This window comes from Pseudochaenichthys georgianus, chromosome 16, assembly GCF_902827115.2.
Source record: "Pseudochaenichthys georgianus chromosome 16, fPseGeo1.2, whole genome shotgun sequence".
In the NCBI taxonomy this organism is placed as follows: Eukaryota; Metazoa; Chordata; class Actinopteri; order Perciformes; family Channichthyidae; genus Pseudochaenichthys; species Pseudochaenichthys georgianus.
In genome coordinates, this window is record NC_047518.2 from 3,893,792 (window position 1) to 3,965,880 (window position 72,089).

The 72,089-nt window shown below is 42.7% G+C and overlaps 1 protein-coding gene across 1 annotated transcript; it reads right to left on the reverse strand.

Moving 5' to 3' along the window:
• Positions 1-10,432: 10,432 nt before the first annotated feature.
• LOC117460326 (melanocortin receptor 5-like) lies at positions 10,433-52,358 on the reverse strand. Its single transcript, XM_034101678.2, has 5 exons — positions 52,274-52,358; positions 34,750-34,979; positions 34,486-34,592; positions 17,926-18,114; positions 10,433-12,096 (listed from the first exon to the last, which is right to left on the reverse strand). Exons 1-5 carry the CDS (start codon positions 52,278-52,280, stop codon positions 11,526-11,528), a joined length of 1,104 nt encoding a protein of 367 aa, XP_033957569.1. The 5' UTR covers positions 52,281-52,358; the 3' UTR covers positions 10,433-11,525.
• Positions 52,359-72,089: the final 19,731 nt, after the last annotated feature.

Below are 72,089 nucleotides of genomic sequence, written 5' to 3' on the forward strand. Positions count from 1 at the left end.
TGAGTTCAACGATACTCTGTTCCGTTATGCATCGAGTTCATAAGATGCTCTGTTCTCTCCATCAGGTTCATATGATGCTACTGTTACAACGTGTTTTCCTTTAGTTTGGTCTGCTAACATGATGCTCTTTTATTTCAATGTTTTTCTGTGTTCACTTTTGTTTGTTGGAATGATCTTGTATTCATTGTTTTTGAGGTCCCAGATGCTTCTAAATGGTATGTATTACACAACATCAAGTTTTGCAGGTGTCAGAAGGAGGGTATGTATGTTGAAATGATGTTCTCTTGTTTCAATGTTTTTCAATCTGCAGTTTTGTTTCTATTTGAATGATCTTGTATTCAGTGTTTTTGAGGTCCCAGATGCTTCTAATGGTACGTATTACACAACATCAAGCACATGTAGGTGTCAAAATGGTATGTATTGTTGTGTTCTTGTTCTCAAGTTATCCCAGTTCTGCAATTACATTGTTCCTAGTTAGCTAAGTGTCCTACAAGTATACTGTATATGTTTTGCCATGATCAGAGTAATAACATGTTTTTCTTTTGCAGGTACTTGTCAGTCATCGGATTTGTCATTAACATCGACACGTTGATGCTGATGATTCCTGAACTGCTCCAAGTTCAGCGGTATGTCCTCACCTACAGGTTCAGCCAGGATCACTTGGAGCTCCTATTTAATTCCATCAGAGCGTCAGGTAGGGTTGATGTTCTTTTAATTGCAATACATTCTGAAAATGACTTATGAGTAATGTATGTATTGTGTGCCTGTTTTCCATACAAGGTGGCTGGAATAACAATTCATCTGCACGCCAGTTCCAGGCCATCTTCCGCCGTCTGATGGTTCGGTGTTTCATAGGCAATGTGGCAGCCCAAGATCACACTGTGTCCCTGTCTGCGGTCGAGATGTCCTCTGCTGAAACTGCTGAAGAGCACCCATCTCCATTCGCCAACATTTCGGCTGTTGTGAGTGACCACAGCTATCTTCCCACTCGGTTTGGTGGTCTGGTGGAAAATGCGCTGGTCTACATCGCAGGATTTGTAGTCCGGCAGATTCTGCGAAAGCTGTCCTGTGATGTGTGCCGTGCAAGCTTGGTCAGAGATGCTGTACCTTCATCATTTGATGAGAGCTACCACCTTCTAGCCCTGAAAAACAACGGTGGCCTAGTGATTCCATCACAAGGCACAGTGAAGGTGCTGAGAGCTGCAGAGAGGGTGATTCGCCAAGCTTCAACAAGGCAAGCTCCAAAGGTGTCGACAGTCACCTACATCGTCCGGGAGGAGATTGGAACGGAGGATGTTTTTCAGCTTGGGGAACACATTGAGGAGACGCAGTTTGGCATCGACAACCATTATTCCGACTTGTTGTCATTGGTTGTGTTTCTGAAAATAAGACTACACCACATTGCCAAACTCACCTCTCTTGACCTGCAGAAAGGGAGCACGAGAAAGAAGCTCTGCAAAACAGTCCTCTTTCAGGGCTTTTAGCTCATTTAAACTTTCATGAGCAACTTTGTGTAAATATGGTTTGGGGCGGGGTGGTGTCATGTTCTTGTGTTTAACTTGAACATTTACATTTTTTATATAGATATAGATGTAGATTTTCATTTGTTCTGACATAGATATAGATATTAATTTGTACTGATATATAACTTCTGTCTATTTATAATGTATTATTGTTTCTTCATTTTTCAATAGCTGAGTAGTAGGCCTACACAATCTGCTTCTGCTTCTCTATCATATAGACCATTAGTGTTTTTTTATATATGTGTGTGTGTGTGTGTGTGTGTGTGTGTGTGTGTGTGTGTGTGTGTGTGTGTGTGTGTGTGTGTGTGTGTGTGTGTGTGTGTGTGTGTGTGTGTGTGTGTGTGTGTGTGTGTGTGTGTGTGTGTGTGTGTGTGTGTGTGTGTGTGTGTGTGTGTGTGTGTGTGTGTGTGTGTGTGTGTGTGTGTGTGTGTGTGTGTGTGTGTGTGTGTGTATATTAGCCTATATTATATATCGTGTGTCTTTTGCAAAATACCTATCATACATAACATATAGGCTATCAAATACCAGAATATTCTATTGCTGTTAAACCTACTATGAATATTAAAATACGCCGAATCATGTGACCGGTATCATGCCTACATATATGACGTTTGCAGAAAACCCCCTCCGTGAAAATCAGTTTTGTATTCAGCGAGTTACGATTGATTAAATGCGCTGACACTTCATTGCGCCTGCCAGACAGATTACACTGAGTGGGGCGGGTGACCGGTCCAAGATTTCATTTTCATTTCATTTCAAACCTTTATTTATACAGATAAATCCCATTGAGATCATTGATCTCTTTTCCAAGGGAGACCTGCTCAAGTAGTTCCACATGAAACATAAAAGCATAAACAGAACAACAAAAGGACATCATACAGCATCATTTACATAATTATCCACATAAACAGGTACCAATAGCTTCCGATTGAGTAGCATCCAACCGAGCTTTAAAAACATTTAGTGGCACCAGATTGTTCAGTTTCCATTTAATTTGCAGACTGTTCCAAGACAGAGGAGCTGCGCATCTAAAAGCTGTCTTCCCTAAGACAGTCCTAGCAGTTTGCACATTTAATAAAACCACAGCATTCGATCTCAGGCAGTAGCCACTTACAATTCTCCGTGAGATCAGGGAGCAGATATAAGATGGAAGTTTCCCTAGCATGGCTTTGTGTATAAAAATGTACCAGTGACTGAGCCTCCGTACAGTTAGTGAAAGCAAACCAGCCCTTGCATACAGGGTACAGTGATGGGTTAATGCTTTACAGTTTGTCACATATCTCAGTGCGCTGTGATACGCAGCATCTAACTTGACCAGGCAATGGGCCGGTGCATTCATATAGACCAGATCCCCAGAGTCCAGCACAGGTCAAAGGTCACAGAGACTTTTCCTGGCTTCAAGCGAGAAACAGGACTTGTTCCTGTAGAAGAAACCTAGCCTAACCCTCAGTTTTTTTAGCAGGTTATTGACATGAAGTTTAAAAGAGAGACAATCATCAAGCCAGATACCAAGGTATTTGTAACAGGCAACAACTTGCGTAGTTACAATATCTAAAACAGGCTCTGGTGTCTTTTTTGCTTTTGAAAAGAGCATCACCTTGGTTTTATCCACATTTAAAAGAAGCTTTAATTCAGAGAACTGAGTCTGAATAGTGTTAAAAACAGCCTGTAATTTAACAACAGCCTCCTTAATGGTGGGACCTGCACAATACATCACAGTATCATCCGCATAAAAATGTAAAGTAGCTTCATCCACATTATCACCTACGCTGTTAATATATATGGAGAATAAAAGTGGTCCTAAAACAGAACCTTGTGGTACACCATTATAAATGTTTAACCACTCAGAAGACAGTCCATCAAAATGAACACATTGGGACCTTTCAGAGAGGTAGTTCACAAACCACCCCACTGCAAGGCTGGATAGGCCAATACTGAGTAGCCTCTGCTTTAAAATGCGATGATCGACGGTGTCAAACGCTTTGGAAAGGTCAATAAACAGAGCTGCACAACTCTGCTTATTATCTAAAATACTAGTTATGTCATTTACCACTTTCATCGTGGCAGTGATGGTGCTGTGTTGCTTTCTGAAGCCTGACTGATGTTTAGACAGGATGTCATTTGTACATAAAAAGTCCATTACCTGTTCACTCAAGATGGCGGGCCCACGGCTCGTCAGCGCCAATAGGCAGTAGCGGTCGATGCGGCATCTACTCTTTATATGTCTATGGTGTGGACAGACACTATCCGGTGAATATTGCGTGTGGATGGAAGCTTTTTTGCGATTGCGTAAACTTCCGTTAATCCTATGCGTTTAGCCGTTTTCGTCCTCGTGTGACTGGGGCCTCAGTGGTTTAATTTAGTCACTTGTTAGCAAAGTGTTTATCACCCATTATGCTTCGGATATCCATCAGTGGGGTATTAACTGATGTGTTTAATGTCCTGGAACAAAAAGGGAAAGATCTATTTAGTTTTTATGAGTGCGTTTTTCAGGCGTCTTACCATAAACACATTTTACAATCGGAAACAGGATGTTGTAAAATGTTAACTTATTTCCAGGTTTTAGGACTTGTTCCTGCACCATTCTATTCTACATGGCTTTACACTACATTAAAGGTGGGGTAGGTAAGTTTGAGAAACCGGCTCGAGATCGCTAAAATTTGAAAATACACAACCGGAGAAAATCTGCCACTTCCTTATAGAGCCCCTCCTCCAACACACACGAACGCGCACATGACCAATGAGGGCACGAGATAAGTTTGTGTCCCGATGGAAGGCTGACAGGCAGATAGGCCATCCAATCCGTTTAGCGGATTGGTTGTACTTTTTACAGTATTACGGCTTCTACAGATGACATTTTCTTATGGATTTGTTGTCAAAGCACTCAAGATATTCATTGCTATCGGGATGTTAAGAGCATTCCATGGAATAAAACAAAAAGTGTATCTCGAGCCGGTTTCTGAAACTTACCTACCCCACCTTTAACCATTATCTTTTGTATAACAATATGTTGGTTAGTGTTCAAAGTTGCTGTTAGTGTGTGATTTGGTACGTTACCATCAGCAGACTGGACTACTGTAATGGTGTCTTCACAGGTCTCACTAAAAAATCCATTAGAAAGCTGCAGCTGATTCTGAACGCTGCTGCTCGAGTCCTCACTAGCACTAAGAAAGTGGATCGCATCACTCCTGTTCTGAAGTCTTTACACTGGCTTCCTGTGTGTCAAAGAATTTATTTTAAAATACTACTGCTGGTTTATAAAGCTTTGAATGGTTTAGGACCAAATTATTTTAACGATCTCCTGCATAACTATGAACCATCCAAGAGTCTCAGGTCTTCTGAGACGGGTCAGCGTTCTGTCCCCAGAGTCAGAACTAAACATGGAGAAGCAGCGTTTAGCTATTATGCCCCGACTATCTGGAACAAACTCCCAGAATCCTGCATGCTGCGCATCTAAAAGCTGTCTTCCCTAAGACAGTCCTAGCAGTTGGCACATTTAATAAAACCACAGCATTCGATCTCAGGCAGTAGCCACTTACAATTCTCCGAGAGATCAGGGAGCAGATATAAGATGGAAGTTTCCCTAGCATGGCTTTGTGTATAAAAATGTACCAGTGACTGAGCCTCCGTACAGTTAGTGAAAGCAAACCGGCCCTTGCATACAGGGTACAGTGATGGGTTAATGCTTTACAGTTTGTCACATATCTCAGTGCGCTGTGATACGCAGCATCTAACTTGACCAGGCAATTGGCAGGTGCATTCATATAGACCAGATCCCCAGAGTCCAGCACAGGTCAAAGGTCACAGAGACTTTTCCTGGCTTCAAGCGAGAAACAGGACTTGTTCCTGTAGAAGAAACCTAGCCTAACCCTCAGTTTTTTTAGCAGGTTATTGACATGAAGTTTAAAAGAGAGACAATCATCAAGCCAGATACCAAGGTATTTGTAACAGGCAACAACTTGCGTAGTTACAATATCTAAAACAGGCTCTGGTGTCTTTTTTGCTTTTGAAAAGAGCATCACCTTGGTTTTATCCACATTTAAAAGAAGCTTTAATTCAGAGAACTGAGTCTGAATAGTGTTAAAAACAGCCTGTAATTTAACAACAGCCTCCTTAATGGTGGGACCTGCACAATACATCACAGTATCATCCGCATAAAAATGTAAAGTAGCTTCATCCACATTATCACCTATGCTGTTAATATATATGGAGAATAAAAGTGGTCCTAAAACAGAACCTTGTGGTACACCATTATAAATGTTTAACCACTCAGAAGACAGTCCATCAAAATGAACACATTGGGACCTTTCAGAGAGGTAGTTCACAAACCACCCCACTGCAAGGCTGGATAGGCCAATACTGGTTAGCCTCTGCTTTAAAATGCGATGATCGACGGACAGAGTCAGAACTAAACATGGAGAAGCAGCGTTTAGCTATTATGCCCCGACTATCTGGAACAAACTCCCAGAATCCTGCAGGTCCGCTGCAACTTTTACACTGCAGTATGGCTTTTATTCATGTATTCTATAGCTGTTGTGTTTATTTCATTATCTTTGCTATTTAATGCCTGTTTTTAAATGCCATGTTATAATGTGTTTCTGCTGTATTTCTTCTTAAATGTCTTTTATTTTGTAAAGCACTTTGAATTGCCGTGTGCTGAAAGGTGCTGTATAAATAAACTTGCCTTGAGTAGATTTACACTTTTTGCGTAGATTGTAAAGTGACAAGTTGCTCAATTCGTCTTCAGATATTATGAAATAGCATTTAAGAATGCAGATGATCACTTCTCCTTGTTGTTAATGTTCCCATTTCCTGTACCTTTTGAGCTAAACTAGCACAGCTAACATTTTAACAATGTTGTGCTGGTTGTAACTTATCTGTTTAGCTAACAGATAAATTATGTTGAGAGTTAATGTTACCAATCAGGATAACTTTGTCTTAATGGTATATTTGCCTATTTCACAACTTGTTGTAGTTGTAATCTTGTTTATCTGTACTGTGTGTAAAGTGATGCCAGCCTCTCTGGTCTTTTTGGTAAAACAATGAAATGCTGCACAGCTGATAACTCCCATAGACAATCATGTAATGTTGCAATTGTACTTTATAGCAATTAAACTACAAGCAAGATACAGCTAAATGTAGGTAGACTAATAAACAGATCTGTACTGCCACTGAGAATGGGAACAGCAGGTTCGCAGTGGGCCAAACTTTTACACCTGGTTCTCAAATAAAGGTAGTTCAAGGCTACGGACCTTTTATTCATTTTGTGTTTAAATGTGCACATGTGACTTTCAATCTATTTGTTGAGTGTCTGAGTGTTTCTGTGTATGATTTTTTAAATTCCATACCATCTAGCTATCTTCTCTCTGCCTTGCTGATGATCTACTACCGCACTCGTTTTCTCTCACGACATGGATGTACTCGCATTTTAAACCAAGTGTCAATCTGTATGAATAACGTTTGAAATGACCCATCTGCACCACATTCACATGGGACACATATTTCCCAGAGACTGTTTTCAAAGAGCATGTTGTCATTTTTACACATAGATCATAATCTTGAGGTTTCCATCATTCACAATTTACCAGTTGATGCAAACAAGTATATGAAGACAGCTCAGAACTTTGCCTTTTGCTTTTATTCACACTCAAATTAATAAAATATATACTTTTGTGCAACATCGCCAACACTGACATCAGTCGTTTCTCTTGCAGTTCACATTTATATTTTTGCATGCCATGAATTTACCAAAACTTACATGACACATGTCACTGTTATACGGGCTCACTTTACAATAACATAGGACTGATCATGCAATTACTAAGTGGGCTTCCCCTCTAGTGTAACATTACATTCAGTGTTTTTGCTGCTGTTTCTTTCGGGACAACTAAGTTCTTCCCAATAAATAATAACAATGATATCATTGGGTTTTAATAAAAGCACTTTGCCATGTGGGCATGTACATTTGTTTGCATATTCATATGCTCTTCTTTTGATCTCACAAATACAAAGCACTTACAAAGAAAATTAATGGGGAATACAGTAAGGCCATTACAACATGATTTTGATCCCAAAACATCTCTTGTCCCAGAGTCTTTATGCATACGATATGCCACAGATAAATCAAAGACACAACTAATAGAGACTTGCTATTTTTGAAATACATATTACAAATGGTGTAACACTAGAAAGAAATGTTTAGCTTCTAGCTTTAGTCATGAACAGCAGTTTCAGACGGTTGCATTTGATAACAAAGGTCTGTTTAGCTTCTTAATTGGGAGGTAGGAGCGACTTACAAACACTTACTGAAAGCACTTTGAAGCTACAATCAATTTTACATTTAAAGTGTAAACTTATGGCATTTGACATTGTTTCATACAAGCACTGGCAGGGCTGTGTCATGAAGAGATCATGGGCGGCACACCAAATATGGCAGCTATAAATAATATGAAGATACAAGGTATATACAGAAGAGTGTCAAAATAATCATAGCGAAAAACGTCTATGCTAAAGAGCGTTAGCATTTAAGGAAGTTGCTCATTAGCTCAGAGTTTATGCTGCTGCAGGTGGAGGCAGGACAAATGTAGTGTCAGCAAACTATCTGTTGACAGGTCATAACATCCGAAGGTTAAGCAGCAGCTTACTTTCCCCATTGATGTGCTGTTTACACGAGAACGCAAACGGTTGTATCCGCTACTTTTCTCTTTCGTATAGTCCGTTCGTTCACACGAGGCCGTAACGGAAATGGACCCCGCAAACGACAACGGGTCCCAAGGTGGATAGATCTGCAAACGGAACGCTCTGGGGGGGAAACGGCTCCGTGTGTATGCTCTACAGTATACCAGTGGTTCCCAACCTGGGGGGCGCGCCCCCCTTGCGGCGGCGCCAAAGATCGCAGGGGGGGTATGGGCTCAGAACAGTCTCATAATACACACATGCACACAGAAGGATTCACACAAATGTGTTCCGTTTCATATAGGGGAGAGTGGGGTAATTTGTGCCAAGGGGCAAGTATTGCCACCCCTGTTAAGTTGGTCATGTGACCACATATTTTTGAAGAGGCATCCATTTCAATCATCCTGCAAAGAAGGGAGACACATGGCTTGAGAGGTAAGCACATTTAAGTTCAAAAAACAATTTTTTGCCCTCCAAAGTAAAATGTCTATGATCAAGGTTTTTTGATTGCTGTGTTTGAACAATTTAGACAACTTTGAAAACAGTTCACACGTTTTAGTGCTTTAGTAAGCTACACCATGTTTTACAGAAAACAGAAAAAAGTTTTACATATGTATTTTTGATCCTCACATATTAGTTCTCCGTTTAAAACCTCTGAACCTGCAAACACAACCCGCTTTCTGTGCACGGATCGCTGTGCATTCGTGTGTGGGTTTTTTGAGACTCCCCTGACGCTCACCCGATTCGTACTTGTAATTTTTTCCATCTATAGCCAATCAGATTTCTTCTCAATTCTAAGCCAATCACATGAGCGTGCCCCCACGAGGGTATGATTTCTTGCGTTCATGACGTAGCGCTTCTTGTACGCATTTTGCGCTGTCAGGAGCCTGCCTACAGGCGCTAATCTCAGGACACCTCCACTCTCAGTACAGCGCCACTTTCCGAACAAGAAATACACGCAAATACAAGCTTTTATATTATTAAGGTACAGCGCCACTTCTCGTGGGTGCTAGACAGTGAACTGTCAACGGGAGGAGCCTCGCTGCGGGGAAACGGTGGACCTCTGTCGCCTGTCAAAGCAACTTCAGATGGCCAGTCCGCCCCTGCCGGTACCGAGGTGGGTCGATCGGAGTCGACCCGATGGCCAGTCCGCGACTGCTTCGGCATACAGAATAAGTGTTGCACGGCCAGATACGGCTCGAGAAGCTGACTCAGATCAATGAGGCGAGTAAACAGCCAACAGCCGGCAAGAAACTCGAGCGATTATTTGCATCGCGTCCGGTGTGAACGCACCATTATTACAAGTATTATATAATTACAAAATAAAGTCGCCACTCTCAGTACAGCGCCACTTTCAGAACAGGTAATGCTAATGATTTAATAATCGGAGCTGAAACCTCTCTACCATCTCATATAACACACTTCCTTATTTATCTTTGAATAATAATAACGTAAAAATAAAGACGATTATGCTACGGTCCTTCGGTCCTGAGATTAGCGCCTGCAGGCTCCATGGACCTGTCATCTCTGGACAGCGCAAAATGCTTATAAGAAGTTCTACGTCATGAACGCAATAAATCATACCCTCATGTGATTGGCTTAGAATGGAGGAGACATCTGATTGGCTATAGATAGAACAAATTACAAGTACGAATCGGCTGACCGTCAGGGGAGTCTCAAAAAACCCACGCACGAATGCACAGCGATCCGTGCACAGAGAGCGGGTTGTGTTTGCAGGTTCAGAGGTTTTAAACAGAGAACTAATATGTGAGGATCAAAAATACATATGTAAAACTTTTTTCTGTATTTGGATTTTATTTACATGTGTATGAAACGGAACACATTTGTGTGTGCATTGAAAAACACAAGTGTGAATCCTTCTGAGTGCATGTGTGTATTATGAGACTGAGCCGCCAGGCCTCAGATGATTTGAGGCCAAATATCATATTTACACTTTTTTTTTTTTTTTTTACATATAATTTTCAAAGTCACTCCAATTGTGCTCCTTAATTACGCTTTCATCCTCCTTTAACAAAACACTTCACATTCATCCAGTTTGTGACAGTAGTTGTAGCATTTTGAGATTGTTAAACTTTAATTACCGCTGTTGCGCCCCCCCCCCCCCCCCTTGTGTGTGTGTGTGGGGGGCGGGGAAACTTCCAACAGGAGTCATTTGGGGGGCTCTTGGGGAAAAAGGTTGGGAACCCCTGCCCTTTACGATCATTTCCTGATAACGATGAAGCCATAGCCCCACCTCTCCCCACCTCTGCTGCTCACTGCTGTAGCATGGTCAGTAGCTACTGTCAGTAGCTACTGACCATGCTACAGATGTTAGTGCAAAATCTACAGCTCCTCTACCACAACCTTCAGCAACAAGTGGACATGGAGAATTACATGAACTACATGTTGCTAAATCCACCGCGGGGCATAAACTGAAGGGCAACCATGCTCTGAGGTCTTCTTCGCTGCTTTTGGTGTATTTTGTGGCGAAAGTACAGCGCCAATTACAGGCCCGGCACATGGACTAGAGCGTCTCCAGCGCTCCCAAGTGGTCTTGTGTGAACGGAAGACTTTTTTTATATCGTATTGGGTTTGTATGCGTTTGCATGTAAATGGGGTCTTAGAGTGACACCACTGACAAAGTAACACTCCTCCTTATAGATATATTTAACAATTTGTTTTTGAATCACCTCCTGCCAGATTCCTCCAACTCAAATTAATTATTGTTCAGCCTCAGCTCACACTGACTCAGACGACATCATCTGAGGCAACTCACTATTGTGTATTCCCTGCTAAACTTTTCCAATAGTGTCTTAATTCCCACAATGAATACATACAGTAATTAAAAGCCAGCCTATAACGTTTCCTTCCCAACAGCATTTACGGTAGGGTTCACTTGTTTTATTAATGAACATGACGATATCCTGTCTTAGCTTGTAATTGTTTTCTTTTCAAAAGGAACAAGCAAAAGTCTAAAGAACAGTACATTTCCTCTAAAATGAAAGGCAGGACACAAACTGTTTTTCTATAATGCAGTTTCAAAATAATCATCGTTTAAAATGGTCCAGTCTGTCTGTTCAACTAGCCACTTTGTATACATGGAGGATACATTAGAAAGTAGTGTAACCTTCTTACATACTGTGAGGGACCCCTCTCCAGGTAATTCCTGAGAGAAGACACAGTCTTGACCAAAGGCTGTACTTGCTGAGAAGTGCAATGAACCATTTCACAAAGTGTATGTTTGATACTCTCGTATGGTTATGCTCCAGTGTCAGATTCAGTAGTTCATCCTACAAATCCTGTCATCGGTTTCATCGTCTGTGTCCCTCAGTACTTCCCTGTTAGAGCGCAGATGTTGGTGAAGGCGTTCTTCAGGCTGTAACAACAGATAATCTCTTTAAAAGTCTTTCTCATCTCCTGACTCCTGAAGGCATAGATCAGTGGGTCAATCACAGAGTTGCACATGATGAGGATGAGGTACATGTTGAAGTGGGACATGAAGCACACACAGTAGAGGTTCCGCGGACATGAGATCATCAGGATCAGGTGGAGGAAGAAGGGAGCCCAGCAGACGATGAAGATCCCCAGCAGGATGGTGAGCGTGATGGCCCCCTTCATGCTGGCCCGCTGGTGGATGGAGTTGTAGCCGGGGAGCGCGGCGATGCGTTTGACATGAGAACGCGCCAACATGAACATGTGGCTGTAGAGGGAGGCCATGATGAGCAGCATAGCAAAGAACATGGAGACCAGGCAGATGATGACCGGGGTTGTGTCTGAGTAGATGATGAAGACGATCCCGCAGCCCGTGCAGAAGGTCCAGATTCCCCCGATGATGCAGCCGGCTCTCCTCACTGTCATGATGTTGTGGTATCTCAGCGCATAGAAGATAGTGACATACCTGGAGATAATAACACATAACCAAGTCAGTTTTGATTTCCTAAAAACCTTTGTCAATTAAATATTCAGAACAGAGGGATTACCTTCATAGAACCTTCAACATGGCGACAGCTTAGCCGACTGCTAGCGGCTAACAATGCTAACAGTACTAACAACGTGCAGACAAAGCTAACAGTACATGTGAACCAGAACAGAAGGGTTTACATCACATTATCTGTGATAACGCTGTCAGACGGTAGGCCTTCTGCTTCATCAGTGGTAAACGCTATGTAAGAGACAACTGTTAGCTTGACACACAAGGACTCACATGCACTAACATGAATGTACAGCTAGCATGAGAAACCTGAGTAACTTTCTCTGCTACTCCACTATATACTAACATAAAAGCTGCTTTGTAATGCTCTGAATTTCAAATTGAGAACCTTTAACTTGACACTGAGATTTTGAATAAACAAATGAAATAAGTTTATTTTGAATGCTTTATGGTTAATCTGTGTCATCTGCTAGAAGCTTTTCTGAAACAACCTTATACTGTAGGCCTACATGGTATGTATACTTATTTAAATATATAGATGGTGCCGTAGATGGCTGCTTCTGTGTGTTGGTGCGCTCTGTTTTGCCTTGTTTTGTGTGTTAATTCAGTGTTTACATACAGTACACCAAACTATTTCACCAGGGAAGAGCTCCTAAACATTAGAGAAACAACTCCAGCGGATTACTTTCCCACTTTTCTCTGTTCTTCCGTGGAATTATTGGACATTCTTGTAAAAGGTACCCTCACCTGCATCTGAGCAGCGAAACGCCACAGGAGAGGGAAATGGGCCGGGACGCTCGTACGCCTCCGGAGCCGCGGACTTCGCCCGCCGCTACCCGGAATATATCTCTCTCGTTCCATAAGCAATAAACTGGACAAGCTTCAGCTACTGGTTAGTAGAAACAGAGACTTTTCTTCATCTTGTGTTTTGTGCTTCACTGAGAGCTGGTTGTGTGGATCGATTCCGGACTTGGTGCTGCAGCTGCCAGCGGATCGTGACACGGAGCTCTCCGGCAAATCAAAAGGTGGAGGAATATGTTTTTACACTAACAGTGGCTGGTGCAACGATGTGACAGTGATTCTGCAGCACTGTTCTCCCACTCTGGAAACTTTTATCATCAACTGCAAACCCTTCTATTCCCCGCGAGTTCATACTGGTCGGTGTGTACATCCCACCGCATGCGAACGTGCAGGAGGCACAGCGCACACTTGACCAGATACTGTGTGTGGAGAGGACCTATCCGGACTGTCTAGTTATTGTTCTTGGTGACTTTAACAAAGGCAACCTCAGCCATGAACTCCCAAAATATAAACGGTTTGTTAAATGCCCCACCAGAGAGGGGAATATTTTGGATCACTGTTAGACCACCATCAAGGGAGCCTATGATATATTCAAACAACAAAGAGCTCGAGCCAAGCAGTACAGGGATGAACTATGCCAATATTTTAACAGTATTGGTGCAGTGCCTTTTCAGTGGGGCAAGATATACCAAATATGTGTGCCTATCCTGCTATTTGTGATTATTCTTTTAATCACACAGCGTTAAGACATTTTTTAAATGTGCCTACATAACTGTCAGTTGCAGCCCTAGCATTATTATTGGTTTAACTACTACCAGTATATTTTTAAAACATTTTTAAAATGACCATCTTGCTACAACATTAAAAATACTTCTAGGCAGATTGTGGACAGTAACAAAGTACATTTACTTAAGTACTGTACTGCTCCACTCCCATTCAGGCAAATAGTGTTTCGCTAAGCTGAACAGCCAATCAGAGTGATTTATTTTGCCGGCAGCGGAAGGTGTCGGCACGGCCGAAAAGACATGACGGTGCGGGACACACCAATCTGAGTAGGCCGACAGGACGCTCAATGGCCGAAATCGGCTTGGTGTGTCAGGGCCTTAAGAGAGATCACAAACTACATGCCAAAAGCCTCACTCTCTATGAACGACCAACGCCTTGCAAACGATCTGAATCGTGTAGATTTGAAGACAAAGAGTTCAGTCCTGACACCATCCCCTGTGACACCTCCCAACAACTTCAGTGTCACACCTCCACGTCCCCCTCCCCTTCAGTGTCCCACTTTCCCACACCACTGACCTCTCCCGACACATCAAATTCTCTCTAAATCAATTAAAAGAATGTAAACAGACTTTTTATGGCACTTTTCCACTGCAGCACGTAGCACGGTTGGCCCGGCCTGCTTTTTTTTGCTTTTCCACTAGGGGTAGTTCTGGCACAGGGCTACTTTTTTCTGGCCCTCCAAAATCGAGGTTCTTACCGAGCCAACAACCGAGCTGAATATGCTGAACTAGTGACGTAAACACTGTCGACTGCTGATTGGTCAGAGAGAATCGTCACAATTCTTCGTCGAGACAGTCTCCAAGCGTTGCATAAGCACCATTTTTAAAACAGACGATCTACCGTCAACAAATCCATAAAGAAATGGCAGCAACAACAAAAACACGCCGTGGTCATTTGACGAGGTAAAGACGTTACACAATCTCGTTGCGGATGAAAAAATACAGCGGGGAGCTCGACGGCGCAACGCGAAACGAAGCCTGGACTCGGCAACGGCGTCCTGCATCCATGCAGGATGGTAGGTTTTTGCTAACGCTCTGTTCTTTGCTTGAAAGCGCTGCGTCGCTATCTATTGTAAAGCTAATTTCTTACAAACAAACCTATCTTATCCTTACATTTATGTTCGACAACCCATGCTTTTATGGAGCCCCGAAGAGCTACGGTTAGCACAGATAGCATTAGCTAGAGCTATTGTTTGCTAACACCATATGTACCATTATTTACGTCCAGATTCTAGAGTTGTTGTTGCTATTTAGTATTGTGCTGCAGTGGTTTGTGGAATTAACAAGTCATGTATGCTGTTCTAGATGCCGTTGTGCGTAGCGAGGAGGAGTCCCGAACAACGAGTGATGGCAGTGCTCCAGAGCACCGACAGCCAGTGTGTGGTTCTAGGTAAGAAATAGGCATGGCAAAACGACTGGAATTGTGACTTTTTTTAAACTTAAGATCATCGTCAGTAAGTAAAATAAGCAATACCACTGTGTGGAAATGCTCTGTTACAATAATAATGATAATTCAAAGTAATAAAATGATTTTTACAGTGAAAAAGTTCAAATGGAACTGATGGTTCCCAAATTACCCAGAGGTGAGTCCGCTTGGACTTTATTTTTTTAAACCTCTCTAAAAAGGTCAGATTTCACTTGTTTCGCATCAATCTTGATACAGGGTACTTATTATATGTTATAGTTTGGATTCCTAAAGCTTTTAGTCTACTAGCCCATCATTCAAGGGTGGTTTTCACTATAAGTAATGGTTTTCTTTTAGGCGGACATTAGAATTTACATGTTTTTACTGTGTTCCATCTGAATTTACTTAAACATAAAAACATCTATATTGATTCTGACACTTCTACATCCAACTCACAGATGTAATCTTGCTTTGAGAGAAAAGATTATTAGTGTACCCCTTTTAGAAGTGGATATATAGTCTTTGTTGTGTTAGTGGCAGTTTTTAGCCTGAAACCTGAAAAACAGGCTCAGGGCTTAAGAGGTTAATGTTGCAGCTAGTACAATTATGTGTGACATCCTAATATATTCTTGCATATTGTTCATTGTTAAGTATTGTGCAGCATGGACCTGCACTGCTTTCCACTTATTTTGGACTGTGCTTTGTTTTAGATGTTTGCACTTTAAACTGGTCTCATTTATTCATACTTATATTAATTTGTAATTATCCATTTACTTCATGACTTGAACATACTCATACATATGTATACAGATATTTATATCCATTACCAACAGGCTGGACATAATGTAATTCACTTTCACAATCATTGTAAACATCTAGGGCCAGAACTGTCTTAAGTTCATCCTTACTGTTGTTTATACGTATACATTGTATTCTTATATCCTTATGTGACCTGTACCTGTCTTGTGTTTTTCATTCTTATTGCTGTTGCTGCTATAACACCTGAATTTCCCTACGGGGATTCAAAAAGGTTTATCTTATCTTATTGTCTTCCAGACAAGAGGAAACGAGGAGAGGAGCCCCTCACAGTCCTGAGGGAGATGCACAGTGCAGATCTGGCCCAGCAGGAACGGCACCTGCAGCTGGCCGTAGTGGCCTTTTACACTTGCATTTATGTATATAGTTTTGCTGTGTTTTACACTTTTGTATTTATGTTTATAGTTTGCTTTGTTATTTGCACTTTTTTGATGATTAAACTGTTTATTTGTAACAAGTATTTGTATCGTGATTTCCTTTGTGTTAATAGTAGATCAAAACAAACAAAACAGACCTCAAAACAACTTTCTTAATTTATTATAAAGATTTTTTTTTCATGATTTGTTATTTTCTCAAATATTCTTATTATGGGGCAGTACTTACAGGTGCTTGAAATTCAAATATTTACTAAAAAGTCAATTCTGATAACATGTATATGTGAAAGAGTAAAACATATGTATTTATGTTCAATACAATTTACAATTTACAAGTACAATGAATGTGTTGCTATTAAATTAGCGCATCAGACCCTCTCGTATGTCACTGCCCTCCTCCTCTTCACCTTGTGCCGCTGCTGCTGCTGAAGCACTGTGCTGATCAGCTGTCTCCGGTGTTTACAGACATCTTTAACACCTGACTAGAGACATGCCACGTTCCAGAATGCTTCAAAACCTCTACCGAAACAAGGATCTCAGGACTAAATGACTACAGATCCGTCGCCCTGACCTCTGTGGTTATGAAGTCCTTTGAGCGCCTTGTCCTGTCCCACCTAAAATCCATCACAGACCCCCTCCTGGACCCCCTGCAGTTCGCCTACAGAGCCAACAGGTCTGTGGACGACGATGTCAACATGGCCCTTCACTTCCTCCTCCAGCACCTGGACACAGCAGGAACCTACGCCAGGATCCTGTTTGTGGACTTCAGCTCCGCCTTCAACACGATCATCCCGGCTCTGCTGCAGGACAAGCTCTACCAGCTGCACGTGCCCGACTCCACCTGCAGGTGGATCACAGACTTCCTGTCTGACAGGAAGCAGCACGTGAGGCTGGGGAAACACGTCTCTGACCCCCAGACCATCAGCACTGGTTCCCCTCAAGGCTCCGTTCTTGACATCACTTGCGTTTATGTCCATCTCGATCAAATCTAGCTGGGGGCTCCTGCTGGATGCACTGTCCTGCGAGATACCGGGACCTGGCTCCAAACACTCGGTTGTTGTTGTTGGCGAAACACATCAGCAATGATGCGGGTGACAAGGGGGTGAGCAGGAGAGGTGGGGCGAGGTGGGGCTATGGCGTATAGGGCGTACACACGGAGCAGTTTGACCCCCCAGAGTGTTCCGTCCGTAGATCTACCCACCTTGGGACCCGTTATCATTTGAGGGGTCAAGTGTGAACGAACCGTCTATACGATAGAAAAAAGTAGCAGATACAACCCGAACCGTCTCCATGTAAACGGGCCTTAAAGAGCTACTCCAGGAATTGGGTATTGCAGTTCCACCTAGTTAGGATATTCTGACTTTTAATCCATAAACTCCAATAACAGGATCAGTAGATATTGGGCAGAAATTAGAGAGAGGTTGTTGATTTACAAGAGTTGAGCTCATAAAATGTTAATGACTGGAATATCCAAAAAGAGATCCACTGACTTGCTTATACAATATATGTATTAGCTTAACTAAAGAAGAAAGTAAAAGCAGAGCAAAGTAATTATGCAAACTGACTCTTTTGTGTTATTCATGAAATAAAAGGGCTACTTTCTGTCCATCATTACCTGTCCACAGCGATGGCCAGCAGGCTGCACATTGAGGCCACCACAGAGATGCAGATCAGGGAGTCAAACACATTGTCCATCTGCCGGATGAAGTGATCCTCCACTACCAGCTGTCTGTTGTTTAGGAGGTAAATGATGATGGTCTCCCAGGCGTTGGAGACACTCACCAGCATGTCCGCTACTGCCAGACTGCAACAACCAAACAGGGGTTAGAACAATATGGAAGCATAGATGTTCTAAAGATGCACATGAATCCAGGAGCCTGCAGGGTAGAAGTCATGGCTGATTGACAACACATTCATGTCAGAGTGCAACTTAACTAGAAAATGCATTTCATGGAAACAAATCTTGCTTGCAACATCTTAAACCCAAATGCATTCCACTGCACTTGGGGTTATCACGAGGTGTGGACATGTGATCTATGCTGTACCCACGCTGACACTTCACAGTACAACATGATCTCAGATACTTTATAAAAGGGAACGTGAACCTCTGTGCGGATACTAAAAAGGTTCAGCGAGAGCTAAAGAAGAGGATTCAGCAGACAGCTAGAGCAGAATCTGGAACAAAAACTCTAGCAGAACTGAGAGGGCGGGGGGAATCGGTGACCATGATAGCATGCCAAAATTCCATAACTTGTGTCGGACTATAGGTTAAATTAGAGCAGAATGCCCAAAATAAATTAAATTATTCATCCTCTGGTGGAAAATAACGCTGGGTTACGTATTGTAACCCTTGTTATATTAACACAGGAGGGGCCCTCTACTGGACTCTATGGGCACTACCCTCTATGCAAGCATTCACCTACTGAGATTTCTATAGACGTAGCCGGGGCGGGCCTACCTGAATGCGCGCGCATCTCACCGTATAAAAGGAGGCCTCGCCTCCTGACTATCATCCTACACCTCTCTTCAGCGAGCGGAATAGGACAGACAGTGCCCTGAGCAGAGGGCTCCGCCTGTGTTAATGTAACAAGGGTTACAATCATATTAGACTGTATATATAAATGGACGTAGGGTCCGTGACGTCACCCATAGGATTCTGCAGAGTTGCCGAGAAGCCCTTAGTAGGCGGAGGCTGGACCTGCTGCCACCGAGCTGGAAGTTCCAGAGCTAGCTGAAGCTACCATGCTAAGCTAACATGCTCCCCATCTGTACACTGCCGTCGCATTTTACGTTTCTAAGGTAAGCGGACATGAAACTATTCAGCAAAACTATAAATAATAATCTAAGTTATTGAGTTTTTAGCATAATACTTCAGAATCTTAAAATCCCTTAACGTTTGTATGCAATTGTGCTAAATTCAACACTGGAATCAAGCAAATATTAATATGTTTGCATGACATTAGTTATTTATATTTTGATATCACTTAACTATACGTTTAATACATTTAAGTCAAGCTAAGGTACATGTGATGGTAGCTAGTTAGTGCTCTTACCTGTGAGGCCTCCTCCAAACAGCATAATAACCAGACTGTATCATTAAAACTAAGTACCAGTTCTAGATCCTTGATTTTAGACAAACAATTCAAAAGACAAAATGTATTTAAAGACCAATCTTTATTTGAATGTGCCTCTTAACCTGAGATATTAGTTATACAGTAATAGTATTGAGAATCTAAAAAAACTGAGCAACTCAACAGTCAACTTTATATTTCTTATTGTCTAAAGCATTTATTATTTTCATTTTCCCCCTCTCATATTCAGTGTGGACGGATTGAGACAGCCTGGTGTCCAGAGAGCTGCAGAGACTTCAGGGAGAAACCTCCGTGTGATGGACGTCCTGTCTGTTGGTTTGGAGAGGACTGAGGGTCTTTCCTCAGCGAGGAGGACCAGGCCTGATGGAGGAGGACCAGGCCTGATGGAGGAGCCCATGCTGGGCAAAGCTGATACCAACTGCACAGGCCTAGTCTGTCACGTTATTTGACTACATATGTTTACTTATACATTTAATAGGTTTACACCTTCTGTCCATATGTGCTTTTTATTTAAAACATTTGATGAAGTTTTGGTTCACATTTCAATAAATTGTATTTGTATTTGCTCTCCTTTCGTCCATTATTCTTACTGAAAATGTTAGATTACACATTCACATCTGACTGAAGTTTGGCCCCATTTATTTGTGACATTGCAAACTCTACGGTACAAGGCACAGGTGATGTGAAACTCATAAAGTGAGGCAAATAGAAATAATCAGCTGATGGAGTGTAGATGTGAAAATAGCTGCATTCGATCAGCCGTCAGTAGTTTCTTAGTGAATTACTGCTCTTAAAATCTCATAACATCAGCTTTTAATGTTCCTCTTGGATGTTCTTCTTGACCCTCAGAGAAGGAGAAAATGTCGTGTCTTTCAGGCATGTCCTTTCCTAACAAAAATGACAGGAAACATAAAACATATTATTGCAGAACAAGTGTGTTATTTATGAAAGCGGTGTGTTTGTGTGTTTAGGGGCTGTAGATATAATTATTTTGTAATTGTAATGTTTTTTTTTTATTTCAACAGTGAGCTACAAAGACGATCAGATTATGAATGAACAGTATGAAGCTCATCAACATTGAAATATATGTTATTATCAAAATAATATTGAACTGTTATCAAAACGTAGTGCAACTGTAGAAGCTTGCTATGTTGTCTCACTGAAAGAATAACTTTTACCACGTTTTTTACAGACAATATTGAGAGATAAATAGTAGCAGTTCTCACTATGTGTTAAATAGCGTTGCCTTTAATACATTAAATTAGAAAGCTGACAGTCATATTCTTTCTTTCGACGCGAAGGAGGAGCGGCTCAACTCCGAGTCCCTCCCTGATGACCGAACTTCTCACCTTATCTCTAAGGGAGACACCAGCCACCCGGCGGAGGAAACCCATCTCGGCCGCTTGTATCCGCGATCTCGTTCTTTCGGTCATGACCCATCCTTCATGACCATAGGTGAGGGTAGGAACGAAAATGGCCCGGTAGACAGAGAGCTTTGCCTTCCGGCTCAGCTCCCTTTTCGTCACAACGGTGCGGTAAAGCGACTGCAGTACCGCTCCCGCTGCTCCGATTCTCCGGCCCATCTCACGCTCCATTGATCCCTCACTCGAGAACAAGACCCCGAGATACTTGAACTCCTTCACTTGGGGTAAGGACTCATTCCCTACTTGGAGTGGACAGTCCATCGGTTTCCTGCTGAGAACCATGGCCTCAGATTTGGAGGTGCTGATCCTCATCCCAGCCGCTTCACACTCGGTTGCGAACACTGATCCAGTGAGTGCTGAAGGTCGCAGACCGATGAAGCCATCAGAACCACATCATCTGCAAAAAGCAGTGGTGCAATCCTTAGTCCACCGAACTGCAGACCCCCCCCCCCACGACTACGCCTCGAAATCCGATCCATGTATATTACAAACAGGATTGGTGACAAAGCGCAGCCCTGGCGGAGGCCAACCCTCACCGGAAATGGGTCCGACTTACTGCCGAGGACCCGGACACAGCTCTCGCTTTGGGAGTACAGAGATTGGATGGCCCTGAGTAGAGACCCCCTCACCCCATACTCCCGCAGCACCTCCCACAGTAACTCCCTGGGAACCCGGTCATACGCCTTCTCCAAGTCTACAAAACACATGTAGACCGGATAAGCGTACTCCCAGGCCCCCTCCAGGATCCTTGCGAGAGTGAAAAGCTGATCCGTCGTTCCACGACCAGGACGGAATCCGCATTGTTCCTCCTCAATCTGAGGTTCGACAATCGGCCTGACCCTCCTTTCGAGTACCTTGGAGTAAACTTTCCCGGGGAGGCTGAGTAGTGTGATGCCTCTGTAATTGGCACACACCCTCTGATCCCCCTTTTTGAAAAGGGGGACCACCACCCCGGTCTGCCACTCCTTCGGTACTGTTTCCGACTTCCACGCAACGTTGATGAGACGTGTCAACCATGACAGTCCCTCAACACCCAGAGCCTTCAGCATTTCCGGGCGGATCTCATCCACCCCGGGGCTTTGCCACTGTGGAGTTGTTTGACGACCTCAGTGACCTCCCCCCGGGAGATTGGCGTTGATCCCCCGTCATACTCCAGCTCTGCCTCTAACATAGAGGGCGGAGTTGTCGGGTTCAGGAGTTCCTCAAAGTGTTCCTTCCAACGCCCCAACACTCCATCAGTTGAGGTCAACAACGTCCCATCCTTACTGTACACAGCTTGGATGGTTCCCCGCTTCCCCCTCCTGAGGTGTCGGACAATTTTCCAGAACAACTTTGGTGCCGCCCGAAAGTCCTTCTCCATGTCTTCTCCGAACTTCTCCCACACCCGCTGCTTTGCCTCGGCCACGGATGAGGCTGCTGCCCTTCGGGCCTGTCGGTACCTTGCAACTGCCTCGGGAGTCCCCCGGGATAACAAATCCCTGAAGGCCTCCTTCTTCAGTCGGACGGCTTCCCTGACCACCGGTGTACACCAGGAGGTTCGAGGGTTACCGCCCCTTGAGGCACCTAGGACCTTGAGACCACAGCTCCCCGCCGCGGCTTCGGCAATAGAGGCTTTGAACACCGACCACTCTGGTTCAATGTCCCCAACCTCCACAGGAATGCCCGAAAAGCTCCGCCGGAGGTGTGAGTTGAAGGCCTCCTGAACTTGGGCCTCCTCCAGACGTTCCCAGTTCACCCGAACTACACGTTTGGGCTTACCAGGTCTATCCAGAGGCTTCCCCCGCCACTCGACCCAACTCACCACCAGATGGTGATCAGTTGACAACTCCGCCCCTCTCTTTACCCGAGTGTCCAAAACATACGGCCTCAGGTCCGATGATACGATAACGAAATCGATCATGGACCTTCTGCCTAGGGTGCTCTGGTACCACGTACACTTATGAGCATCCTTATGTTCGAACATGGTGTTTGTTATGGCCAATCCATGACTAGCACAGAAGTCCAGTAACAAACCACCACTCCGGTTCAGATCAGGGGGGCCACGCCCCTCCAAGTGTCTCCATCATTGCCCACATGTGCGTTGAAGTCTCCCAGCAAGACTAAGGAGTCCCCTTCAGGAGCCCCATACAAGACTCTTTCCAGGGTCTCCAAGAAGGCCGAATACTCTGAACTGCTGTTGGGTGCATAAGCACACACAACAGTCAGAGTTTTCCCCCCCATAACCCGCAGGCGTAGGGAGGCGACCCTCTCGTCCACTGGGGTAAACTCCAACAACGAAGCACCTACCCGGGGACTTGTGAGTATCCCCACACCCGCCCGGCGCCTCACACCTTGAGCAACTCCGGAGAAGAATAGAGTCCAACCCCTATCCAGAAGTAAGGTTCCAGAGCCGACGCTGTGCGTAGAGGTGAGCCCAACCAGATCCAACTGGTACCGCTCCACCTCCCGCACAAGCTCCGGCTCCTTCCCCCCCAGAGAGGTGACGTTCCATGTCCCCAAAGCCAGCTTCTGCCGCCCGGGTCTGGTCCGTCGAGACCCTCCGCTTTCACTGCCACCCTTCTGGCAGCGCACCCGAACCCTTCGCGTCGAAAGAAGCCAGTTGAGGTGGTTCGGGCACCTAGTTAGGATGCCACCTGGGCGAGGTGTTCCAGGCACGTCCAGCTGGGAAGAGACCAAGGGGTAGACCTAGGACCAGGTGGAGGGATTATATCTCTTCGCTGGCCTGGGAGCGCCTTGGGAGCGCCTTGGGATCCCCCAGTCAGAGCTGGTTGATGTCGCCAGGGAAAAGAAAGTTTGGGGCTCTCTGCTGGAACTGCTACCCCCGCGACCCGACCACGGATAAGCGGGAGAAGATGGATGGATGGATGGATGGATGGACAGTCATATTGCTTGTTCACATCTAAATGTAACCTTTTGCATGGAAAAAACCCTCAACTTAACTGATGTGTAGGTGATCTAGTATTTAGTATTGTTTAATGGAATGTATATCAGTGTATTCAAGTCAATACTTCATGAATTTAAACCAATATCTTTCTTGATTCTTTGTACAGTATGAAAAAAAGAGTATTTGTACCTGTGCTGAAGTTCACTGATGTGAGGAGTCCAGTTCTGTCTCTCACTCTCTGGTCCAGCCTGTCTGCATCACCTGGACACCTTAAACAAACAGATATATATGTAAAGTACCATGTGTACAAACAATATAACTGATTCTCTTCTGTTGAACATGTTGGATTGTGTATTGTCCGAGTCAGGGTCCTTTTTATTTTACTGTAACTTTGGAAGTTGTGTTACCAATGCTTACTGTTTATTTGATACCCATTTGGTAATGCAATTAATAAAAGCAACAAGGTTTGGGTTCGTTCTTCAGATGACTGACGTTAACGTGTAAGCTCAATAATGAACTCCAGCTCAACCAACCATATTGTAATATCTAAGTAATCATCTTGAAATATGACATTAATAATTGTAATATACACACATCTTATTGTGAGGTTGATTTCACATACACTACTTTGACATTAGCTTGTCTACATACTTGAGCATAGCCAATTTAAATGAACCTTAGCGATGCATACAGTTCCTACCTACATAATAAAATATCTCTCTAAGTTACAAGGATGACCTTATTTTATCAACCTCAAACAGAAGCCGTTTGTTCTACAGTATTATCCCACTTAACGCTTAACACTTGTCTATTTCGTTCTAACCTTTATATATACAGTCTATTATTTTAACTTGGAGGCTACAATTAGCATCGTTAGCACCGATGTAGCTAACACTCGCTTACACGCTAACCCAAGCCTTAACATTAATTACGTAGCTGATTAAAATCATTAACACATAAATAAAGCACTCGAATTTCACTTACCACAAAACCGCATTCATGCACCGTCTGTTTTAACCGCAGAGCGAGTCACAATAGTCCGATATATAAGCATGAAGAACAAACAACCACGGCCGGCTTCAAGTTGTGTTCCCTGGATGAGCTGAGCAGGCAGAGTCCCTGTAGCTAGCTTCACGGAGCAGCTAGCAGAGAGACAAGAAGCTAGCAGCAGCAGTCACTTGACAGAGCTGTCACTCAATATGACCACGCTCTAATTTATGCAAACACTTTAAGACCTAATATAAATAAAAGGGTTGTGTTAGAAAACAATTCACTCACAGATCAATAATCATGAAGGTGAAATCTAACTATATCGATAATAAAATGTATGGAGCCAGGGGTAGAAACATGTTTTTTTCTGCTGTAAAGTTGGGCATTTTAACATGGGGGTCTATGGAAATTGCTCCTTTCTGCAGCCATCGCCTATCGGCCAATATATGAACTGCAGTGTGTGGCACTTCCGTATTGGCGTCCCGGCTATTCCCCAGAGTTTGCCGCTTGGTTACAATACGTAACCCAGCATTATATCTCTCACAGGCTCAGCCCTCTACTGGAATCTATGGGTACAGTGGGTGGAGCCCTGATGTATACGCGCACTGTCGTCCAATAACATCATTCCACCCTACTGCCCCTGACTGGCTTTTCTGGTCAGCAGCTGCTGCCCCACATTCTCCTTTACCCCGGTTGTGACCGTATAGAAGTCTGGGCTGCGGCTGAAAGAGCACACTCTGCTGCGCTTACCTCGCAGAAAGTGCGCTCACAAAACAGTGCTGGGCCCCCCCCCCCCCCTTCCGCCCATAGACGGATGGGGAGAATCTCCAGCCCTGTATGGGCTCACTGTGCACCTACCTCCCTGAGTCCCTAAGTGCAATGCACTCACAGAGCAAGCCTGCCAGGCGTTTCTTGGACAGAGCTTTCCCGATCACCCCGCCCCCGAAGCACACGAACAGCTGTTCGGTGCGTCTAAGGGCAGCCGTGCGCTCCACATAACATGCTAGCGCACGCACTGGGCAGAGGAGGTGCAGTTTAGCTTCCCTGGCCCCACCATGGGGGGGAAGACTAAACCCCCCTAACTGAATAGCCCTCGACCTGAACGCACTCCTTAGGCTTTTGGGCACAAAGGAGGGGTTCGGTCTGAGTGTCGCGCCGCCCCGGTCACCCCGAATTAGTAAACAGCTCGGGTGCACCGACAGAGCGGTTAACTCGGACACTCTTTTGGCTGACGTTAAGGCAAGAAGCAAAGCTGTCTTCCACGACAGTGCTTTTAGAGAGGAGAGCTCCAGAGGCTTAAATGGCACTGAGACCAGAGCCTCGAGCACCAGGGTCATGTCCCACTGCGGGGTGGAGGCGTGTACTACTGGCCTCCTGACCCCCTGTAAAAACCGCAACATCAGTGGTTGACTAAAGGCTGACCTGCCGCCAAATCCCTCATGGCAGGACGAGATGGCTGCTGCATACAGGTCCACCTCTGCTCTCCCAAACTGGGCCCAGAACTGCTTCACCACCCCTGGGTGAAGTGTCCATTTGCCTGGCAGGGGGCCGCCCCTCGACATGAGGTCGGCCCCCCTGTTCTCCAGTCCCGGGATATGGAGGGCTCTCAGAGATAACACCACCTCTGAAGCCCATAACCACACAGCCTCTCCGCTGTGGTCAACAAGGCGGCGGAGCGGACTCCGCCCTGCCTGTTGATATAAGCCACTGTGGTGCTGTTGTCGCTCCTGACCATTACACGTCTCCCCTGAATTAGGGGCCTGAAATGCTGGAGGACCAACACTACTGCCCGTAGCTCTAGGAGGTTGCTGCGTCGAAACTCTGTTAGAGCCCAGCACCCACCTATAGCCCTCTTCAGGCAGGTCCCTCCCCATCCTGTTCTGGATGCGTCCGTGAACACAGTGATGTAGGAGGTCATCCGTCCCAGTGGAGACCCCCTCTGGAGGTGATCCTGGGACCCCCAAAACCGGAGGTTGCCCTCCACTGAGGGGGGGATGGTCACCAGCCGCAGTTTGTGCCTCTTGGGATCCAAACGCAGGCTGGAGAACCACCTCTGCAGGCGGCGCATATGCAGTAACCCCAGCGGGACCACAATGTGAGCAGCCGCCATGAGACCCAGCGTCTGCATGACAGTTAAAGCTGCCCGGAGAAGGGACGCACTTCTGCTCTCTGACAGGATGGCGCATAGCGCGCCTGCATCGCAAAGCCTAATTTGGTTAGGTGTGTGATCACCTGTTCCCGGGACCCAGCCATGACTATGAGGTCGTCTAGTAAAAGAAAACTCATGCCGTGGGCGCGCAGCGGTTGAAGCGCTGTGGCCACACATTTGCTGAATGTGCGTGGGGATAGGGAATAGCCAAACGGCAGTCTGTTGTACTCGTAGGCTATTCCCTGGAAGGCAAAATGCAGATACTTTCTGTGCTCTGGAGCAATTTCTACATGAAAGTACGCGTCTTTCAGGTCGATGGTGGTGAACCAATCGCCTGGCTGCACAAGCCCCAGTAACTGTTTCATAGCGGAATTTCCTGCAGGAAATGTGGCGATTCAGGCCGCGGAGATCTAGAATAGATCTGAATTCCACTGTCCTCCTGAGAACCAGGAAGTACATGGAATAAATACCCTTTTCTCTATGCTGAGGGTGCACAACATACACAGCCTGTTTCTGCACCAGAGCCTGAATCTCTGCTGAGAGGAAACACATCTCCTCCCGGTAGGACAGATTTACCTCTTGCATGCCCATAAAAAGAGGTGGGTGTGGGACACCATAATGCTGTTCCCACCACTACGGTAAACAGCATTAATCGGAGTCTTTATAGGCATAGTGTGTTTTACTAAGGTCCGTGAACACACCGCCACGCGCTCTTGTGTGAGTGCGGGCTCCGCCATAATGCAGCCTTTACCACTATGGAAAACTGCATTAATTGGAGTCTTTGCTCTAGGCGTAGTGTGTTCTCTGACAGCAATACGCCGGCCATAATGTCCCTGTACCCGCATAGCGCTCTCCTTTAGATAGCACTCCCTGCGGTTCATCCCTCTCATCTGCGCATGCCCACTAGCCACCTCATTTACAGGAGCTACAGCTGGGGCAGCGAATGGGGAATTTGTACGGTTAACATTGTGTGTAAGTGTAGCCTTGTGGAAACAAAAGACACTTTGATTTGGATACAGATCAACCTCATTCTTATTAGAAAACGTAGTGATCTGTGCATTATACTGAGGCAGGATTCGCCCCCTCGTCCCGGGCGGAGAGATTTTCTCCCCCCCGCCAGGCCAGTCAGATCTGTGAATACGGGCAGCCCGTCCCCGTGAGTGCCGGTACGCCGGTTCCACGGGGTGGGCCGAAGAGGTGGAGGGCGCCGCGGGCACGGGATCTCCGTGCCGGCACCTCTCCCTTCGTCTCACCGTCGAGCTGCGCTCCCTCGTCTGCAGGAAAGCCTGTGCAGGAAAGCCTGTGGCTGCAGTGACTCTTCTCTCTACTGAGTTCTTTGAACTCACCGCGGCCCGCCCTCGGGGGAGGGGGGCAGCGTGCACCGTCACAATGCCGTCTCTTTGAAACGGACATTATGGGGAAAAGTGGAATTGTTGAGAGAAATTATTCTTACTCTGGGATAAATGCAATAGTCTTTACTGAATGCATTTTTCCCACACACACACCTCACTCCAGAACTAGAGTTTACAAACGTAAACCACAGTTCTCCTGCGGAGGTCCCTGAACACACCGCAGCCACTCTCACGAGGGCTGCGCGCCCACGTATTAACGCTGTATTTCCCATTGCAACGGTGAAATGCATTAATCGGAGCTATTATACCAGGCAAGGTGTGTTTTCTGACAACAGCACGCCGGCAATAGCGTCTCTTGAACCCGCACAGTGCTTTAACAGCACTCGGTTTATTCCACTCACGTGCACACGCCCACCTGCTGGCTCCCTACACTGGGGTTTACAGCAGGGGCGGGGAGTGTAGGACAGTGTTTCTTCCTCTGGGGATGGGCAAGAAGTAGCCACGCTGCGACTACTCCTCATCCTGTGAGCAAGGAGATCGATCCAAAGAGCCCTTCCGTAAACACGGGGGCTCCCAGGAGATCAACACGAACGCGGCGTGATATCCCAGGGACATCACACGGCGGGAAGCGGCAGCGGCCTGTGATGAAGTAGGGTCGACCCTATATCATGTGAAGCCACCGGTCCCCGGGGGAACCGGGCCTGGGGCAAGGCCCGTGGACCAAGCTACTTATTCGGCCTTGCGGCCCAATAATCACTCTGACCTGGTGAGGCGGGGGCATCTCTAGCAACGAGCGAGTAGCCCACACACCCGCCGCCATGATCATCAGCCAGGGAGAGTACAGCCCTGGGCGGTGGACTTCCATGGACGCCAGACCCGGAAGGAATGGCGAGCGTGAATGGCACCGCCTCGGCCATATCCTGGTCCCCCAAACAGTCGAAGCAAAGGTGGTGGGGATCGGCGCACGCTATTTAAGCCAGGGCACGAAGGACAGGTCTCTAGCAGTGGCGACTCCCTGGAGGTATGATAACTCTTTCTTCTTCTTTCAAACGTCTCAGTCTCTGCTTCAGATGTTGCCCGCTCGCTGTAGTGAAAGGGATGATAGTCAGGAGGCGAGGCCTCCTTATATACGGTGTGATGCACGCGCATTCAGGTAGGCCCGCCCCAAGGCCGGCTACGTCTATAGAAATCTCAGTAGGTGAATGCTTGCATAGAGGGTAGTACCCATAGAGTCCAGTAGAGGGCGGAGCCTGTGAGAGATATAACTGTCTGTACTACATTTTATTTAATAGAGACACATGTCTAGCGTGGCTGAAAAGCTAAATAAAATGCAATTTCAAATCAAAGGGAGCAATGCTGCAATGCCACAGTAACCATTTCCATCTCTCCTTTATCACTTCCTGCAGAGATATATTCTGGACACCTGGTGCTATAAGTGGCATTGCTATAATAAAAGGTATTTTTAAATGTTTGTTTATTTGTAGCCTTTATTTAACCAGGTTGAGGTGACGTGCAACAACATTAACATTAACCTTTCTGTTGGTCGCTTGTTAGCAGACCCTTCACGCGATGGCAGAGCGAACAGGTACAGGCAGGGCCCATAATGATAGCCCTATAGTTTAAATCTACTACCCACACATGAACATATGGAAATGGGTTACTATTTAAAAAAATAAATGTATTTATAGATGTATTTAGGAACCTATCCATGTGATTTTAAGTGGGGGTCGACCTCAAATCCTCTAGGGGTGTCCAGGGGCATGCCCCCCGGTAAGATTTTATTTTTTATTTTGGAGTTAAATGCATCAATCTGGTGCATTTTGAGGGGAAATAAAGAGACTAGATCTATGGAAAGACCTATATTAAACAGAACTGTATACATTTCAATAATCATAAAATCATGGCCATAACCAATAACATACCATTTCTAATATGAAGAAACACTGAAACTTGTTTATTAATTTATTTGTGGTTCATTTATAGTTGTGAGTGTGTCTGTGCCCCTGAATCAGCCTCTCCTGTCTCCCTCCTCTCCCCCTGCTCCTCTTTGAGGCAGCAGCAAAGACTAGTTTTCTCTCAACAAGTTTTAAAAGTGTATCTTACCTTTTTTCACCTAGTTAACTTTTTATTTATTTATTCATGCATATTTTACTAATCACATTACATTTCATTTAGCTGACGCTTTTATCCAAAGCGACTTGTAATGACCGATTACAGGGACATTCTCCCTGGAGTAACTAAGGGCTAAGTGCCTTACTCAAGGGCACACTAGTGGTGGTGTTCCTGGCGGGAATTGAACTCACAGCCTTCCGATCTTCAGCCCACCTCACTCTCCATTAGACCAGGGGTGGGGAACCTTTTTCCTCTCAAGGGCCATTTCAATTTGTTCAACATCCTCCGAGGGCCGTACAAATGATTGACCTCTGCTTAAAAATCACAGCCCATTCATTTGGCCTTTCTTTCATGCTTTGCAAAGAAAAAGCAACCTCTTAGTCCAGATATCTTGCCATGACTCGCGTATGCATGCACGTGCACGGTTGTGGCATGGCGCGCTTTGAGCACTGGAAAAGCGCTATAATAAATGCAAGGAATTATTAATTATTTATGACCACCAAACAGAAAGATATGGACACAAGATGTGTGCAAATGCATTTAGTTTCCTATCCATGTGAACATGATTTAAGTGTGTGGGGGGGGGGGGGGGGGGGGGGCATGCTCCGGGAAGTTGAAAGCATCAATCTGGTGCACTTTGAGAGCAAAATGAAGAGATCTATGGATAAATCTCAACACCCATATGAAACAGAACTGTAAGCAGATCTACTTTTTCTTTATGAATATTTTCCAAATCACTCTCCTTTTAAACTCTATTCTTGTTTATTAATAACAACTTTTTTTTTTGTATAACTATAATGATCATATAAAGATGTGCCTTTACCTCACTGGTTGAGAAAAAGCTTCTTATATTCATTAGCATAGCTACGTAGCTAACCAGATGCTAATAACAAAGAAGGTATTGACTGTATGATCAGTATGACAGATGAACCGATCTCCACTGGGCTTTCAACTAAAGACACAGCCACGCAAAAACTGCGGCATGTGTACGGCTCCTTATGGGTGCTGCCACTTTTAAAGTCCCGGAGCGGCGTTCTGGTGCTCTCCGTCAGAACTGCAGCCCTGTCAGACGAGACATATACCACGCAGTGGTGGGCCGTCAGGGCCAGCAAGGCCTTCTCTGCTGGCCTAAACATCATCAGAATATAAATTTAATTTTGATATATTTTTTCCACAAATATGTATTAAATTATTCCCCATAGTCTATTCTTTTCATTTCATAGCTTTCCTCTTGGTTGCGCTGCTTCCAGCCTCAGAACAAGATTTGGAGGGCTGGCCTTTATGTTAGAGCTTTTATCCAATCATATTTCAGCCATAATGTGTTGCCAGGGTCCAAGAAATCTGCCCTTAGGCCTTCAGAATCAACAGAGCGGGCGCCTGTAGCTTAAAGTGAACGGAAACAAAACTGTGGCGTTAACCAATCAGATTTTGAGTTGGCGACAACGGGCCAGCTAGCAGGCGTACGATGACGTCAGCACGTGCACGTCTTTTGATTGGATACGCACTATTGAGAGGCAGAGCTATGTAGAGCTAGCAAACGGAACTTGAATTTGAACGAGCTAATTTGTGTAGATTTCTACAAGCTGTTTTTTTTCAACCCACAATGGCTGAAGGAGGAGAAAAGATCGATTTGGTCGCAGATATAATTACAACGCCATTTTCAAGACGAACTTTTCAAGAAAAGCTAGACATTGTGAGAAGAGAACGGCCAACCCCGACGCTAGCGATCACAGCGGGGGAAAGGGTTTGTCCGCCACTTTCAAATCACTAACTACGAGCGGTACCCCTGGCTCACAGCCTCCGAGAGGCACTGCAAATTGTACTGCTGGGAATGCCTGCTATTTGCAAATGATCGATTTGGTGTTTGGAGCCACACTGGATTTGCAAACTTGAGTTGTCTAACAACTCAGTTCAGTTGCAGCAACGAGACACCAAAGCACGGCTGGGCACTTACAAGCAATGGTGTCAGAAATTCTACTGGACAGACTCGGCTTTCATCATTAGCCTTCATGTCTATAGAAAATGACTTATTGGTGGAACTGAAACGCACAGATAAACTGTACAACAGAGTCATTGAAGTCTTCTTGAGGAAAGAAAGGAGGATGGATTTTGTGTTCAAATAATCAGTTGTTTTGGTGAGTACAAAGCATTTTATTTTTTATTTTATTTTAATATATTTTTGTCATTTTATGTCGTTAATATTAAATCAATATTAACGAATTAATATATATGTAATTAAAATGACAAATATGTAAAAAATAAATGTTTGATGCTTCTGCAAGAGATATAGAGATGTGTGTGGCGCACTGGCTCAGCTGTGCAGTAAAAGTACTCAAGGAGACTTGTTGAATTGTTTTGGTTTAACCTTTATCAAAGTGGACATTCAGGGCTAGGAATACACTTTCACCACTGTCGCAAATATATCCTCATGAACAAATGCAAATTAATTGTTTGTTTTCTTTTATTTTCAGTGAATAGTTTGTGTCTTTATCGTCACGTTTCTTAAATGAAACTGCTTTGGGTGCGACAATGCGCTGTTTAGTGAACAAACTTGTTAAAGCTCACATACTTTTGGTGGACTTAATAAAACTTTGTAGACTAATGCCTTAAAAGCCCCTTTTATTTTTAAGTTTTGACAGTATCCAAGCGATCTTAAAGCTGGTAGTTTAACACTCTTAATTGTAAATGCGGATATATTGATTATAAATGCTTCGGAAATATTAATATAACTCTGTTGTACTTGACTATGTTAAGGTGATGCAACGCCCGGTTATACTGCGTTTCTGTCTAAATGTATAGTTTCTAGAGCCATGGCGTCATAATGATGGTATTAAGAGGTGGAATAATTCAGGTAGGACTGTGTCGGACATCACTGAAGGCCTAGGTGTGAAATGCACGGCCCGCCACTGATACCACGTGATGACATGATAGGCTCGTGTTGTGTTCAAGTACCATGACCGTTGCCAGGAAAAAAGGCACTCGCTTGTTTAATTATTTTGCGGTCTAGATTTCTTAATTTTTTTTCTTTTTTGCGTGTGTTTATAAATTACCTCGAGGGCCATACCAAATGGTCTCGCGGGCCGTATACGGCCCCACCCCTGCATTAGACTAACCACTACCCTCTCAAATGGAAATATGTGTTTATATAAATGGTGACCACACCGTTTGAGACCCACCGAGAACTTAGACTAAGTTAACTATCTAAACACTCAGAGGGTCCTTTACCTCACCTCAGGTTATCTCGAGCTTGAATGACACACAGAGACCAATCAAGGGCTTTGATTTATGATCTCTATGACAGTGGCCATGTCGGCAGGCCACATCATGTGGACAGCCAGTCACCCTGTGTGAGGCAGGCCACTTAACAGGCCAGAAGGAGGCGAGATCAGAGCAAGGGAGCGAGGGATCATTGTCCACAAGTTAATCGATTGCAGATGGCGTCGTGGTCACGGACCAATAAAAAAAAATTATAAAAAAAACAAAACCTAAATGGGTCGCGAAATATACTTGGGCGGCCGTTAATATACCTGGGCGGCCCGCCCAAGTATAGTCTATGTGTGGGAAACCCTGTATACAGAGATGCTGTATGAGAAACCAATGTCAGTTTGGAAAATTGCACAATATAAATATATTCTAGTAGACCTCAACGATGGAATTATGATCAGTAGAAATGGCCATGACATGGGAGCTTTAAGGCCCTTATCGTCTCACTTTGTGTTGTTCTTTCATTGTGTATCAATTTCTCTTGATATAGGAGTATTACACAACAATTCAAAAGTGATGTGAAAGCAGGGGTTCAGTCGGGGGCCACATGATTTTCCGCGTTGACCCAAATCATGTCAGGCACCAGGATGAAGTGAATTAGGTAACTGTTTAATAATTGATTTAACTATGCAATAGCTTCAAAGAGGCTGAAACACAACTAAACATAAGGCTACTGTTGAAACATAAAACATTCAATGAATTTATCGGCACCCACATAAGAACATAGCACTGCAGAGAAATAGATTTTGAATTTATGAAATAGTTTCTCTATTCAAATGTTTTATCCGAAACACTGGAGAATGGCGCACGTTTAATAATCCACCTACTTACTAATCATGCAGACCTGGCACATGTCAATCTTAAAAAGAGAGTTTTGATTCTAAGATCATATGTTGTGAACCTCTCACCTGCAGACGAAGAAGTACATGGGTGAGTGGAGGTTCTTGTTCTTTACTATGGCTGTGATGACCAGGATGTTCTCCAGCAGGGAGATGATACCCAGGATCAGGAAGACCTGGTGAGAGCAGAACACAGAGTCACAGAGAGGGAGGTTAGAGTAGATGAGCAGAAAAGCAGAAGACTTGTCCTAAAATGGAAATAGCAAAGTTAATAAGATAGGAAAGAGTAAGAAAAATGCTGCAAATTGATGTTCAGTAGAACCCTGTCCATACCTCGACTGCGATGTGGACCTGCTCGCACGCTGCAGGTTTGGAGGTGCTGGTCTTTCCTGGTAGCAGTGGGGGGGGTAGGGTGTAGTTCTGGTGATAGTTGGAGTAGGCCCAGGTGGAGTTACCCAGCAGCCCCTCCTCTTGGTAGGAGGACTCATCAGACAGATTCATGCCTGCCGCGGCTCTGCTCCAGATCATTGCTGCTTGTTTGTGGGGTACATTTCCCAAGCAGGCTGCAAAGGAGAACATCACAATGTTCACAGTGCAATGTGAACTAGAGAATGCAATTCCTGAAGAAATTGCTGGTGGGAATGCTTTATGCTGAAAAGCTGACGCTGAACTGCTATGCTGAAATGTAATGTGTAAGAGCAATTGATTCCCGACCGACACTGAACGTTTCGATGTTTGAACTGAGTTTCTGCGATGTGGAATATGGGAGCAGAAGAGGGACAAAATAACCCGGCGGAGTAATAAGATTGAAAAATGTGTCGGAGTAGTTGGAATGCTGTATCCGCATTCCAACTAAAATATGAGTTCAGCCTTTATTTATATAACGGCCTATATATTTCTCTTTTGTTAAAAAACTCAAATTGATTTGTTTTCCCTTCAAACAACTTTGATTCTTGTTTTTGTGTGATAAGCAGTTCAAACCAGTTAGCTTGAGGAACCAATGAGGAATTAATAAAAGTCAGCGCTGAGCTTCAGTCTGCAATGTTTAAAACAACATAAAATGCCTGAAATCTAGGTGTTAAATCCAGGCTGAAGACTTTTCTTTTTAACAATGCTTTTAATTGAACTATTCATATCTCACACTGCGCTGTAACTTTTATTCATGTATTTTATATATAGGTTTGTTTTATGTTAATTGTATTCTCTTTGCTTTTAATGACTGTTCTTAAATGCCATTTTATAATGTGTTTTCGCCGCACTATTTCTTAATGCTCTTATTGTTTTTTATGTTTATAAAGCACTTTGAATTGCCTTGTGTTGAAAGGTGCTATATAAATAAACTTGCCTTGCCTTGAGGCACTCAAATTAAAATCTGTCATGGTAGGCACATTATTTAAAAGTCTCCAAGATCAACCACAGCACTGAAGAGCAGAAACGTTAGGGATTGTGACATCAAGTAATCAATCAATTACACACACAGGATGAGAACTACAGTGCATTCACACTAAGCTTTGGGACTTCCTTAGAACTGGGGACCGAGCAACCTCACTGTCACACATATTGTCTTATTGTAACGTGTTAATATGTGTGACTCAGAGGAGCTGGAAGTCATATTATGTTACCTTCAAATAGAAGCAGGCTAGCTATTTCCCCTTGTTTTTAATATATGCAAAGCTAAGCCAGTAGTATTAATGATCCTGTTGCAATCACATTAGTATGCATGAAAAGTGACAGGTGACACGCCCCCGATTATGCAAATGAGCTAAGTCCCGCCTCCCATTGTTCGAGATCCTTTGATGTGAGGGGGGTACAATTATGTTAATGAGCTAAGTCCCGCCTCCCTTTTGTTCGAGATCCTTTGATGTGAGGGGTGAGGTGTTATAACAGGTGTTGATTAAGGCAGTCTCTTTGAAGTTATGCGTGAGACTGTCTGCCCCCTGTCCCCTCAGAGTTGTATAATCTAATTAGCCTTTGATGTTTGCCCTTTGATGTGAGGGTTGAGGTGTTGTAACAGGTAGGTGTGATATAAGCCTCTGATGTTAATTTAGGTGTTGATTAAGGCAGTCTCTTTGAAGTTATGCGTGAGACTGTCTGCCCCCTGTCCCCTCAGAGCCCTTTGTTGTCTAATCTAATTCGCTTTTGATGTTTGCCCTTTGATGTGAGGGTTGAGGTGTTATAACAGGCAGGTGTGATTTCACACCGGTGTGTTATAAGCCTCTGATGTTAATCTAGGTGTCTCTTTGAAGTTATGCGTGAGACTGTCTAGCCCCCGCCCACTCATAGCCCAGGCCTCTCCCCCCTTTCGCCACCCCTTCCTTTCACACGATATGAGGCCAGCAGATAGTGGGGGGTGGAAATAGATGAAAAAAGAAATACGCTCAAACTAAATAACAAGCCAGTCATTTCCACTCACCAAGTCACCTTTCAAAAAAAAAAAAAAATGGCCAAGAGACGCCTCGATATGGGTTTAATCAGCGAGACGCCTGTGACAACTTACCGCCATCTGTCCGGAGCGCCAATCAAGAAACGGATGCAGTATCTGTGCCGGGTTCAGACGCCTCCAGCCAAAGAACTTCATGAAGAATGGACTCTGAAAAATGGCGATGTTTGGGGTTATGTATTCAACTATATGGCGAATGAACTGCATTTCTACAATCTGAAGAATGGAGAAACGTATGGACCCTGTAGTGTTAAAGCGACACTGACCTCAACAGATTGGGCTGTGTTAACTCTGGTGTCTTCCAGAGATCTCCACGCCACCACTGTATCGGAAGAAGTAGTGCATCAAGAAACCATATTATATATTATATATATAGATATTTGCAGTAAAAAGCAAAGAAACCCAGACAGCATGCGAGATCAAAGAAGAGTTTGCACCGCTGCCCCTCAATGTGGAGGAAGAAGAAGGAGATATTCCCCCGCCGCCAGAAGTAAGAAGAGTCCTGACAAGCACCGTATGGGAAACTAAAAGCGGACCATCGGGGCGATGGTATTACCGCGTAAGCCGTTTGGTGATAAGGGAAGGACCCCTCTGATGATTTTGTTTTGGAATATTTCAACTCTACATGCGGGGTTTTTCAGACATCCTTGCGGGTGCCTCTGACTGCTTGGCTGAAAACGATTGATGGAAAAGCTACAAAGCTTAAAGAACTTTTTAAACAGAGTCAGACATCGATGGACATTATACTGGTGAAAAAGACTCTCACTTTTGCAGAGGACTCCGCCTCCCACTCAACATAACAAGTCACACCCTCCTCACCAGATCATTTAAAACTAAGGACCCCTCAAAGAAAAGCATTGTGTTTTCTACCTATGTAAAAGAGCGTCGGGGGTTGTCTTACGAAAATGTGTTATCTCTGTATCAAGATGATGTGTTTAAAAATACATTTTGTGAAAAATACCAACGGTGTGAGAGACGTCATAAAGACACTCATTTTAACCACAGTGTTTGTTCTCTACAAATGTTTAAAGATTGTTACAAAATGTAAAAAAAAAAAAGGTCTGGAGACAAAATTAATTCAGGTGACTGTCTTTATTAGGATAGTATATTATTAGATACTTAAAAATGTTATATTTTTTCTGTTTACAGTAGAGACCCTGTGTGCTGAAATCTACTCAAACAGAGTACTTTATGGTAATGGTCAGCTTTTTAAAGACAAAAGTGTATCTTTCAGTAACTTTCTGAGAGAATTTAAGCATAAATCTGTCAAATGTTCAAAACTGCCTTGTTTCACTGATATAGCCTCAAAATCACAAACTGCCATTAAGAGTCAGATGCTTTACGAAATCTAATAAAACGGAGTACTTTCTACAGATGACTCATCCCACTCAACGCAATAAGTGCCACCCCACTCAGCAAATCATATAAAACTAAGGACCCCACTAAGACGACCATCGAAAACTAGCCATGGATCTGAGAAAAACCAAGTCTGATGTAGCCTCCCCTTATTATCACCAGGATAACGGATATGGGCTTAATGACTGGATGTTACAAAGTAGGGGAGAGGATGTTCCCGAAGAAGAGCTCTCCTCTATATCATATCCATGTAAGGTCTTTAGGACAAAAGAGGACCATGATAACATGACATATGAAGAATATCTTTCTTTAAAAGATGGTATTATAGATAACCTTTATAGAAACAGTATATCTCATACCACTCGCCAAGATCGCAAACGACAATTAGCAGAAAAGAAAAAGTAAAGAACAACGAAGAAAAAATAAAAACGAGAAGAAAAATGAAAAGCAAACGCAGAATGCGAATGAAAAGAAAAGGGACCATAGGACGGAAAATGAAAAAGACAAAAAGAAGGAAGGTGAAAAGAAAAAGGAACAAAGTGAAGAAATTTAAACTAGAGGATGCTGATGTTGTTGTAGAGCCATTACCGGATCATAATAATCTTATTGATCATCTACCGCTAACCGACTGCTGCGAATGTGTTGAACAAATACCAAAAGCAATGGCAGAGCTTTGCTTCAGTATAATGAGATTAAAAGCGCGATACTAAGGAATTGCCCAAATTGGCGACAGTGCCAGAACATGTATTAAAAGACTGTTGGAGGATCTCTATTCTAGTATCGGTTGTCATTACATTGAAGGATACGCCAAAACGTGTGACGACATAGACAAAGCTTTTGAAGACAATTATATGGTACCGGTCCTTACAGCTAAACAAATCCTACGCCAGGTATTCGACAGACGACAAGAAGCACAACAAGCCCCAGAAAGGATTACATTCAGAGCTAATAATGGTGAAACCGAAGAAGAAGCAAAGTAGATTATAATCGTTGCGGGTGAAAGGATAGAGAATTTGCATGTGATGTTAATGCATTTATCTGATATAAAAAATGCATTTGTATACTTCCAAGAGACCCCTAAACATCTACTTGGGCAATGTGAATTGAACGATAAACCGATCACTGTAAATGAAACGCGGAGAGAAGCAGCAGTGCAAATCGTTAAGTATATTACCTTGTATGCACTACGATATTAACTTGGTAAAATGTAATGTGTTTTTATGAAAATGTGTTGAATGTTGTGTTTTCAATTAAACAACCATTACAAATGAAAATGTATTTTATTTTTTGCTTTCATATATAGTAATAGTATTGTAAACGAAACATTTAAAGTGTATCATGTGCTCTCATTGTATGCTCTGTTTTGAGATGTAATGGATCTTTGTGTCAAAAACAGAGCATACAATGAGAGCACATGATACACTTTAAATGTTTCGTTTACAATACTATTACTATATATGAAAGCAGAAAATAAAACACATTTTCATTTTGTAATGGTTGTTTAATTGAAAACACAATATTCAACACATTTTCATAAAAACACATTACATTTTACCAAGTGAATATCGTAGTGCATACAAGGTAATAGACTTAACGATTTGCACTGCTGCTTCTCTCCGCGTTTCATTTACAGTGATCGGTTTATCGTTCAATTCACACAGCCCAAGTAGATGTTTAGGAGTCTCTTGGAAGTATACGAATGCATTTTTTATATCAGATAAATGCATTAACATCACATGCAAATTCTCTATCCTTTCACTAACGATTATAATCTGCTTTGCTTCTTCTTCGGTTTCACCATTATTAGCTCTGAATGTAATCCTTTCTGGGGCTTCTTGTGCTTCTTGTGGTCTGTTGAATACCTGGCGTAGGATTTGTTTAGCTGTAAGGACAGGTACCATATAATTGTCTTCAAAAGCTTTGTCTATGTCGTCACACGTTTTGGCGTATCCTTCGATGTAATGACAACCGATACTAGAATAGAGATCCTCCAACAGTCTTTTAATACATGTTCTGGCAATTTGGGCAATTCCATAGTATCTCGCTTTTTCTCTCATTATACTGAAGCAAAGCTCTGCCATTGCTTTTGGTATTTGTTCAACACATTCGCAGCAGTCGGTTAGCGGTAGATGATCTATAAGATTATTATGATCCGGTAATGGCTCTACAACACCATCAGCATCCTCTAGTTTACATTTCTTCACTTTGTTCCTTTTTCTTTTCACCTTCCTTCTTTTTGTCTTTTTCGTTTTCCGTCCTTTTGCCCCTTTTCTTTTCATTCGCATTCTGCATTTGCTTTTCATTTTTCTTCTCCTTTTCTTTTTCTTCGTTGTTCTTTACTTTTTCTTTTCTTTTCTGCTAATTGTCGTTTGCGATCTTGGCGAGTGGTATGAGATATACTGTTTCTATAAAGGTTATCTATAATACCATCTTTTAAAGAAAGATATTCTTCATATGTCATGTTATCATGGTCCTCTTTTGTCCTAAAGACCTTACATGGATATGATATAGAGGAGAGCTCTTCTTCGGGAACATCCTCTCCCCTACTTTGTAACATCCAGTCATTAAGCCCATATCCGTTATCCTGGTGATAATAAGGGGAGGCTACATCAGACTTGGTTTTTCTCAGATCCATGGCTAGTTTTCGACGGTCGTCTTAGTGGGGTCCTTAGTTTTATATGATTTGCTGAGTGGGGTGGGACTTATTGCGTTGAGTGAGAGGAGTCATCTGTAGAAAGTACTCTGTTTTATTAGAGTTCGTAAAGTATCTGACTCTTAATGGCAGTTTGTGATTTTGAGGCAATTTCAGAGAAACAAGGCTGTTTTGAACATTTGACAGATTTATGCTTAATTCTCTCAAAAGGTTACCGAAAGATACACTTTTCTTTTTAAAAGCTGACCACTACCATGAAAGTACTGGAGACTGCCCCTGTCTTGTCACAGAGATTATACTATATGTGTCATAGTAGAAAACTCTGTGCTGTAATTTCTCCAATTCACTGTACAGTTTCAGCCAGTTTGTGATTTTGACGCTATTTCAGTGAAACAAGGCTGTTTTGAACATTTGACAGATTTATGCTTAAATTCTCTCAGAAAGTGACTGAAAGATACACTTTTGTGTATAAAATCTGACCACTACCATGAAGTACTCTGTTTGAGTAGATTTCGTTAGGATTCTGACTCTTAATGGCAGTTTGTGATTTTGAGGCTATTTCAGTTAAACAAGGCTGTTTTGAACATTTGACAGATTTATGCTTAATTCTCTCAAAAAGTTAGCGAAAGATACACTTTTCTTTTTAAAAGCTGAAAAGTAGATAATGAAGTACTTTGTGTCAGTAGATTTCGTTAAGAATCTGACTCTTAATGGCAGTTTGTGATTTTGAGGCTATTTCAGTGTAACAAGGCTGTTTTGAACATTTGACAGATTTATGCTTAATTCTCTCAAAAAGTTAGCGAAAGATACACTTTTCTTTTTAAAAGCTGAAAAGTAGATAATGACGTACGTTGTGTCAGTAGATTTCGTTAAGAATCTGACTCTTAATGGCAGTTTGTGATTTTGAGGCTATTTCAGTGAAACAAGGCTGTTTTGAACATTTGACAGATTTATGCTTAATTCTCTCAAAAAGTTAGCAAAAGATACACTTTTCCTTTTAAAAGCTGACCACTACCATAAAAGTACTCTGTTTTATTAGATTTCGTCAAGCATCTGACTCTTAATGGCAGTTTGTTATTTTGAGGCTATTTCAGATTTATGCTTACATTCTCTCAGAAAGTTACTGAAAGATACACTTTTGTGTTTAAAAAGCTGACCATTACCATGAAGTACTCTGTTTGAGTAGATTTCTGCACACAGGGTCTCTACTGTAAACAGAAAAAACAACATTTTTAAGTATCTAATAATATACTATCCACATAATATAGTATTTTTTTTTTTTTACATTTTGTAACAATCTTTAAACATTTGTAGAGAACAAACACTGTGGTTAAAATGAGTGTCTTTATGACGTCTCTCACACCGTTGGTATTTTTCACAACATTTATTTTTAAACACATCATCTTGATACAGAGATAACACATTTTCGTAAGACAACCCCGACGCTCTTTTACATAGGTAGAAAACACAATGCTTTTCTTTGAGGGGACCTTAGTTTAAAATTATCTGGTGAGGAGGGTTTGACTTGTTATGTTGAGTGGGAGGCGGAGTCCTCTGCAAAAGTGAGAGTCTTTTTCACCAGTATAATGTCCATCGATGTCTGACTCTGTTTAAAAAGTTCTTTAAGCTTTGTAGCTTTTCCATCAATCGTTTTCAGCCAAGCAGTCAGAGGCACCCGCAAGGATGTCTGAAAAACCCTGCATGTAGAGTTGAAATACTCCAAAACAAAATCATCAGAGGGGTCCTTCCCCAGCGTCACCCAACGGCTTGCGTGGTAATACCATCGCCCCGATGGTCCGCTTTTAGTTTCCCATACGGTGCTTGTCAGGACTCTTCTTACTTCTGGTGGCGGGGGAATATCTCCTTCTTCTTCCTCCACATTGAGGGGCAGCGGTGCAAACTCTTCTTTGATCTTGCATGCTGTCTGCGTTTCTTTGCTTTTTACTGCAAATGTCTTGTACACCGCTGGTTCCACGGTGGTTTCTTGATGCACTACTTCTTCCGATACAGTGGTTGCGTGGAGATCTCTGGAAGACACCAGAGTTAACACAGCCCAATCTGTTGAGGTCAGTGTCGCTTTAACACTACGGGGTCCATACGCTTCTCCATTCTTCAGATTGTAGAAATGCAGTTCATTCGCCATATAGTTGAATACATAACCCCAAACATCGCCATTTTTCAGAGTCCATTATTCATGAAGTTCTTCGGCTGGAGGCGTCTGAACCCGGCACAGATACTGCATCCGTTTCTTGATTGGCACTCCGGACGGATGGCGGTAAGTTGTCACAGGCGTCTCGCTGATTAAACCCATATCGAGGCGTCTCTTGGCCATTTTTTTTTTTTTTTAAAGGTGACTTGGTGAGTGGAAATGACTGGCTTGTTATTTAGTTTGAGCTTATTTCTTTTTTCATCTATTTCCACCCCCCACTATCTGCTGGCCTCATATCGTGTGACAGGAAGGGGTGGAGAAAGGGTGGAGAGGCCTGGGCTGTGAGGGGGCGGGGGCTAGACAGTCTCACGCATAACTTCAAAGAGACACCTAAATTAACATCAGAGGCTTATAACACACCGGTGTGAAATCACACCTGCCTGTTATAACACCTCAACCCTCACACCAAAGGGCACACATCAAAGGCTAATTAGATTAGACAACAAAGGGCTCTGAGGGGACAGGGGGCAGACAGTCTCACGCATAACTTCAAAGAAACTGCCTTAATCAACACCTAGATTAACATCAGAGGCTTATATCACACCTACCTGTTATAACACCTCAACTCTCACATCAAAGGGCAAACATCAAACGCTAATTATATTAGACAACAAAGGGCTCTGAGGGGACAGGGGGAAGACAGTCTCACGCATAACTTCAAAGAAACTGCCTTAATCAACACCTAGATTAACATCAGAGGCTTATATCACACCTACCTGTTATACCATCTCAACCCCTCACATCAAAGGATTAGACTACAAAGGGGTGTGAGGGGACAGGGGCCAGACAGCATAACTTCAAAGAGACTGCCTTAATCAACACATCAAAGGATTAGACAACAAAGGCACTACACAGGGGGGCTTTTCACACCTACCTGTTATAACACCTCACCCCTCACATCAAAGGATCTTGAACAAAAGGGAGGCGGGACTTAGCTCATTAACATAATTGTACCCCCTCACATCAAAGGATCTCGAACGATGGGAGGCGGGACTTAGCTCATTTGAATAATTGGGGGCGTGTCACCTGTCACTTTTAATGCATACTAATGTGATTGAAACAGGATTATTAATACTACTTAAGCCTAACTACTGCTGAAGCTGCATACATACAGTGGGGCAAAAATGTATTTAGTCAGCCAACACTTGTGCAAGTTCTCCCACTTAAAAATATGAGAGGCCTGTAATTTTCATCCTAGGTATACCTCAACTATGAGAGACAGAATGGGGGGAAATAATCCAGTAAATAACATTGTAGGATTTTTAATGAATTAATTGGTAAATTCCTCGGTAAAATAAGTATTTGGTCACCTACAAACTCCACTATGGCCAAGACCAAAGAGCTGTCAAAGGACACCAGAAACAAAATTGTAGACCTGCACCAGGCTGGGAAGACTGAAGGTGCAATAGGTAAGCAGCTTGGTGTGAAGAAATCAACTGTAGGAGCAATTATTAGAAAATGGAAGACATACAAGACCACTGATAATCTCCCTCGATCTGGGGATCCACGCAAGATCTCACCCCGTGGGGTCAAAATGATCACAAGAACGGTGAGCACAGATCCCAGAACCACACGGGGGGACCGAGTCAATGACCTGCAGAGAGCTGGGACCAAAGTAACAAAGGCTACCATCAGTAACACACTACGCCGCCAGGGACTCAAATCCTACAGTGCCAGACGTGTCCCCCTGCTTAAGCCAGTACATGTCCAGGGCTCCAGGCCCGTCTGAAGTTTGCTAGAGAGCATTTAGATGATCCAGAAGATTATTGGGAGAATGTCATATGGTCAGATGAAACCAAAATAGAACTTTTTGGTAAAAACTCAACTAGACGTGTTTGGAGGAGAAAGAATGCTGAGTTACACCCAAAGAACACCATAGCTACTGTGAAACATGGGGGTGGAAACATCATGCTTTGGGGCTGTGTTTCTGCAAAGGGACCAGGAGAACTGATCCGTGTAAAGGAAAGAATGAATGGGGCCATGTATCGTGAGATTTTGAGTGACAAACTCATTCCATCAGCAAGGGCATTGAAGATGAAACGTGGCTGGGTCTTTCATCATGACAAGGATCCCAAACACACCACCCGGGCAACGAAGGAGTGGCATCGTAAGAAGCATTTCAAGGTCCTGGAGTGGCCTAGCCAGTCTCCAGATCTCAACCCCATAGAAAATCTTTGGAGGGAGTTGAAAGTCTGTGATGCCCAGCGACAGCCCCAAAACATCACTGTGTGAAAACCTTGTGAAGACTTACAGAAAACGTTTGACCTCTGTCATTGCCAACAAAGGGTATATAACAAAGTATTGAGATGAACTTTTGTTATTGACCAAATACTTATTTCCCACCATAATTTGCAAATAAATTCTTTAAAAATCAGACAATGTGATTTTCTGTATTTTTCTTTCTCATTCTATCTCTCATAGTTGAGGTATACCTAGGATGACAATTACAGGCCTCTCTCATCTTTTTAAGTGGGAGAACTTGCACAATTGGTGGCTGACTAAATACTTTTTTGCCCCAATGTATGTGTTGTGTTTTTTGTTTTGTTTGTTTTGAAAATTATTATTAATTTTACTAAATTAAATTAGAAAAAGTATTGATTACATCAATGCAAATGTGAAACAAACACAGTTGTGACCAAAAACATAAAGCCAACACAGGTGATATGATTAGGCCAATGGCCAGCACTCATTAGATTTTTGACCTACCCATAGGCTAAATTACTTTGTGACACTTGAGTGACTTCCTGTTAGCTAGAGCGCCAAATTATTTGCTAACAGCAAAGTGAAACATTTATTGTTTTTTTAGTCCTTAAACGTCCACGTGTGGATACTCAATCAAAACCACCTGAAAGCGAGAGGGATTCTGTACATAATAGGCCTCGTGAGTACAAGTAGCTTACTTCTGGGTCTCTGTGTTTCATTCAAGCTCTGCTCTGTGTGTGTGTGGCACGAGCCATTTTGTGTGCGTGCGTGAGCGAGCGAGAGAGAGAGCTTGCACACCGGTGGGTATCTACCGGACATCGTTGTGGTTAGCATCTGGTGCTAGCTAGCCAAGCTAATGGATATAAGGAGCTTTTTCAACAACAAGGTGGAGGGAGAACTCTCTCCTGTCAGACTGAGAGTCTCAGATAACCTCAGCTCAGGTGAAGTAAAGGACTCTCAGTGTTTAGATAGTTAACTTTATTCTAGTTATCTCAGTGGGTCTCAAACGGTTTGTTTTAAAAGGGTGATTTGTAAAATATCTATAAAGAAATAGAAAATCTGTTTACAGTTCTGTTTCAAATGGGTGTTGAGAGATGTATCCATAGATCTCTTAATGTTGCTCTCAAAGTGCACCAGATTGATGCTTTTAACTTCAATATTTAAAAAAAAATCTTCCCGGGGGAGCATGCCCCCAGACCCCACTAGAGGAGCTTAGGTCCCCCCCCCCACTTGTAAAAACTGCACTTTACCCCTGCTTACACCTATATGCCGTGTGCTGATTATCGAGCCTTCATTGTAAAAGTCGCGGGTAGGGATGTCCCGATCACCTTTTTTTGCTCCCGATCCGATTCCGATCATTTGATTTTGACAATCTGCCGATACCGATTTTTCCCGATCCGATCTTTATGCAATGCATTAAGAGAAAAAAAAGGTAACAGATAACGGCTGGTCATCCAACGCGATGAATTCAGCTATCTTGGCTGTTATTTGTTTGGCCTTTTCACTGTTCTGGGGCAGTTTCTCTTTCCTTTTAAAAGTCTCTGAAAGTGTCGGTTGTTTCAGTGCCGTTACCTGAGTGGTCGTTGTGTACTCGTCGTCTTGTTGTTGATGTTTGTTTCTCAGGTAGCGTATTAGATTGGTCGTGTTGAACGTAGCTCTGTTCTTTCCACCACGCGGAACCTCTGCCTTGCAAACATTGCATCTGGCTGTTACACTGCCTTCGCTTTCAATTTTATAATACTTCCAAACTCCTGACATTTTCTCTGTCCCGACTCCCGAGTCACCAGCTGAACGTAGCCTCTCGTTAGCTTACTGCTACTATTAGACACTGCGCCCACTCTGTTGCCAGATTTCAGAGAAATAAGCAACCAGGTCTGAAAACAAGCCCAAAGAAAGCAACACATACATGATGTTGTGTCATTTTAAACCAAAACTAAGTCCTCAGGATGACTTTAAGACGTGAACATGGTCATTTTTGTTTTGTAACATTAAATAAAATAATAAAAATATTTTATAAAAAAATACGCGATCGGATCGGGACATCTCTAGTCGCGGGTACACTGTGTGTGCGTGTGGGGAGTGTTGCAGTAAAAAATTCAACTGTAGCGCTGGTGCATTAATGGGAAACCCTTAATGTTTGAGCACCCTCTATGAAACGTCAAGCTACCCCACAGCACCCCCTAGAGAAAATCTCTGGCGCCACCACTGCTGCCAAGATGCGATTCCTAAGGAACTGCTGCTGCAAGGGCCGGAAGCAAGAACTCGTGGCTGGATCTGGGACTCCAATTCCCAGAATCCTCGGGAGTGTGACGTCAGCGGCACAACGTGGTTGAACGTGGAAGTAGAAACATTTGTTTACATTGCAGGTAGAGGAAATCGAGTTTGTTCACAGGAATATATCGTGCAATTAAAGGCTTCAAGCGCTGATTTTACTTCGAGAAGGTAGGACAGGATGGCAAGTACTTTGGGAATGCAAGAGTCAGCTTGCTCCTGCCTTTTTTGGTGTTTAAATACCCACCGACCGAGAGACAGTGCGACTCTTAGCTGACACCATGGCCGTATCCACCATTGAGGTCACCGAGGTCCGGACCTCGGTAATATTTTCCGAGCTTGTGAAAATAAGGATTGCACTAAATGAGGTTCTTTGTAGTACTTCCATTTACTGACAACGGGGGCGCTGCATAACTACGTAGCCTCTGTTAAAGCAAACAGAAGAAGACGACATGTATCAACAAACCTCTGCAGCCCGGACTTGTATCGGAGCGGCGGAGGAGTGATGAGGTATCTAGAGATCTGAGTCCAGTGGGCTGCTTGTGTTTCTGTTCATCAGGACATCATATGACCAGCAGATCCTGTGTGAACGCTCTACGTTAGTCAGTGGACGTCCGACAACATGCACACTAACTTATATTGCAGCTATAGGCTATACTTTGGTTTACATTGCGTGAATAAACTAGCTAGAGAGCTAACGTTAATTACGTTCATCCAATGTCAGAAGGATTACCTTTTAACAAACGTTTAATGCTTTTCTTTCATTTCAATTTGAGTAAAACATTGAAGATATAACATTGTATTGTTTTCTTTTTACACTGACTCAGATATAATGAAAAGACTTCGTCAGTCAAAGCTCCACTCTTGTACGGAAGAGACAGGACAGGCAGAGAGAGAGAGAGAGAGAGAGAGAGAGAGAGAGAGAGAGAGAGAGAAAAAGTGATGGAAGTCAGGGAGGAACTGCAGGTACAGTCACACAGAAGAATGTAGGCTTAATAACCCCATCTATCTATATATCTATCTATCTATTTATCTATAACAATAGGCATCATTTTAAAACAACATACATCTATTGCAGTTATGATGTCATAATAACATACAATTGTATAAAACACCATTTGCTTACATCTTTGTTCTCTTTTGAGAATCAAACAAAACAGATTTAAATAATAAATAATGCAAATAAACGAGTGAAATGAACGAAATGGAGTGAGGAGGAGACAAGTGAGGAGGAGACAAGTGAGGAGGAACAAACAGTGAACAACGAGGGAGAGGTTGAACAAAGAGAAAGAGTAGAGGACAGAGAGAGTAAAGAACAGGAAGAGAGGCTGCAGGTTATGGAAAGGAGAGAGACATGGAAAGTGAATGTTGACAATGTGTTGTGATCAATTTAGCCTCTTCTGCATGTCCAGATCATTCATAGTAACAATCAACTGATTCTTATGTATTACTCTTTATAAAATAATTGATGCTGACATTGTCAGCCCACTGACATGGTTTGAAATCAATATATTATCCAATGTGTGACCCCCCCACAGGACTGAAAAAGCACCTAACTAGATCATGAAAATCCCAAAAATCTTGGGGGGTATCCCCCGAACCCCCCTAACATGTTTGGACCTCGGTATTTAGGAAATCCTGGATACGGCCCTGGCTGACACACAAGAGAGGGGTTGTTACCGGAGCTGGCGTAGAACTCGGGACTTCCTCTGGCCCAAAGGATATTAAAAGTTACTCCAGATGAGGACGGAAGGGACACCTGAATGTGTGTCGTGCGGGAGCTGTGGCTCTTTCCAGCGGCGTCTGAACCATGCTCTGAGCTAGCCTGTGTTTCGGGAATGAGGCATTTATTACGGCTTCTTGCGTATGATGATTTGGTTCCAGAGTCGGAGATTGCAATAGACATTTGCAAGGACAGCACCGGCAGGCAAGCAGCAGCAACATGAAACACAGCAGCAGGAACATGAACGCAGCAATAGCAAATGAACGCAGCATCAGTGAGCTGCATGAGACGATACTGACAGGCTGTCAGGAGAGGGAGAGAGAGAGAGAGAGAGAGAGAGAGAGAGAGAGAGAGAGAGGAAAAGAGAGCGCTTCTGCTAATTTCTCCCGTGTTATTATCCAAAGTTAATGTAAACTTAAATAATGTACTTCATTTGAATGTAATAATTATGTTGGTTGTTGTTTGCGGAAGCGCATCATTTATTGAAAAATGTATCTGAACTTTTCGATCCGTTACGATTATAAACTGAAGCAATATACAAAAAATGAGTCCATTAACTGAGTTTTAAACATCACTTTAACCAGTTAAGCCCAGAGCCTGTTTTCCAGGTTTCCAGGCTCGAAAATGACATTTCCAGAACAAATAACTTCACTTCTAAAAGGGGTAATTAATCATCTTTTTCCTCAAAGCAATGATAAACCTGTGAGTTGGATGTAGAAAAGTCAGAATCAATATAGATGTTTTTATTTTAAAGTAAATTAAGATTGAACATAGTAAAAAAATGTAAATTATAGGGTCCGTCCAAAAAAACCAACATTACTTATAGTGAAAACCACCCTTGAATTATGGGATAGTAGGGCTCTCAGTCAATTACAAATATTCAATCGCGATTAATCGCATGATGTCCATATTTAAAGGTGGGGTAGGTAATTTCGGAGAAACCAGCTCGAGGGCGCTAGAATTTGAAAATACACAACCGGAGAAAATCTGCCACTTCCTTACAGAGTCCCTCCTCCAACACACACGAATGCGCACATGACCAATGAGGGCACAAGATAAGTTTGTGCACAGATGGAAGGATGACAGGCAGGTAGGCCATCTACACACACACACACACACACACACACACACACACACACACGTATTTGTTTAAATAATTATTTATGACAATTGTTCTGATAAGCTGGTAAAGTTTACTGCATCTATCCTCAGTAGAGCCAGTGAATGAGGACCTGAATGCCTCTCAGCCGTCGAAGAAGAAGATCTTTATATGCAGCTGATCTCATGATGTGACTGAGTCCATAAAATGACATGGAAGATAGCAAAACATTATGGTCACGACCACCTCATCAAATGTTGCCATGACAACTCATGACAAACAGTGTGACATGGCCTCCCAGATGCCCCAAAAACAGCAATATCACCATTCAGTCACATATAAAGCTTTTTCTGCTTGCCAAAAGATTCACCTACAGGTTTATTCAAATAGGTTGTAAGATAGTATTTCACTGGAAATGATCATAGAAAAAAATTATATATTTTTTTATTGTAGTAAACCTACTGTCGGCCTGTGATACTCAACCGTAAACATATCAGAGAAAAATATTGCAAAACAGCAGGAAAGATTATTTTGCTTTATTTTAAAGCTAAATCATACGCTGAATTTAACACCAGACACACTGCATTTGTTTTGTTTGTTGAATCACTCTCACCCTTTGCCTTAGTTTCCTCGTCATTTGCGATGTTGTTTTTAATATTACTCTGGTTTTAACTCTACCCGTGGATAGCTATATTTCTTATTTACTTTTGTATTTTTTATTGAGTTGCCTGTTAGGAAAATGCTCACTGGTAGACAGTGATGGAGTGTCAATATCTAAAGTTTATATTGGAGAGAGGCTGTGAGACCAAACTAAATGCTGCTAATGATGAAAGAAAGATGTTGCCACTTTAACATTCCCTCAGCAGGAGATGTGTTTATCAGGAACTAGATTCAGGTCAGTCAGTGAAAAGGTAGCTCCTCTCTCTGATGCTGCTCTGCCAGTCTTTTACTCATTTTCTCCAGGCTATCATTATCGTGACAATTAGACTGAACAAGCAAACTGTAATTTTCTCCAGACTATTATCACAGAGACACTTCACTGAGCAAGAAGAGCATTTCTGCACTATTGGGGTGAAATGCATTAAATGTGTGAGGTGTGATCTCTGATATGTGATCAGCTTTTACGGAGTGGTTCTCTGCTCGGTTTGTGTGCCAGTTACAGCATCTGTAACTCTGTGTTTCCAGAGGAAGTGGCAGAGCGGCTCAGAGGGAGGCTCTCCCCGATCTATCTGCAGTGTGAAATCATAGCTACAGAAGCATAATGCATGCATATTACCATGGTGACCTCATTTCTTAACAGACGTCAAGACTGATGATAAAGTTGCTTGAAGGATGATGTATTGTGATACAATTAAATGTTTTATATACACTCTACACCGTCTGTATATACACGTATATAAAATATTTATTCCATTTATTCAGTAGACATCATTGGTTATGAGTTTGTGAAAAACTGTTGGTTGTCCGGTAGATCTCCACAGATGATTTAGGATTCAAACATTTATATTAAAATATAAATATAAAAATAATATGATTTACAGTGTTTAATAAAGCTGTCAGTAGTTGATCTTTAATTAAAAATAAATAAGAAAAAAAGTAGAAAATCCATTGCATTGTAAAAACATGCATGAATATCGTCCATGTGACCCTGAATGTAAATGCAATACACACTCTGTTTTAATACTAGACAAACATGGAGTTTCTATACAAAAATCACGTGACAAAATTATAATGAATAATGATCGTTACACTACACAGTAACACACACAAGATTCAAATCTGGCCATTAATACCAGCTTTTCTATTAATTACAGTTTTTACCACAACCAATGTAACAACGCAGAGAGGTGGTGAAATTGTGAAATTCATCATGAGTAGAGAGACAGAAAAAAAGAATGACTCACCTCTCATAGGAGCTGTGACTCAAATCTTTCCCACAAGTGGCTCAGATGGACTGGATGGAGCCTCGATGGAGCATCAGACCGGTGCATTCATCAAGAGAGAGAGAGAGAGAGAGAGAGAGAGAGAGAGAGAGAGAGAGTGAAAGAAAGAGAGACAGAATGAGAGAGGGAGAGAGGGAGGGAGAGAGGGAGAGAGAAATGGAGGGAGGGAGAGGAACTCCCTCCTCAGATCTGACAGTGTGGACACGACATGCAGCCACTGCCAGCTATTTTTAACCGCCCCCTCATATCGGCTGAGGGAAGCTGAAGCCAAAAGAGCGGAGCTTCTGTTTCTCCTGCTGAAAACACTGTGAGAAACTCCACCTTAAAAATGTAGCTGTAACATGCGAAATTGTGCATACATTCTAAACTGCATACCCTGCGGTGAACAATAGAATGGGCAGCAAGATAACAGATATGTTCAGACAACTCCACATACCTTTTAATGTGTTTGTTTGGTTTAACCCAAAAACTCTGAGATGCTATTCATTTGTACAGTGATATATTTGTTCTGATATTGCTGTTGTTATCCTGTTAAGCCCGACAGACCCTGGTACCGGGGCCCTCCCGCAACATCTTGCAGGAAACAGTGTCTGAGGGCATGTTCATTTATTTAATAAACTATGAATGTTTTATATCCATGTAACGGGAAGAAACTCATCTAACTGATCATTTTAATTTTTATTTAAAAAGAAAAACCACAACGCTGACGCTGAGCCTCTGAATTAGCAACGAGCGAAAAATGCTAACAGATGACTGCACCGAAATTCACCCACAAAACCTTATTATTTATCTTTGCTGCACATCCAACCCATCGTTTCACATCGTGAGATGACACATAATCGATGGGTGCAGACATTATCACTCAATGATATGAACTCGCGGAGATAATAATAAGAACAGACATCAAAACATGTGGCGCTAGGTAGCTAAAACGCTAACATGGTTCACCTGTGTCGTAGTCTGGTCAAAAGTGGTCTTCAATGGCATTAAAACGATAAAAACGCTGCTGAAGTTAATTCATAGGTTAATCCAATGTGTCTGTGTCCCTTTGAAATGATTTCTGATAATCCATAAGCAATAAACCTGCTTTTCCATTTCTAGATGTCAGTGCTAGAAATATTTTCACTCAGGTGCAAAACTGTGTGCGCGGAGCCCCCACCCGCCATGGTTAGCTTGTGTGAAAAAAAAAAGTTTGGACGGACACTATAATTTACAGTTTTTTACTATGTTCAATCTGAATTCTCATTAAAATAAAAAACATCTATATTGATTCTGACTTTTCTACATCCAACTCACAGGTTTGTCATTACTTCGAGAAAAAGATTATTAATTTAACCATTTTATAAGGGAATATATCGTCATTTTTGGCTGTTAAGATTATTCATTTAACCATTTTAGAAGGGAAGATATGGTCATTTTTGGCTGACTGAAGACAACATGACATTCCATAGTACTTTCCAGCAATATGACAAAGATTATACAAAGATGTGGTTACAAAGATTGTTTTGAACAAGTGTCCAGAAACAAAAAATGACTCAATGCCTCTTTATCAAATAAGGCAGTTAGTTAAAGGATATTTGCGGGAAAAAAAGTATAATAATGCTTTTGTTGATTGCATTTCTATTTTCGAACCAGCATGGCACTCAACATAGTTGTGGCGGCTACCAGCTAAGGGACTTAGCAGCGATTACTGCCATATAGGCGGACCAGGTGTCCCGTTATAACTCTCACAGGCTCCACCCTTGGACTCTATGGGTACTACCTTACCCTGCGAGCATTCTCCCACTGAGACTTCTATAGACGTAGCCGGCATAGGGACGGGCCTACCCGAATGCGCGCGCATCTCACCATATAAAAGGAGGCCTCGCCTCCTGACTATCATCCTTTTCTCTTCAGCAGCGGAAGTGATTCCACGGAGCTTGTAAGACGAGAGAAAAAAGAGAGCAATGGAGTCAGTTCTTGACCACAGGACCAGCAGCCATGGTTCCGGCTCCAGTATTGGCCCTTGCAGCCATGGTTACGGCTTCAGTTCCGATCCCAACAGCCATGGTTTCAGCCCCAGTTCTGTCTCCAGCAGCCATGGTTCCGGCCCCAGTTCCGGTCCCAGCAGCCATGGATCCAGCCCCAGTTCTGGCCCCTCAAGTCCTTTCTCCATCGGTGGTCCCGCCGACTCAAGTCCCCTCTCCGTTGGTGGTCCCGCCGACTCATGTCCCTTCTTCATCGGGGGTCCCGCCGACTCATGTCCCAACTCCTTGCTTTGTTCCGTTGGGGTTTCCGCCGGGGTTCCTGCCAACACCATGTCCTGTCCTGTTGGGTGTCGCGCCAACACCTGCTACGCCGGGGTTCCAGCCAACATCATGTCCCGCTACGTTTGTTTGCCCCTGTTCTGCTTGAAGTAAAGTAAAGCAAGTACCTGCGCTCTTGCAAACTGCAAACAAACGCTTCAACTTGTACAATTTAGAATCTGTATTTTTGAATATCGATCTTAAGTTGGCGTGACGTTGAAGTTGTGCGACCCTGCTGTACTCGGCTGTAGTTCGTTTATAGCATAACGTTAGCATTTTGCTTCTGGCGATTAGATTTATGATTTAAAAAAAAATGTGTATGTAATGTGGATATTATCCGGCTGAACAAAACGTGCATTTATCAAACAGGTTAGTTTTACAAAGACATTATTTCGAGCTATTTTCCAAAATTCTATGGAGAAATCCAATTGCTTTTTTGTCGAGGGAATCCATGCGCAGTTCATTTCTGGGTCGGCCTACAAAAATAGGTCATCCCTGCACCACTCTATTAGAGCAGTGCAAAGCAGCGGCTAATAGCTAGCCAGATAACCGTTAACATACACACACAGCCGGACCATGGATGTATAAAGAAATCTGGATACAGCGTCGGAAGCGGGGCATAATGTATTCCTATGAAAGTGGCTCAGTGGCGCATGAAGCCCAAAATTAAGCGACTGTGGATTCAGAATGTACCCAGATCATCCTATAGGGCTATCAAAGTGTTGGTGCTGGGTAGTACCTGACAGACCGTAGCTTTTTAGTGCAGCTAGTTGCCTTCTCCTCTGCCAAAGCCCCTCTTACCTGTGGGGTCCCCCAAGGCTCAATTCTGGGCCCCATCCTCTTTTTACTGTACATACTGCCCCTAGGTTCAATTCTTACGAAACACAATATTCCCTTCCACTGCGCAGTTGTGATCAACGTCTTGCTAGTGCGTTGCATGATGGTTAGTCATTTTGTCCGACTTGCTCTGGAGGCTCGCCCACATGAGACTTTGAAATCTCGCGGGACAAAGACGCCCGCAGCCTTGAGAGCGAGGCGAGGCGAGTTGGCGCAGTTGCTCTCCACGAGCTGCGGAAGCTAAATGCTTGATGGGAAACGGCTCGCTGGTATCTCGAGCTGAGCGCTCATTGGTGGTTTTTACCACGTGCTGCTGATGAAACTCTCCAATTGGCTGGAGTTTGTTTGTTTTGTGTCAGTTTTACGTCGCCACATCCATTCCCATTTTTCATCATTGTTCCACAATGTTTATCATCATGAAATTAATATCTATATATTTTATACTATACTGCTTACCGTTTTCATACTTTATATATCTTAGCATATTCATACACACTGTTCATACTGCTCACAGGCTGATATCTAGTGTATTCATACCCCACTGTTTATTCATCATTCAATTCATTCTATATGTTATTCTGTAGATTGTGTACATTACTTTCCACTTCACTGCTTGTTGCACCTGGTTAGAAGCTGTTAGGAGATATAAATGATAACTAGGCCGCATTTCCAAATCTCCTCGCGTCCCTAAACAAGCTGTTATCTTACATGAAGGAAATCCAGAGCATACACTTAACCGTTAAACAATAATCCACTTTAATGGTAATATACAATGCAATATAATCAAATACAATCAATACAGTACACATTACATACAGTTCTGTGGGATCCCACATTTACCTGATACTCACGTGAGCCAGCCAGCCAGCCAGCCAGCCAGCCAGCCAGCCAGCCAGCCAGCCAGCCAGCCAGCCAGCCAGCCAGCCAGCCAGCCAGAGGAGAAAGAGAGCGAGCACATGGCGTGCTTCCCTTCTAAATACCTCGCTTCCAAGAACAGGAGTTATCTGCGCCTCCCTTCCAGACCTCCGTGATTGGCTGCCCAAATTATCATCAACACCTCAAATCTTAAGTTCCCCAATCCCAGTGGCTCAGCTTCATTATCACAGGGATGACTGTATGTTAACTCCTGACCTTCCCCCTCTTCCTTTGTCCTCAAAAAACCACATGTTAGCAGGCCCAAAACCAGCCCAGTTTTCTACACAAATCATTTTCAAGCTTCTTCACAGTTTGCATGAATACATACAAATATTTCCTTACAAAGCTAAACTGCATTTCGTTGTCTCAGTACCTGTAATATGTGCAATAACAATAAAGTTTCTCTTTAAGTTAAACCAAATCATTAAAATAAAATCTATTGTAATGTAATGATTTGGTTTAACCTTATTTATTGAATACATCATTTAAAATGGCAAGATTAAATCAAATTACATTCTCCATACAATACATGTGGGATTTCTATTGCATCCACTTCATCTGCAACGAAAAACGCCAACGCAATTTCCGCCATTGCAAACCCAGCCAGTCAAGCCGACTCCGAGTCCGAGCTGTCCGACTTAAGACGAGCTTTTTGACACCTCCCCCGGCTGCGATCGGCTACTCTCGTCTACTTTCGAGGCGAGCCGCAATGTGTCTCAAACAAGCCTGGTATCGGCCGATACCGATCGCCGATCCGATCGAGTGGGGGGGGCCTATGGGGATCTTCCATTTAAGTGATGTTTAAAACTCAGTTAATGGGGCTCATTCACTGGAGCTTCCACAAACAACAACCAACATAATTATTACATTCAAATGATGTACATTATTCAAGTTTAGGTGAGAATAACACGGGAGAAATTAGCGGAAGCACTCTCTTTTCCTCTCTCCCCCTCTCTCTCTCTCCTGACAGCCTGTCAGTATCGTCTCATGCAGCTCACTGATCCAGTAATGAGTGACCCGACAGTGAAGAATAAACATATTTATAACTAGTTTAGCTTGTTCCAGAGGTAGATAAAATAGCTAAGTGTGTTTGGTCTAACTCTTAGTGTGTGTTTTTCTCCGTTCACCAGTCCGTCTCAGCGGGTGGAGCTGCAGGATTTCTGCTTCACACACGTTGCATACCGCTATTTTACTGTCTTTTTTGGACACACGAATACTGCCAGACTGGTGAAGCCATTTTGGCGAGCTTGTTTTGCCCCGCACAGAGAAAAGTGTGATGTATTTTACGTCATGCGATCGGCTCTCGCGATCGGCATTTTTAGAGAGCACCGATCGATCGGCAGAGAGTGAGTATCGGCCGATATTGATCGGCGGCCGGTCGATTGGAGCATCCCTAAAGTAGGAGGAACAATATATAAAACTCTTATAAGATTCAACCTTAAATGAATAGTTTGTATACAATCATTATGTAAGATATCCTCCCATATGTCACTAAGGGTACATGTGCTATGACCATGAATCATATTGTGCGCACAATTAATGACATGCTCCCCAATGTCAAAGCACATCATGAAGTGATTCATAATCATAATTCAGTTTATTGCCCAGTAGGTTTTCACATAAAATGAATTTGCTTTGGTGTATAATGCTGCATAAAAACGATCAAATTCAAAAATGTGCACAATAAATATAAATGTACAAATATGAAATTCAACAAGTATACAACATTACTGTGAAGAAAATATATACAGTATATTCATTTAAAAGGGGAAGATGCTGTGCCGTTTTAAAGAGGAGGCAGTGAGCAGAAATTAGTAAAATAGTGAGAGGAATGTGTAAGGTTCAGGGTGCAGAGTATGATGAAGGGCACTAAGATGTCACATGTCTGAACAGTTGAACTACCTACTACTAGCTTAATGGACATCCACACATGTTTAGTAAAATAGTTAAGATTTACTTTAACCAACCACGGTTTCAGGTGGATAAGTGGTATTAGGGGAGAGTGGGGTAAGATGAGACCATTTTTACTTATGTCGTCCATAGGCAAGGAAAATGTACACTATAAAAATATCCACCGTGAATTCACAATAATTACCTGGCAACTTGTTGCATGACTTTCACAGTAAGGTTCACAGCAATTTACTGTGAATGTCTTCACAGCAATGTATTGTAATTTCACATCCATGATATTACAATGCATTGTTGTAAAGGTACAACTGTATACTGTAACTTCACAGCTTCAATTACTGTGATATTACAGTATGTTACTGGGGAATTACATCATTTTGTTGTACATTAATTACAACAAGGGCCTGTACTTTTACATTTCTATTGTGAAAGTACTGCAGGAGTAGCCAGTAATTTACTGTGAATTTACAATGTGTACTGTGAAAGTACTGCAGGAATAGCCAGTAATTTACTGTGAATTTACAATGTGTACTGTGAAAGTACTGCAGGAGTAGCCAGTAATTTACTGTAAATATACAAATCTAAATAATACGATAATATATTGTAAATTTGACTGGGATTGTACCATAATTCAATCAGCTCAATCAACAAAGAAAATGCCCATTATAACTTTTTATTACTCCATTGAAGTGCAAAGTACATTTTACAGTGTTTTGGAAATGTTGTTACGGCCCCAACCTCTAATCCGCGGTAGTGGCTTGTGCTGAGACCCGCAACATGAAAGAATACACTTGGTACTTGGTAACGAGCATTTATTGATAATCAGCCGTTTGCTCACACATGCGAAATGGGAAACAAAAAGAGGTCTGGAGGACTGGCCAAAAGGAACAAACAGAAGGAGGGAACCCGAGCCAGCCACACCACGGGCCGTAGGACCCAGAGCTTCCCCCCTAACCAGAAATCAAATATAAACCCTATGGGAAACAAAATAAAGCCGCAAAAACTGGACTACCAGGGGGGTATACTGTGAAGCAGGATTTTCGCTTAGCCGGCTAAATTCAGGGAAAACTCCGGCTTTCCGGTCATCCGAAGCTGGTTCTCTTTTTAGCAGGCTAGATCTCCATGGTAATATATGCTAAGCAGCTAAGAGCTAAGAGCTCAACTCAGTGAAAGCACCGCCTGCTGACCAATCAGAGCTCAGTGTGCGGAGTTTAAAGCGATCAAGTCATATTACAGGAGAAAGGAAATACAGAAAAGCTGCCGTTGCAGGAAAGACGGCCGGCAAAAATCACCGACTGTGTGAACGTGAACATGAATAGAATATCATCTCCATCTTCAGAGCAATCTGACTATTATAACATTAGCGTTAAGAAAGCTTACTTAAATATCTGCCACAACATAAGTAACCGGATCAGAGTACATTAAGTACAGTCCGCGGCATATCACTTCATAATGTATCACATATCTCCTGATCTGAGTCAGCTGAGCCGTATCTGGCCGTGCAACACTCACAGTGTCACAGACTGTCTGCAGAAGGATTATTTTAAGCAACACATAAGTTGACGAAACACTCGAGACAAATGTAATTGAAGTCAGATGGTGTTTTAGACGGGGCAGTGATATCATAAACCTGTTAATGTACGCATTCAAACACTTTTTCTTTACCAGCTGTATTCACCTTGCAGGTGCAGCTCTGTGGCTTTGATCCTGGATCAAGTGTTTAAGTCATGGATGTTTAAAGTTTAACTTCTTCATTTTTGACTAGTATTAAAGTTGACTTTTCATTCAGGAAGTATGACGCTGCGCTGTCAGTACGCTTCTCCATGTCTGTGATTGGTCGAATGCTCCAGATACCACCCCTTTCATGTGAACGCGCACCTAACTAGATAGGACACGGCTGGCTTGAGCGATCCACTTGATAACCAGCGTCGTAGGACAGTTTAGCGAGAGCGCGTATGTTTTGGATTAAGCCAACTGGCTAACTCAAACATATCCAGGTTAGGTTGAACCAGGTTCGCAGTATAGGCCCTCCAGGCTAAACATAAACACATCTGCAAAAATATGGCAAAGAGGTATTCTAAGGACAGTGTCTCCAGCATTAGGATAGGTGAGACATCCTTCTCCTCCAGCTTCTCTTTATATATACACACGGCTGAGTGGAATTTGGAACACCTGGGCAGAGGCGGAGCCAGGGGCAGACCAGGTGCACCTGGGCAGAGGCGGAGCCAGGGAGACAGAAAACAAGGAGGGGAGCACTTAACACATGTCTACACAGACATCCACTCAAAGTCAACAATTTGTCTGAAGAATGTGCTGACATGGGGGTTTAAATTGCCATGCCTCTTTTTGGCTTTCCAGCCCGTCTCAGGATTAATGCCCAGGATGCACCTGAAAACAATAAGCCAAGACAACAATTTCAATTTTACATAGATGTATATGTTGCCTCATTTATTTGAAGGCACATGCAGCGGTGCCCCTTTCAATTTAAGTAAAACCTGCACCAAAGAAAGACATTTGTATTTAAAGCCAAGCAAGAGCGATAAAAGCAAGAAAATCACTTAATTTGTTGTGTTATCACAGAGGATGGTCTGAATACAGTATTTTACTATGAAATAATACAGTAACATGTTGTGAGATCCTGGTAATCATTGATCCTGTACATTCACAGTAATGAACTGTGCCTGTTTGATTTCACTGAAATTCTAAAGTACAGTGTTATATTGTGAACATTACAGGTAAAGACTGTAAAGTGGTAAAACAGTAATTTATTGTAAAATATTACAGCTAAATATTGTGAAATCATGGTAATATTTTACATTGTAGATAGAAGTCAAATGACAACAACAGCCTTTACTTCAGGATGTCTTCTGATAATAATAATAATAATAAGGTAACACTTTATATTAAGGTACACAAATTAACCATCAACTATAGTCCTTAATTAACATGCATATTAGCAGTTTATTGGCCCTTTATTAGTCATTATAAAACACTTATTAATGCCTTATTCTACATAACCATATTCTACAAGTAATAAGCCATTAGTTGAGAGTTTTTCCTCAATAACCCTCTAATTAGTGCTGATTTGTTGCAAGTAAGAAAGTTGTTGTACATGAGTTTAGGTCTTAATATGCTCTCCTCAATATGGGCCTAATAAGGCAGTAGTACCACAAGAACAGTAATTCCCCCATAATAACACTTAACAAATATGATCTATTCTTATGTAACAAGTAGGGATGCTCCGATCGATCGGTCACCGATCGATATCGGCCGATACTCACTCTCTACCGATCAATCGGTGCTCTCTAAACATGCCGATTGCGAGAGCCGATCGCATGACGTAAAATACATGACACTTTTCTCTGTGTGCGGCAAAACAAGCTCGCCAAAATGGCTTCACCGGTCTGGCAGTATTTTAAGGTGTCCGAAAAAGACAGTAAAATAGCGGAATGCAACCTGTGTGAAGCAGAAATCCTGCAGCTCCGCTCGCCGGACCGGTAAGCGGAGCGAAACACACACTAAGAGTTAGACCTAACACACTTAGCTATTTTATCTACCTCTGGAACAAGTTAACTAGTTATAAATATATTTATTCTTCACTGTCGGGTCACTCATTACTGGATCAGTGAGCTGCATGAGATACTGACAGGCTGTCAGGAGAGAGAGAGGAAAAGAGAGGCTTCCGCTCATTTCTCCCGTGTTATTCTCCAAAGTTAATGTAAACTTCAATAATGTACTTCATTTGAATGTAATAATTAAGTTGATTGTTGTTTGTGGAAGCTCCAGTGAATGAGCCCCCTTAACTGAGTTTTAAACATCACTTTAAATGGAAGATTTAAAGTGATGTAATTAGGTTCAAACTGTGATGTGTGCAATGCATTGAGACTGCTTTGGGATTGATGTCTTTAAAGCGTTTGGCCACACCTGACATTTGTCCCTGTGGAACAGATGCGCCATCGTAGGTTTGCCCTCTCATGTCACCAATGTCCAGGCCGCATCTCATTGACATGTCCTTAATAGTAAGGGTTATTGATTCTGCGTCAGACTTAGGACAGAATACATTCCTATGAAGTCTTCATGGACAACATAACCAGCTGATGGTTCATGCCCGGAGCAATCGCCAGTTTCATCCACAATAACTGCATAGTGTTTTGCATTGCTTTTAATTTCAGTGAATAGAGTGGTGAGAGACTCCCGATACATTTGATTTATAAGTTCATTAATTGTCTCAAGTGATGCATATTTCCCGGTGAGCATGAAGCTTTTCAGAGTGGGGTTTTTCTCAGCAACGAGTTCAACTAGCTTTTGGAAATTGCTCTCCTTATCCGCATGCCCCCTGATTGCTAGGCCCTGTCGGGTTAGAAACTGCAGACAGCGCAGTTGCTCCATCATTCCATCTCTTCTTTGTTCCTGCTCAATATGCTGTTGTTTGACAAGCTGTATGTTGACTGGTGTTTGACTGAAGAAAGCGCACTTTTTTTAATACACTCTCTGTGGAAATGAGACTTTTCGTGGCTGTCCAGGAGGCTTGGGCACTTTTTCCAGTTATTAACTCCGGTATTAACAAAGCTATCATCTCCACATGTTGAGAAAGTTACAAGCTGTTTGACAGCAGCAAATCTGCATATTTCACAGAAGGCCCGTTTAGTGGTTTTGCAAAGAATTAACCACTCTCTGTTTTTGTACCATTCTGCGTTGAAGTACCTTCTCTTTGCCCAAATAATCTAGCTGTCTCTTTAGAGTAGAGGGGAATTATTTAAACGGGATTTGTACAGGGTTCCGCGGCATCCGCAGCTGCGAAAATGTGGGGCAGGGCTGAAAAGTGGGAGGGGGCCAATGGCCCCCCCCCGCTTCCGGCGCCCTTGGCTCGTGCACATGACGAGTTTGGATCTCTGGATCTGCTATGCTATTACGGTTAGGAGCCGTAACTTACTAACTAACTAAACACGCCTTTCCTCCTCATATTGTCTTTCATGACTTTTCATTTATTGCATTTTAAACGCTGTAATCAATACTTTAAAAATACTGGAAATACTTCACGGCAGTTATCATTTCCGGTAGTTCCGGATGTTGTCATATGCTACCCACGTCTGTAAACAAAACGTATTCAAATAAACGGTACCTTCATTTAATATTCAGCAATAATAATATCTCGACGTCTATAGTTGTAGTGTAAAATCAGTACGTTTTGGTGTGCAACACTCCGTGTCATTTCGCTTCTAAATTCACCTCTATAGGAAAAGGAATATTAGCCACATGCTAAATGCTAACCGGAGATGAAGGATTTTCAGAATAAAAGCTTGACATCAGACATTGTGCGCGAGAACTTCTGTTTTTTCAGTATAAAACAGCATTTAAACTGCGCGTCCCGATGCTAACATTACCCCCGCTGAGTAAGTATTAATAGCATTAGTTGTATTGTTAAGGTACAACAAAGAGTATCCATTAATTTTAGCTTAGCTGACTATTTTAATTGTTTATCTATTATATTTTTGGATTCTATAGTTAGGAAAAAACTCTTGAGATTTTCCAGCTCCTCTCCCCTCTAGCCGTGATGTCATCCACTCTAAGTCTTACAGCTGTCTAATACAGTGGTTCCCAAACTGTTTGTGCCCAAGGCACACCAAAGGACAAGTACAAATCTCAAGGCACACCTATTGTGCAAAATAGCCCTTATAACACGTGTTATCACTCATATCATGTAAAATATATGTAAATGTGCATAATTATTTACTAATAAAATGTGACAAAGACAACTATATTACTCATGAAATATTTATTAACGAAATATTTCAGAAATTAATTTGAAACGTTATCAAATTAGGCTTCATCAAAGCAAAAACACACTCATTTAAACCAGACAGGTCACAGCATTAAAAATGAGACAAAGGAAACTCAGCAGAAATTCAGCACAGAGAACTGTCAATGCAAGGAAGCTGCATTGTCCATGGTCCTGAACTACAAATTATAAATGTAACATTTCAGCAGAGATGGGGTCGTTACTAAAAAAAAGTAATATATTACATATTACATATTACTTTAAAAAAAAGTAATATATTACACCACTTCGTTACTCTCTACATAAAGTAACTCGTTACTTTACTCGTTACTTTACTCGTTACTTTACTCGCAGGGCCGGCCCGCCCCTCCCTGCAGGCAGATCACGCAGACTGCTAAAGTTTCAAATGTTCTCTTTAGTTCAGTTTCCATTGTCGCATAAGACTGATCCAGATCCTGAATGTGTTCCTATCTGACTATGGCTGTCCTCTGTCTCCTGCTATCTGTATATTTTGCGCAGTCTATCTCTGCTCACGCTGTTGCGTTGGCGTGTTCTCCTGTGTGTTGGCCATGTGTTGCACTGGAACCAGACACCGCAAAGACTTCAGCCGAACACGTACGAACTGCGCATGCGTGAGTGGCAATAACTCTCCTTACCAGCAGGCGGCGGTAGTGTGTATTCGTCATTCAAAACAGGCAACAACCGGAAAACAGAGAAGAAGAACAGACTGTGATATAAACACACAACAAATAGCGTGTGCGGTAGCTTCACCTTAGCATGTGTTCTTTGCAGGTGCTTGTTGAGGTTTGACATGGTGTTTACAGCAGTGGATAACAGCTTCTGGCCTGGACACAGTTTGCACCTCACCGTCACATCCTGTCTATTCTTCGGACGAACTCAAAAATAATGGGCATACCTCCACCCCTCGAGAGTTATCGCTGACTCAGCCATGTTTAAGCAGCACTGCATGTGGAAATGTGGACGCGCAAGTCGCGCAGATTACGTACATATAAACCTACAAAGTACTGATATAGTAAATTAAAAAATAATTATTTTTGTGTAGTTGTATATTGCAATAATAACGTATGGTTGTCACAAAATCCCACGGCACACCCGGACTTGCCTCTCCACGGCACACCAGTGTGCCGCGGCACACCGTTTNGGGAACCACTGGTCTAATACACACCCATTAGAAAATGTTAAAGTGTGACATATTCACAAAACATAAGCTACGTGAGAACCGTACTCGCTATCAAAACATATCCGATTAGTCTAATAAAGTCCATAGTCTCAAGAACCGTTTAAACTTGTAATTTGTGTTCAACGTTAAAGTATGCTGAATCTGGATAAAAGTGGGGTGTTTTTGAGCTCTGTTCAAATGAATTCCCCATTCATTCCTATGGGACGCTAGTGGAGCACTCTCGTGAACTGTTAGTTCGCCGGAGCCTCACAGCGGGGTAACTGCGGAGCGCATAATTGTGCCGCATTTGCACATTAGATGAATTGCGCCGCATTTACGCATTAAGATGAGGCCGCCTCCGCAAGATGAGGCCCCACGCAGTCTGCGTGATCTGCGTGTAGGGAGGGCTGGCTGTACAGCTGCAAGGCAATACTTGGGATCTGACATACTGAGAACCTCTCACCCCTAGATTCCACCGGGTCCGTCTCCGGCGCGTTACGGGCGCGTTACGGGCGCGTTACGGGCGCGTTACGGCTGCGCAGCGGGGACCGCAAGGATCGCGGCCACTCTAGTCAATGGGTGCTATTCCACCAGACGTGCCGCGTTACGGCTCAGAAGCGTCCCCGAAGCGCCTCGCCACGGGGCTCTGCTCGAAATAGGATTGAAGTCTATTTTTCGACGCGACGCAGCCGTAAGGTAATGTGGGGCAGGAAGTGGAACGGTGACAGCATCCTGCCCACCCCCCAAAACCGGTTCCTTCTCCTCCCCCCATCCCTCCTCTGTAGTTTTTCCAGTAGGAGAATAAAGACCAGCATTCTCCTTCGGTTTACAGGCACTGTGTGTAAATTATATAGAATAATTATGATGATTGTGGAAATTGATGTGAGATATTGTACCAAAGAACTGTGATACATGTAAAAGGGCAGAAAGTCTTGTTGCACTTTCCAGACATTAAAAGAGGTCTGTTGAGTTCCCTGGTAATTATCAAATAGGAGCAGTTAAGTGAATACTGTTCAAGCAATACCTGTGTTTGTGTTTTATAGTGATTTCTCTGTTTTGATCCTTTCATAAATGTGAGGACTAAAATGGCGAGAGACAAAGAGCTGTAAAAAATGAGTTTTATTGCAGTGGGGGAGGTCGAGGTATGCAGCACAGAGTGTGTGGACCAGGGGAGAGGAAATTCTGTTTGAGATCTCTGGCAGGCCAGGTTTTAAGGAAATCTATGTATCTTGAATAAGTATGTGTGAGTTTATACATTCCTGTGTGTTAATAGTTGAAGGAACAAAAGGTACATTTTTCCTCTCCAATATAGAGAGGTTTTTTTATAGATTTCTGAAACAATGTTCCCTTTTTTGTTAGAAATAGATGAGCACAATAGTTTTTTCTTTGACTTTTTACCTGTTTATCAAAAGAGTGTTTTAAGCTATTTGTGAAGAAGGAAGATGCAGAATTAAGGGTGATTTCTGTTTGGAGTGTAAAGATTATCCCTGATAATGTTTTCTGGGTTAAACCATCGATAAGTTTTACAAATGGGGAGGGACATTTTCCTTGAGTTTTAATGGGGTGCCTTCCCAACACCTGTGGCTTTCAAAGCTGCCAGACGCTGATTGCCCTGTGAGATAGCGTTTTGGTATCTCCCCAATGAAACGCCACCCCTTCTTTGTATTAGGGAAATGTTTTTCTGGTGGTTCTCTCTCTCTTCATGCGTTGTCAAGACGATAGGATGTCCGCAGTGCGTGAATAAGGGCGGGAGTACTCCACACATTGCTTATATGACTCTTTGAATTGTATAAGTAATGTATTATATTATATCGTATTGCATTATACTACTTTGTTTAATTAAAACGGATTATTGTTTAACTGGTATCCTGGTGTCTTCTAATTCCTTCCCTGTTATGATTTCAAGCAGGACTCGTCAAAACAACACGCGGTGAGGAGTTGGGTTGTAAAAACCCCCACCTCGCAACATGATGCATGCATTTTTTTTACCACTGAAATACAGCAACCCATCTTTGATTCATGTTGTTTTTAACTGGACTATTACAATTATTATTAATTATGTCTGTATTCTACAACACAACAAAATAGCAAATAACAACAATAAACACGATTTAAACAGACACAAAAATAAATTTCTTGTAGAAGTACAAATGTCCAGGAAATATGCCCAAATCAACAAGAACTGCGAGCCGGCATGCATGACGCTCCGCTTCCGTAATGCTCGTGAAACGCGCTCGGTAGGGTATGACGCCGGAGCAAAACCGTGGCGCAGCCGTGGCGCACCCGTAACGCGTCGCAGACAGACCCGGTGGAAACTAGGGGTTAGTGTCCCCAAGATATACAGCAAGCTTTCTGAGCGATAGAGAGATGTGTGATGAGTAGGGATGGGTATAGTTAGGATTTTATTGATACCGATACTGCTTATCGATACCGGTATTTTCCGATACTTTTCAATAATTTGGTGCTCAAAATTATAGACATGATTACAAGATGTGAAGATTAAACAACAGTCATTTTATTGTAATTTTTTTCTTATTTATTAATTTAACTTGTTCAATGTCATACCAAGCAGGTATGAGTGTGTCTGACAGTGTGTCTCTGGTAGGAGGGCGGTAATTAGGGGCAGTTCATAAATCCATGTAAACATGACCATTATTCAGTTAAAAACGAGACGCTGCGTGCGCACCTCCTAAACCGGAAGCTCCGGTCGGCTAACCATTATAATCCGTTTATTGCATTTATTATTTATAATTGTAATGATGGATTATCAGTAATCATTTTAAAGTTACACAGAGACATTGGATTAACCGTTGTTATGCCCTTGAACACAACTTTTGATCACAAAACAGCAAAGGTAAAACATAACCCTAACCCTACTACTCTTCATTAATAGATGAGAATAAGAATAATGCAAGATTTCTTTTCAGCACTGTAGCCAGGCTGACAGAGAGCCACAGCTCGATTGAGCCTTCTATTCCCATAGCACTCAGTAGTAATGATTTTATGTGCTTTTTTAACGATACAATTTTACTCTTAGAAACAAAATTAATGACCTCTTGCCTTTGACCAGTATAGTGTTATCAACAGCTCCCGGAAATGTAAGTTCTAATATTACACTAGATAGTAAACTAGAATGCTTTTCAGCCATAAACCTTGAACAATTAAATTCAATGATTCTCTCTTCTAAACCATCAACGTGCATGTTAGACCCAATTCCAACTAAGCTGTTGAAGGAAGTGTTTCCATTAATTAGCACTTCTTTATTAAATATTATGAATATGTCTTTATTATCAGGCTATGTTCCACAATCATTCAAAGTAGCAGTGATAAAACCGCTTCTTAAAAAGCACAACCTCGATCCAGAGGTTTTAGCCAACTATAGACCTATTTCTAATCTTCCGTTCCTCTCCAAAATTCTTGAGAAAGCGGTCGCAAAACAGTTGTGTGATTACTTAAAAAACAATGATTTATTTTAATATTTTCAGTCTGGCTTTAGAACACATCATAGCACAGAGACAGCTCTGGTTAAAGTCACAAATGACATTCTAATAGCCTCAGACAAGGGACTTGTCTCTATTCTGGTTTTGCTCGATCTCAGTGCTGCATTTGATACTATCGACCATGATATCCTATTGCAAAGACTAGAGCACTTAGTTGGCATACAGGGAACTGCTTTAGGCTGGTTTAGGTCCTATCTGTCTGAACGCTCTCAGTTTGTACGTGTTAACGATGAATCTTACACGCAAACCAAAGTCAGCCATGGAGTGCTACAGGGCTCAGTGCTCGGACCTATTTTTTTTTCACATTATATATGCTTCCGTTAGGCAATATTATAAGGAATCATTCTGTAAACTTTTCATTGTTATGCGGATGATACTCAACTATATTTATCAATCAAGCCTGATGAAATTAATCATCTAAATAAAATTCAAGACTGCCTTAAGGACTTAAAAACGTGGATGACCTTAAACTTTTTGATGTTAAACACGACCAAAACTGAAGTTATTGTACTTGGCCCGAAGAATCTACGAAACAAATTATCTAAAGATATACTAACTATGGATGGCATTAATTTGGCCTCCAGTGAGACTGTAAGGAATCTTGGTGTTATATTTGATCAGGATTTATCCTTTAACGCCCACATAAAATCAATTTCAAGGACCGCCTACTTCCATCTATGTAACATTGTAAAAATCAGGCATATCTTGCCTGAAAACGATGCAGAGAAACTAGTCCATGCATTTGTTACTTCTAGGCTGGATTATTGTAACTCTTTATTATCAGGGAGTACCAAGAAGTCAGTCAAGTCGCTTCAGCTGATTCAAAATTCTGCAGCTCGTGTACTAACCAGAGTTAGGAAAAGGCAAGGCAAGGCAAGGCAAGTTTATTTATATAGCACTTTTCAATTCAAAGTGCTTTACAAAAAGCTAATAAAATAAACATTAAAAGAAAGATACATGGAAAAGTTACAGTGCAGTTTAAGATATGAATAGTTCAATTAAAAGCAGTGACAAAAAGAAAAGTCTTCAGCCTGGATTTAAAAGTAGTAAGAGTTGCAGCGGACCTGCAGGTTTCTGGGAGTTTGTTCCAGATATTTGGAGCATAATAACTGAACGCTGCTTCTCCATGTTTAGTTCTGACTCTGGGGACAGAAAGCTGACCAGTCCCTGAAGACCTGAGAGATCTGGATGGTTCATACTTTAGCAGGAGGTCAGAAATGTATTTTGGGCCTAAACCATTCAGTGCTTTATAAACCAGCAGCAGTATTTTGAAATCTATTCTTTGACACACAGGAAGCCAGTGTAAAGACTTCAGAACAGGAGTGATGTGATCCAATTTCTTAGTGTCAGTGAGGACTCGAGCAGCAGCGTTCTGAATCAGCTGCAGCTTTCTAATAGATTTTTTAGTGAGACCTGTGAAGACACCATTGCAGTAGTCGAGTCTACTGAAGATAAAGGCATGGACAAGTTTTTCCAAATCCTGCTGTGACATTAGTCTTTTAATCCTAGATATGTTCTTTAGGTGATAGTAGGCTGATTTAGTAACTGTTTTAATGTGACTGTTGAAACTCAGGTCAGAGTCCATGACTACACCTAGATTTCTGGCTTTATCTGTTGGTTTGAACATTGCAGACTGAAGCTCAGCGCTCACTTTTATACGTTCTGACTTGGCTCCAAAAACCATTACCTCAGTTTTATCTTTGTTTAATTGGAGAAAGTTCTGACACATCCAGTCATTGATTTGTTCAATGCACTTACTCAGTGTTTAAATTGGAGCATAGTCTCCTGGTGAAAAGGGACCACATTACTCCTATTCTGGCTGCCTACACACTGGCTCCCTATAGAACACAGGATAGAATTTAAAATTCTTCTTCTCGCCTACAAAGCCCTTAATGGGCAGGCGCCATCTTACTTTAAAGAACTCATTATACCCTACTGGCCTACTAGGGCATTGCGTTCCAAGAATGCAGGGTTGTTGGTTGTTCCTAGAGTCTCTAAAAGTACAATGGAGCCAGAGCCTTTTCTTATTAAGCTCCACATTTGTGGAATCAGCTTCCAGTTTGTGTTCGGGCGGCAGACACCCTATCCGTTTTTAAGAGTGCGCTTAAGACCTTCCTTTTTGATAAAGCTTATATTTAGGGCTGATTAGATTCACACCCTAGTTTTGCTGATATAGGCTTAGTTTGTCGGGGGACATCTTACTTCTTCCTTCTCTCTGTCTGTACCTGTGTACTCTCATGTTCCGATTAACCCAGCTTCCCCACATGTCTTTCTTTTTGGTGTCTATATATGGATGATCCTGCGGTCCTGTGTCCTGGATCGCGAGCCCTGGATCTTGAGTCGTGGCTGTGGTCCTGGATCATCGGTCCTGATGGATATCCTCGTGGATTCATCTTCCTATTATACACACATGCATTTCCAAACAGTTGGACTACCTATGTTGCAAATGTATTATCTTTTCAATTTACACACGGCATCTATTGCACGTCTGTCCGTCCTGGGAGAGGGATCCCTCCTCTGTTGCTCTCCCTGATGTTTCTCCCATTTTTCCCTTTAAACTGTGGGTTTTCTCTGGAAGTTTTTCCTTGTACGATGTGAGGGTCTAAGGACAGAGGGTGTCCTTTTTCTCATACTGATATTCTGAACAATCTGTGCTGTTGTATTTGCTGCAAAGTGTCTCTACTGTAGCCCGGTCCTCATGCCACTTCCCTGCCAGATAATTCCTCTGTGTTTCGACCCTCCGGTGTGTCTCGCTGCTCTCCTCGTCTTTTGGATTCTTTGTTTGGATTTTTGCCTCCTGTCCCTGACGACTCAGTGCCAGCCAACTTCCTGACTCCACTGCCGTATTTTTTCTGTTTTCTGCTTGAATAAAGCTTTTTGATTTTTACCATCTCTCTCCAGTCTTTTGCTTTGGGGTCCAAGATTCTATAGGCCGTAACACCTTCTCTCTGACTTGAGAGTGCACATGCCAAGAGGAAACTCCTCTCCTGGGATGACAGATTTGCCTCTCTCATGCCTCTGAACGGAGGAGGGATGCTGCAAAACCGGAGTGAATAACCCAGTCTCAGTGTCCTGTCCGTCCGCCCTGTTAATACACCACTGATTTTCCATTCCCCATAACATTGTGTTATGATGTGCAATCAGCTGCGGAGCCGCAGCTATGAGGCTGTGGCACTCTCTGGTGGCCCACTCCGCTGTCAAACCCTCCATAAAAGGAAGTTTGACCCATGGGGGGCTGACACAGAAAGGGCCGTTTTTCTATAATGCAGTTTCCACTCAGAGAACAAAACGTTCATCTGTATTATAATCAAAAAGAGAAATATGAACGTTAGTTTTTACTGAAATGATCAAATGAGCTGTGAGCTGTGTGGGG

Bases quoted from the DNA above. Each gene is read 5' to 3' on its own strand.
- LOC117460326 (XM_034101678.2), bottom strand. The intron at 18,115-34,485 runs GTGAGAGGTTCA...TGGTTGTTGCAG, and splicing joins ATGTACTTCTTCGTCTGCAG to TCTGGCAGTAGCGGACATGC. The intron at 12,097-17,925 runs GTAATGATGGAC...TATTATCTCCAG, and splicing joins CTGGCCATCGCTGTGGACAG to GTATGTCACTATCTTCTATG.